Here is a 72,089-nt window from a genome sequence, read left to right as displayed (position 1 = left end):
CGAAACATTAAAGTTTGGTTGACCTTGTAGACTGCATTGTTGGTTAGGTATGCTAAGCGGCTGACTTTCATGCTGTTGTGGTGAAAAGGTCTATTGTTACCAAAATGTGGTTCCTGTTACTAATAATTTTACACATACTGATGATTACGATTTTATCTGTTATTAAAATTACGGCGGTAGTTGTCATTACGGGAGTGCCTACTGAAAATTGTCACATTCGGTAAAGATTTGTTATATCCGGTTTTCATTACATATTCTTAATACTAGATAGACCAATAGTTAAAGAGCAGTTTTGATAGATATAAAGGATAGTAGAAGAGAAGGCAGCAGTGCAGAAAACTAAAGATGAAACAGCACTACTACAGCTCGGGGCCCTATGCTCGCTACGGCACATATTCATGAAAGCGTAATGAATCCCCTGAGGTCATTTACGCACTGCAGATCAATTTTAGCTTTTGCGTTGCAGGCAATAGCGGTAAAATTCCAAAAGTAAATTGTTGTAAGCACGTTAATTCAAGTTTCCTCATTACACGCAATGCTGATGAAAATGCAATAGCAAATTGTCGCATCAGGTTCAAAGCTAGCTTCTGCATTACAGGCAATAGCGGTGAAAGTACAAAAACAAATTGTCGTATATCGCTCAAAGCGTGTACCTGTGTTCTGTCATTATTAAATTCCTTAGATTTTCTTACAAATGCAAATTGCTCGAAATCTACGTTCTCGTCACTCAGTTTGATAACACGTTCAGGTTTGTGTGTGAATCTGTTCGTCTGTGTCATTTCGGATTTCAAGTTGCGTAGCTTTTCAGATTTTAAGTCGCGTGGCTTTTCGGATTTTGAGTCGCGTAGTTGCTGTAAATTGCCCACATTATACACGCTGCGTAAGTCTGACAAATCTTCGCAACGTGGCGGATTCTGTGACGTATTGGTGACTGAAATAGTTTTTAATTGTGTTACTTGAAAACTTTCGACATTTTGGTTGTTCTGTCGTTCACTTTTATTATTGACTTCCGTATTCGGAGTGTGTGAAACTTCCACTGACTCTAAATTAACTTCGTCGCGAATCTGTACTGCGTTTTTAGGGCATTGTTCAGTGATTGCATTAATTTCGTGTATCTGTGTTTCGTTTGCTGAACATTGTTCGGTGACTGCAATAATCCCGTCTTTATGTGATTCTGTTGTGTCTACACGTGTGCTACTTAATTCTTGTGCAACAGTGCCAACTTCTTCATTACTGTTATTAGCACAAGTCTTAGTATCTACACGTAATTGTACTTTATTGTCCCGACATTGCACGGTAACAGCTGTAATCTGCTCACTAACTTGTTTGTTCTGTTCTTTAAGATCGTCTTGTTTTTCGTTTGTGAGTTCGAAACTTTTATCAATTGTTTCGCTAAGTTGTTTGTAATGGTTGTCGAAACTTTCACTCTGTTGTCTGATCTGTTCAATAAGTTTGTCTAGTTTTTTGTTATTATTTTCTAGTCTTTCATTTAAGTGTTTGTTATCTTCCCTAAGTTGTAGCAGTATTGCCATAATTGGATCCGAGCCAAAATTACCATTCCTATTATCTGTACTGTTTAATGGCGTATCTGCAATTGTCTCGCTTTCTGTAACCATTTGGTTATTCTGAGATTTACAAAAAGGTCTGCTTATCGAATCTCCACTGTGCGTCCCTATTTCGGAATTAAATGTATCCTTCGTACTTTCAGTACACTGACCATTTTCATTCGAAAAATTTGTCTGTATGTTACTTGAATCTTCCAAATCAGGTGTGTTAAGCTCGGCAGCGCTCATTACAATAGACCGCTCCGCGTCATCAATTGTCGTCAAATTAACAGACGAGACAATTGAGTTCGTTTGTTCCTCATTAAGATGAAAGTCATCATTAGTGGTTGTAATGCACTGATTGTTAGGGAACGCAGGATTGTCATCATTACACTGCGTGTCACATGTCCTATCGGTGAAGTCGTTTGAGCCGGTAATTTCGTTCGTAATACCTCGCGACACACTATTCACAGTCTTTCGCGGCATTTTCACAATAGTCACAAATATTCACAAAACAATAAGCACAAATGCAAAAACAACACACAAATACAACAGAGCAACTAATTGCCGTTGACCTGTAGAGAGAAAGTCACAAGTTAATAAAAGCGTTGCGCCAAATCCTAATTATATCTAAGCAAATAAGAGCAGATATCTGACTGTTGTTCAAAAGACTCTCAACGAAATACGATCCTGGACTGGGTGTCGCCAAGTATAACCTCCCCACAAAAATTTGAAAGAAAGAAATATGACAATATTTAATTATGAATCCTAATGGACATTGCGCTAAGCGTAACCTGCCCACAATGAAATGTACTGACAATGGCAACAAAAATGTGAAATTCGCAATCTGACTCAAATATAAATTCTTCACCAAAAAATTAAAGTCCATTCAGTGATAAGAAAATTCAATTAAACCGAAATATCGGTCTTTGGCCCTGTGCAAAAATCAAAATTAAATTCTTACCTCATTGCAACACCTAGTCAAATTTCTGCTCTTGTTGTTGCGCACCGCTTGGAGGAACTGCATTGCAAATAATAATATTCTTTTTTTTTTGATTTTACTGAAATTTCTCTTTAACGGAAGTGGAATGAAAGGGGAAGTGCAATTAAATCTTTAGTTCAATAAACAATAAATTTTTTAAAAAAAATGCTTTTGAAATCAAAATTATTATTGGGGCATTTGTTGGAAATTAATTACAATAAACAAATTTTTTCATTATCTAATGATTATATTAATTAACAGTATACCTCATTCAGCATCTTGACCAGTGTTGCCGACCGCCTACATCACACAACCGCACTGGGCTGCTACTACTGACCGACCGCTCTGCATGACGACTACTAGCGTACTGCACTACATGACGACTAGTGACAGAGTACTGCCCTCCACTAGACAGAGCTACAGACTCGCAACGACTGAATGACAGACTGAGAACCGCTCGCAACACTCGCGCGGTCAAGCGCATACTCTCTGGTCACAGATGCTACAATGCCTCGCCATCGCTGCTATGTTACATACGTGTTTCAAAGATCATCTGGTGTGGCAGCTGGGGATGTAAACTGGGTCACTCGTTGAGCAACCATGGACCACATGTTGTCTATCGGCGAAAGATCCGGAGAGCGAGCCGGCCAGGGAAACACTTCAATCTGGTTATTGCCGAAGAACCTTTGGACAATGCGTGCCACGTGTGGTCGCGCATTATCCTGTTGAAATATGGCTGTGGCCGAGCCCTGAAGGTAAGGAAGGACAACTGGCTCCAGCACCTCGGATATGTAGCGCCGGCTATTTAAAGTACCGGCAATGCGTACTAGAGGCGTGCGAGAGTAATATCCAATACCGCCCCATACCATAATACCCGGTGCAAGATGAGTGTGGCGGTGCATAATGCAGCTGTCCAGCATCCTCTCTCCACGGTGTCTCCACACTCGAATCCGACCATCGTGGTGCTGCAGACAGAAGCGTGCCTCGTCAGTAAAGACAACGTCATTCCATTCTGCCGTCCACATCCGTCAGTCATCACACCATTGGCGACGGATTCGTCTGTGGTTCTGCGTCAATGGTAGATGAAGCAATGGACGTCTTGCGGACAGACCACTCTGCTGTAAACGGCGTCGAATGGTACGCGCAGACACTGGATGATTCGTTACAGACGCAATGTGCTGTGCTATGGTTTGGAATGTCACTGAGCGATCCGACACTGCCATGCGCACAATTTACCTATCAGCACGTGCGGTGGTGCACCGAGGTGAATGCGATCGACCACGTCGGTCCGTCGTACCCTCCTGCATCCAACGGTCACATATCCGCATTACAGTTGTTTGGTTTCGTCCAACACGACTAGCGATTTCTCTGTATGATAATCCACAATCTCGGTAAGCCACTATCCTTCCTCTGTCGAACTCGGATACTTGATCAAACGATGTTCGCTGTTGTCTACGAGGCATAACTGATCGTCTTGTGAAACAACCACAAGGTAAACACACGTGTCGAACGTACACTCGTCGAAATCGTCAAGCCTGAAATGGCGCTATGAGGTGGCGCCACAGGCGCGCATGATGTGCGTCTGCGCTGAAATTCTAATCAGTTGCATATCTCATCGCTGCAAACCCATGGTGTAAATTTCACTTGATAGGATGCTTCCTTCAGGGTGTTGCATTTACGGTGGCCAGCAGTGTATAATTGCGTAGGCTTTGAACAATATGCACGGGAGGATACAGATCACGCTGGAAGTAGAAAAGAAGAGCTAACACCATAAAGATTCGTGCTATTGAAGCATCAATAACGGGAGAAGTAATCGAAATGAAATTTCACAGTTTGAGAGATTATGTGACGTTGTGTCAGTGATTACAAAAACGTGTCAAATTTTCAAAGAACTCAATCAGTAAGACGTTTCATCCACTCTCTCTGAAACCATGCACTGATTCTGTTGGCCAGGGTGTCACAAAACCGGTGTAACCTCTCCTCTGGCAAGCCGTCTCACAAGTGTTGTAACTAGATGTTGATATCCTCGGAACTGGCGGGGCGGAATTGACGTCGGAGATGGTCCCCTATCGGGGACAGATCTGGGGTATTGCTGGCCACTGCAGTTCTTCAACATCACGCAGACATTTTATTAGGACGCACGGCATGAGAGGACGAGCATTGTGCTGTTGAAAATAGCAACATCAAATCATCGCAGGCGAAACACCACGTGAGAACGCAGGACGTGCATGAAGTAGCATTGTGCCGTCATAGTTCCCTCAACCACCACCATTCGAGACCTGAAGTCATACCCGAGAGCTCATCACACCATGACGCAGGAAGTAACTCCGCTATGTCTCTCCAAAACGTTGAAGGCATGGGACCTTTTCAGAGGCCACTATTGTATTCGCCGGCAATAGTCATCTGAAATAGTGCAGCACCAAAATTCATCGCGGAACGCAATGCAAATTCATTCACCAGCAGGCCATACTTCCCGATCCAGGCACCGATCCAAACGCAGCCGTTGCTGTTGTTCTATTAACGGCAGCATAAGCATGGGATGGTAATTTCGTAGTCTGGCTGCTGCTAGCCTCCGACAAAGATGTCGGACGACAAAATGTTTTGAGAGTCCATTACCTGTTCTCTGACCGTAGACGCACATGTGAAGGGGTTAAGATGTGCCAGGTGCATAATACGGCGAACGCCGGTCTTCATTTTGTGGTCCTCATACGTGGTCGACCGGAACCTTGATGACGAATATTTGTGCCCTCACATCCCACAATCATACTATCTCTCTACCATTCCACTCCCGAACAGCGCGCGGGAAAAACGAACCTTTCTGTTCGAGCTCTGATTTCTCTTATTTTAATTTGATGATCATTCCTACCTATGTAGGTTGGGCTCAACAAAATATTTTCGCATTCGGAAGAGAAAGTTGGTGACTGAAATTTCGTAAATAGATCTCGCCGCTACGAAAAACGTCTTTGCTTTAATGACTTCCATCCCAACTCGCGTATCATATCTGCCACACTCTCTCCCCTATTACGTGATAATACAAAACGAGCTGCCCTTTTTTGCACCCTTTCGATGTCCTCCGTCAATCCCACCTGGTAAGGATCCCACACCGCGCAACAATATTCTAACAGAGGACGAACGAGTGTAGTGTAAGCTGTCTCTTTAGTGGACTTGTTGCATCTTCTAAGTGTCCTGCCAATGAAACGCCACCTTTGGCTCGCCTTCCCCACAGTATTATCCATGTGGTCTTTCCAACTGAAGTTATTCGTAGTTTTTACACCCAGGTACTTAGTTGAATTGACAGCCTTGAGTATTGCACTATTTATCGAGTAATCGAATTCCAACGGATTTCTTTTGGAACTCATGTGGATCACCTCACACTTTTCGTTATTTAGCCTCAACTGCCACCTGCCACACCATACAGAAATCTTTTCTAAATCGCTTTGCAACTGATACTGGTCTTCGGATGACCTTACTAGACGGTAAATTACAGCATCATCTGCGAACAACCTAAGAGAACTGCTCAGATTGTCACCTAGGTCATTTATATATATAAGGAACAGCAGAGGTCCCAGGACGCTTCCCTGGGGAACACCCGATATCACTTCAGTTTTACTCGATGATTTGCTGTCTATTACTACTAACTGCGACCTTCCTGACAGCAAATCACTAATCCAGTCGCACAACTGAGACGATACCCCATAGGCCCGCAGCTTGATTAGAAGTCGCTTGCGAGGAACGGTGTCAAAAGCTTTCCGGAAATCTAGAAATACGGAATAAACTTGAGATCCCCTGTCGATAGCGGCCATTACTTCGTGCGAATAAAGAGCTAGCTGCGTTGCACAAGAACGATGTTTTCTGAAACCATGTTGATTACGTATCAATAGATCGTTCCCTTCGAGGTGATTCATAACGTTTGAATACAGTATATGTTCCAAAACCCTACTGCAAACCGACGTCAATGATATATGTCTGTAGTTCGATGGATTATTCCTACTACCCTTCTTAAACACTGGTGCGACCTGCGCAATTTTCCAATCTGTAGTTACAGATCTATCGGTGAGCGAGCGGTTGTATATGATTGCTAAGTAGGGAGCTATTGTATCAGCGTAATCTGAAAGGAACCTAATCGGTATACAATCTGGACCTGAAGACTTGCCCGTATCAAGCGATTTGAGTTGCTTCCAACCCCTAAGGTATCTACTTCTAAGAAACTCATGCTAGCAGCTGTTCGTGTATCAGATTCTGGAATATTCCATTCGTCTTCCCTGGTGAAGGAATTTCGGAAAACTGCGTTCAATAACTCCGCTTTAGCGGCACAGTCGTCGGTAACAGTACCATCGGCACTGCGCAGCGAAGGTATTGACTGCGTCTAGCCGATGTTGCCCGTTATCGGGCCGCTGTCAAATCCCAACGGTCCAGAAATATGGACATCGCGCGATTCGACCAGCCGCCCAAATGGACATCCACACTTTCAAACTCTGTCAGTTGCTGATATACTGCCTCACATGAGTACCAGACATATTGGTGTCCTTCACAGTGAGCACTCAACATATAACCGTAGTACACATGCCCTACGTGAATATACACTACAAAGAGAACGTTAATGTATTCTCGTGGCTACTCTACCTGTCACAGTGATTTGCAATTCTAATCATTTGCTTACTAGCTGATGGTGCGTTCGTTACATTGACATCTGACAATGTCTTCAAGATGCTTTAGTGTTTTGGTCAGTCTCTGTACTTACACCAAACCTAACAAATATGCTAGATTAGACAGCTAAGCCACTCCACCGGTAATAAACTGCGCAACGCAATGAAAGGTTCAAAATGGCTCTGGGCACTATGGGACTTAACATCTGAGGTCATCAGCCCCCTAGACTTAGAACTATGTTGTGTACATAGTTTCGCGTAGTCAGCACGTACACAACTTTCCCACTGGAGCGCGCCCCGCTAAGCACAACAGCGCAGGCGCAGCGCTCGTCCGTCTCCACACTACGAGATGCCGCTGCCTTAGAGACGGACCAAATTCTGCTTCCGCCGATCCGAGTATTAATATGTAACGCAGCCAATGAGATTGCTGCTAACGTAGAACCTTTTCTCCTCGCGGATCACACTCGCGCAGTGATACCTGAATGCGCGAGGTATTATAACGAGTGTACAGACCTCCGATTAGTCAGTCTGCATTTGTCTGCACCTGTCTGTACCAGTCTGCATTAGTCTGCAGTCAAGTATCAGTCTGTGCCTAATAAGGTTACCATATTCCTGTACATAGCCATGAAGAGAAATGTATAGACACTTTGTCAAGTATCAGAGATATGTGAAAATAAGATTAACGTATCAAGACCAAAGGAACTTCAGATTGTCAATTGTAAACAGCATCCAGAATCAAGTTAAGTAATTTCTGTGCTTTTTATTATTTTAATAAATGTGTGTGAAAATTAATCAAGTTCTGTTTAAAGTTGGTCACCGTCAATCTGCTACTCTAAGCCTGCAAGTGGCATTTCTATCGTCTGACCTAACGGCAGAAGATAAACACGCCACGATAAGACCACGAGACATATTGCTGACACTCGCCTACTTCGTTAGAGCGACAAGTCAAATAATCTGATGGTGTGTGTACCGAAGGTCTTACAGTACGCACACCACAAACTACTTAAACCTAACTAACCTAAGGACATCACACACATCCATGCCCGAGGCAGGATTCGAACCTGCGACCGTAGCAGTCGCGCGGTTCCGGACTGAAGCGCCTAGAACCGCTCGGCCACCGCGGCCGGACGCAATTAAAGGGTCACCTTTTTTTAAATACCGTAATTGTCTCCCCTTGCATCGTGGAAGTTTGAAAATTTGGCTCAAAGTTGTCTACAACATTCCTAATGGTACAAAACCGAGGCTCCGTCCGACATAATACTCAGGTTCGGCAACAATTCGAACACCAAGTTGTCACCACATGCGAAAAAAGCCCAGATCTCAGAAGTTCATGTGAGCCGTCACGTCTGTTATTGGTGCGACACTGGTACCAAATTTCATAACAGTTCTGCCCAGTCCCACTTTGGACGTGTCACACAGTAGAAAGATGGTCACACTCGCCTTTACTCATATGTCATCTCCCATCTCCTTCGTTTGACGCCTCTACGACGAGGGGTCAGAACAGCGACGCCCAGAGTTGCAATCGAGCAGGTTTCTTTTGGGGTAGCCGAGGGAATCATCTCAAACACGCAGCTGCTCAGAATCGGCCAAGAGGGTGGCATAAATGGCGTCAATGAAACTACCCCTTCCATAGTGACGTTCTTTTCCACATATTTCGCGCTCGAAAACGACAGCTTGCTTTGCGATATGTAACAGAACGATGTTCTTGACCAATTTTGTCACTGTTGCCACCTTGCGGACGATTCGATGCTCTTCTAAGGAAATCGCAGGGCTGCAATCCCATTAAACGTGATATCATCTTTTGGAGTGTATCGCGACCGCAAGCTTTGCTTTGGTATGCAAGGTGAAACCACTAGAGACGGTTCAAAGCCATTCGACGAAATTTGAAAGTGATCTGAAGCAGAGACGGATGTGTAATTTTTCCACCCCTCCTTTTTCGCGCCTTCCTGTGGTGAGTGCAAAGGTGGAGGTATGCTATATTGCAACGCAGTCCAATAAAACGGTGAAGGATCGCTCTAAGATAGATAGTAGATAGTGTCGGAAGTTCCATGCGGCTTTTCGCGGATGATGCTGTAGTATATAGAGAAGTTGCAGCATTAGGAAATTGCAGCGATATTCAGGAAGATCTGCAGCGGATAGGCACTTGGTGCAGGGAATGGCAACTGACCCTTTACACAGACAAATGTAATGTATTGCGAATACATAGAAAGAAGGATCCTTTATTGTACGATTATATGAAAGCGGAACAAACACTGGTAGCAGTTACTTCTGTAAAATATCTGGGAATATGTGTACGGAACGATTTGAAGTGGAATGATCATATTAAATTAATTGTTGGTAAGGCGAGTGCCAGGTTGAGATTCATTGGGAGAGTCCTTAGAAAATGTAGTCCATCAACAAAGGAGGTGGCTTACAAAACACTCGTTCGACCTATACTTGAGTATTGCCCATCAGTGTGGGATCCGTACTAGGTCGGGTTGACAGAGGAGATAGAGAAGATCCAAAGAAGAGCGGCGCGTTTCGTCACATGGTTATTTGGTAAGCGTGATAGCGTTACGGAGATGTTTAGCAAACTCAAGTGGCAGACTCTGCAAGAGAGGCGCTCTGCATCGCGGTGTACCTTGCTGCCCAGGTTTCGAGACGGTGCGTTTCTGGATGAGGTATCCAATATATTGCTTTCCCCTACTTATACGTCCCGAGGAGATCACGAATGTAAAATTAGAGAGATTCGAGCGCGCACGGAAGCTTTCCGGCAGTCGTTCTTTCCGCGAACCATACGCGACTGGAACAGGAAAGGGAGGTAATGACAGTGGCACGTAAAGTGCCCTCCGCCACACACCGTTGGGTGGCTTACGGAGTATAAATGTAAATGTAGATGTAGATGTAAGAACCCACCACTCAGCAAAACCATCGGTACCACCTGCGCACTTTTGATGGGCACTTTAAAAATATCTGTACAGAGATATCCTTCTACAGATCTCTATCCCTCTGATGTCGCATGCGGTTAGCAGGTTCTAGTGTGGAGGAGTTTGGCTGTCCCACGTGTGTGTGGGATTGGTGAATAAGTATCTCTGTAGAGGGACATTCTTAAAGTGCCCAACGAAGTAGTTCGAGGAGCACAAAGGGTGTTCCCGAACTGGAAAGTCTTCGAGGGACATTTCTCCATTTGAGTCACGTTCATTCCAATGCCATACTGCTCAGCGCGAACACCACAGGAGGGAGCGAAAACGGAGGAATGAAAAAGCATGAACACCATTTTCTTCTTCGAATCATGTTCAAATCTCGTCAAATGATTTCAAGTGGTCCCTAATGGATCCACCCTGTATACGAAAGCAAAACTTCCAGTTACCTATACTCCAAAAGAGCGAGATCAAGTGATATCACGTTCAATGTGGCTGCATCCGCATGATGTCCTCAGAAAAGCTTTGAATCGTCCGAAGCGTGTTATCAGAGGCGTCGTTCTCTTGAATATCGAACTGCAAACTGTCGTACTCGAGGGCGAAATGTGTGCAAATGAATGCCCATAGGAAAAGGGTGGTGGTATTGATGCGCTTTATGCCATCTCCTGACGCCTTTCTGTCACGATTATGAGCGGCTGAGTGTTTTAAATTATTTCCGCTGCCACCCATAAGAATCCCACGTGATTTCAGCGCTAGGCGTCGTGGTTCTGACCTCCAACGCTGAGGCATCAAACGAAGGGATGAAACGTAGGTAAAAGGAGATGTGACGACCTTCCCACCAAGTGCCGCCTGCACGATTGCGTTGGGGATAATTTTTTGCAATCTGGTGTCAATGTGACACCATTAACCCAGGTTACAGCCTACATAAACTTGTGAGCTCTGCCCTTACTTCCGCGTGTGTTGCCACCGTGCTGTTTGTAACGTCGCCGAGCCCGAGGTGTAGGGCACCACGCTGTTGCACCATTACGTATGTTGTAGGCAATTTGTAGCCAAATTTTAAGACTTCTGTGTCGCAATCGGAGACAGGTACGGGGTTTCACGAAAATGAACCTTTAATTTCACTGCGCTGTGTACATTGTGTAATGAAAGGTATCGGGACACCGCCAAAAACATACGTTTTTCATATCAGGTGCATTGTGCTGCCACCTACGGCCAGGTACTCCATATCAGCGACCTCACTACTCGTTAGACATCGTCAGAGAACAGAATGGGGCGCTCCGCGGAACTCACGAACTTCGAACATGGTCAGGTGACTGGGTGTCAGTTGTGTCATACGTCTGTACGTGAGATTTCCACACTCCTAAACATCCCTAGGTGTACTGTTTCCGATGTGATAGTGAAGTGGAAACGTGAAGGGACACATACAGCACAAAAACGTACAGTCCGACCTCGTCTGTTGACTAACAGAGACCGCCGACAGTTGAAGAGGGTCGTAAAGTGTAATAGGCAGACATCTACCCAGACCACCACACAGAAATTCCAAACAGCATCAGGATCCACTGCAAGTACTATGACAGTTAGGCGGCAGGTGAGAAAACTTGGATTTCATGGTCGAGCGGCTACTCATAAGCCACACATCACGCCGGTAAACGCCAAACGACGCCACACTTGGTGTAAGGAGCGTTAACATTGGACGATTGAACAGAGAAAATATGTTGTGTCGAATGACGAATCACGGTACACAGTGTGGCGATCCTATGGCAGGCTGTGGGTATGGCGGATGCCCGGTGAACCCCATCTGCGAGCGGGTGTAGTAAAATTCGGAGGCGGTAGTGCTATCGTGTTATCGTGTTTTTCACGGAGGGGTCTTGCACCCCTTGTCGTTTTGCGTGGCTATATCACAGCACAGGCCTACATTAATGTTTTAAGCACCTTCTTGCTTTGTTGAAGAACAATTCGGGGATGGCGATTGCATCTTTCAACACGATCGAGCACCTGTTCATATTGCACGGCCTGTGGCGGAGTGGTTACACGACAATAACATCCCTGTAATGGACTGGCCTGCACAGTCCTGACATGAATCCTATAGAACACCTTTGGGATGTTTTGGAACGTCGACTTCGTGCCAGGCCTCACCGACCGACATCGATACCTCTCGTCACTGCAGCACTCCGTGAAGAATGAGCTGTATATCTAGAACGAGGAAATATGTGATGCAATTGTTGCTCAGCTACAACGAACAATGGGCGAGGTTTTGAAATACACAAGAAATTTTTTTACGTGCGGAATTATGGTACCGACTTCATTATTTTCAAATGGAACTACGTACGTTTTCTGTGCATGGGGAAAGAGGGAAGGGAACGTGAAAGGCATAACACGTCCTGTCGTCAGCAGAAGAGGTCCCAGAGCCATCACCCTGCTGTACAAAATGCAAACACATCCGTAACAAAGGAGCGGTTCGAGTGATTATTATTATGACTCGTATTAACTTTTCACTGGTTCAAATGGCTCTGAGCACTATGGGATTTAAGACCTGAGGTCATCAGTCCCCTAGAACTTAGAATTACTTAAACATAACAAACCTACGGACATCACACACATCCATGCCCAAGGCAGGATTCGAACCTGCGCCCGTAGCGGTTGCGCGGTTCCAGACTGAAGTGCCTAGAACCGCTTGGCCACTCCGGCCAGCTAACTTTTCAAAATATTGGCGTTGATCGATGATGCACGCAATGAAACGATTTTTCACATAGAAACTACTGCAAGGAGGATATCATCTGCAGATATTGCACCATAAGCCGGTCTTATACAGCATTTCATGTCTTCTGAAATAGTGTTTTTTCTGTTAAATCGATGGCTCACTACCAAGAAATCCAGGACGTGCGCTGGGCCGTCGATTCTGGTTCTCGCATTGCCTACACGGAAGACGGCAGGCTAGTTTCTGCACGTTATGGTGTTCGCACTTTCTAGCTCTCGCACGTTTATAGTTCATCATTTCGCCACCTAGTTTGGACAGCACTTTCACTCGGGAATGCTACATTTCACTTAACCTGTTGAAATTGTAAACGTGTTTTCTTTTTTTTCTTGTTGTCTTAATCCTCTGCATGTTTAGCTTATAGACGATTGCTGGAAATCGCCGGTTAATACAACAGTGAACATTTCAGTAAATGAGAGTCTTTTGCTACGCTGTACATTGTCCAGAATTTTAATTGTAGGCGAGGAACAAAGACCCGCGGGACAATAGGTTGTAGACAGAACACTGCGATACGCGAATCCACACACCGCTCTGTGGAGAGAGCGCAAAGCACGCACAGTTGCACGCCCGCGCGTGCGTCGGGTCATGCCCGGCGCTGTTTTCTGTTTGCGGATCCGCAGTGAAGGCCATTATACGGACACAATAACGCGAGGGGCGGGGGAGCCAGGCGGGCGCTGAATGGGTGATCAGCGGGGACCGAGCGCCCACACAGCGTCAATTAGAAACGGCCGCGCCGGTCGCGTTCAAGAGTCGCCTGTGTCGCTTGTACACGAGGCCACATACAGCTTGTCAACAGCTTCTTTCGCCCGACTTGCTGCCTGCTTGGACATAGCTCAATATGGTCCCTACTTTTTGACATAGCAGTCAATTGCCGGTCACTGGGCGAACGTGCCGGCCGGTGTGGCCGAGCGGTTCTAGGCGCTTCAGTCCGGAACCACGCTGCTGCTACGGTCGCAGGTTCGAATCCTGCCTCGGGCACGGATATGGGTGATGTTCTTAGGTTAGTTAGGTTTAAGTAGTTCTAAGTTCTAGGGGACTGATGACCTCAGATGTTACGTCCCATAGTGCTCAGAGCCATTTGAACCATTTTTTGGACGAACGTGGCATTCCAAAAGATCCCAAAAAGGGGCAGGTCATTTCCGTTTCCCACACTGGTAGTTCACATAGCTGATGGTATTCTGTTGTCCAGGGTGTCCGCCGAGATGTTGCCGTACTTTTGATGTTACTCCTCTGTGAACCATAGCACTTAACCACACACTTCACTTACTAATTAGAATCATTAATTTGTGCTAATATGAACTAATGGAATGAGGTATACACAACTTCCATTTATTAATATTCTATTGTAGCAAAGTTTTGGTTTGACTTATATTTATTGAAGATACACTCAGTAGTGAGAGTTGACCGTATTCGAATTATTTTCATTACATTGTTTGCATAACGTAAAGTTGGTGCAATGCAAACGAAGCAACTCGTGCGCCTTGGGCTAAGACTGTCAATAAAACGTCGATGTATCGATAATTTTTCCAACCAATCTCGATGTATAATGAACACATATATTCACGACGTATCGATACATCGATATCGAAATGCCAACATCGGGTGCTGATATTACACTCCTGGCCATTAAAATTGCTACACCAAGAAGAAATGCAGATGATGAACGGGTATTCATTGGACAAATATATTATACTAGAACTGACATGTGATTACATTTTTACGCAATTTCGCTGCATAGATCCTAAGAAATCAGTACCCAGAACAACCACCTCTGGCCGTAATAACGGCCTTGATACGACTGGGCATTGAGTCAAACAGAGCTTGGATGGCGTGTACAGGTACAGCTGCCCATGCAGCTTCATCACGGTACCACATTTCATCAAGAGAAGTGACTGGCGTATTGTGACGAGCCAGTTGCTCGGCCACCAATAACCAGACGTTTTCAGTTGGTGAGAGATCAGGAGAATGTGCTGGCCAGGGCAGCAGTTGAACATTTTCTGTGTCCAGAATGGCCCGTACAGGACCTACAACATGCGGTCGTGCATTATCCTGCTGAAATGTAGGGTTTCGCAGGGATCGAATGAAGGGTAGAGCCACGGGTCGTAACACATCTGAAATGTAACGTCCACTGTTGAAAGTGCCGTCAATGGGAACAAGAGGTGACCGAGACGTGTAACCAATGGCACCCCATACCATCACGCAGGCTGATGCGCCAGTATGGCGATGACGAATACATGCTTCCTACGTGCGTTCACCGCGATGTCGCCAAACACGAATGCGACCATCATGATGCCGTAAACAGAACTTGGATTTATCCTAAAAAATGACGTTTTGCCATTCGTGCACCCAGGTTCGGCGTTGAGTACACCACCGCAGGCGCTCCTGTCTGTGATGCAGCGTCAAGGGAAACCGCAGCCATGGTCTCCGAGCTGATAGTCCATGCTGCTGCAAACGTCGTCGAACTGTTCGTGCAGATGGTTGTTGTCTTGCAAAAGTCCCCATCTGTTGACTCAGGGATCGAGACGTGGCTCCACGATCCGTTACAGCCATGCGGATAAAATGCCTGTCATCTCGACTGCTAGTGATACGAGGCCGTTGGGATCCCACCAATTCCATATGCTGCTAACAGTCATTGGATCTCGACCAACACGAGCAACAATGTCACGATACGATAAACCACAATTGCAATAGGTGTAACCTCCCCACCGTAATTTAAAGGAAAAAGAAATGACAATACTCAATAGAAATGGGGAGCCAAGTGTAACCTCCCCACAAAATTTTTAAAGAAAGGACGATGCTAATTAGAAATGCTGATGGACATGGCTCTATGCGTAACCTGCCCACAATGAAATGTACTGACAATGGCAACAAAAAATGTGAAATTCGCAATCTGACTCAAATATAAATCCTTCAAAAAATTAAAGTCCATTCAGTGACAAGAAAATTCGATTAAACCGAAATATCGGTCTTTGGCCCTGTGTAAAACAATCAGAATTAAAGTCTTACCTCAGAATAAATGGATGTCACATATCTGCTCTTGTTGTTGCGCACCGCTTGGAGGAACTGCATTGCAAATAATAATATTCTCTTTTTTTGTGATTTTACTGGAATTTTTCTTCAAAAGAAGTGGAATGAAATGGGAAGTGCAACGAGATCTTTAGTTCAAAAAAATTAAACTTTTGAGAAAATGCTTTTGAAATAAAAAAATTATTATTGGGAGACTTGTTGGAGAATAATTACAATAAATAAAATTTTATTATCTAATGATTATATTAATTAACAGTATACCTTATTCCTCATCTTGACCATTGTTGCCGACCGCCTACATCACACAACCGCACTGGGCTGCTACTACTGACCGACCGCTCTGCATGACGACTACAGACTGAGTACTGCTCTCAACTAGACAGAGCTACAGACTCGCAACGACTGACTACTGCTACTCTGCATAGCGACAACTAACTCGCAAAGACTACTACTGACTGAGAACCGCTCGCAACATTCGCGCGGTCAAGCGCATACTCTCTGGTCACAGATGCTACAATGCCTCGCCATCGCTGCTGCGTTACATACGTGTTTCATAACCCTCCACTCGGGGGGCAAAAATTTGGCAGCGATGGTGAGTCATTTGGACTTGCCAAGCGCGGCAAAATTTTTCTTTAATTAATAAAATCCTACAACTTACAGAATATTTAAATGTTGTGCACACGCACTAAGTACAAAATATATCAGACAAGGACAAAATGTGAATACTAAACATAGTAGCAAATCAGAAAAAGTATATACAAACTTTTTGACAGATAAAGTGCACAGGCACTGAAAAAATTCTTTAGCATATGCAGAACAAATAAACAGACTGGCAAGAATAATTACATAAAGTAAATGTTGTGCACACGCACTAAGTACAAAATATATCAGACAAAGACAAAATGTGAGTACAAAACATAGTAGCAAATCAGAAAAGTATATACAAATTATTTGACAGATAACAAAGTGCACAGGCACTGAAAAAATTCTTTAGCATATTCAGAACAAATAAACAGACTGGCAAAAAATATTATGTTGACAAGTGTACATGCACTGAAAAATGTCTTTAGCATTTTCACAACAAATAAACATAATGGCAAAAAAAAAAATTCATGTCCAAAGTGCACATGCACTGAAAAATGTCTTTAGTATTTTCACAACAAATAAACATAATGGCAAACATCATGTCGACCAGTGACATAAGTGTACTCACACTGGAGTTTAGCGAATCAAAAAAATGTATAACCTATGAACATAAATGATGTTACCAAAAAAAATTTTTTTTTTTTTATGTGACTAGAATCAGGATAGGAAAGGGAAGGATTGCATCATGGTTGTAGCACTTTAGATTGCACACAGCTGCTCTGAAAGTCCATATCTTTCCACAGTAGTACAACACCAAGTGACACAACTTGAAGTTCTTTTCCCATCAGAATTTATCAGTGTAGCCAAGACACTGAACTGTCGTAGTAATGTTCCATGTTTTCATTTTGGCAGTACATTAGGTACACCAAACAGTGGGACCATAATAATGTCTTCATCGCTCATGGTGGTGGACAGCATGTCGTGTCAACACCACACTCTTACAAGGCACACCAACGTAGAATTAGTGCAAAACCAAATATAGTGCTCCATGATCACTGGGATAAACAGGACAAATGGACATTGCAGTAATTCAGGGTAGTCAGCTTATGAGGTGAAGGACATCAAGTCACATAATATTGACAATTACAGTCTTCATTGATAGTTTGTGGCATTCATAGCCCAGTTATTGAACATTTCTGTACCAAGTATGTAGTATTACAGAAAAATGTTCATTAATTGTTTTACATAGAATCAGTAGTCTTCTTTTCCTAGTTACAAAGCATTATTAAATAATCGCATTCTTTTCCAGTTACAGTGTATAATTAAGAATCATTAGCCTTTTCCTAATTACAGTTAATTAATCATTTGTCATTAATTAATCATTTGTCTAATTACAGTTAATTAATCATTTGTATAATTACAGTTAATTAATTGATCATTTGTCATTTCAATATATTAAGAATCATTAGCCTTCTTCTAATTACAAAGCATTATTAAACAATCACATTTATTTCCAATTACAAAGTATGAACATTGAAAACAAGAGTTAATTAATGGCATAATTAATAACAATTTCGTTGATTGACATTAATTATTGGCACTCAGTGGCCATCAAGTATTGAATAGAATAAAACATAGTTCATCATTCAGTATTATTCAGATCATTACAAAGTCATTATTAAAAATCAGTTAATTACAGTCAAATCATTAGTAATCACAGGCATTACAATAAACAGTGGCAGTTATTAGCTAGTGACAAAGCATTATTTTGAATATAGTCTCATTAAGAGGTCATTACTCGAGTGACATGCTATTCAGAGTTGATCAGTATTATTCAGAATTATCATAAACTAGTGACATTATGTGGGACTGGTAATACATTTTTTTGGTAGCAATGCATTGCGTTGGGATCGATAATTAATTGCCGAGGCATAATACTTTTTGCTTTTGACCTATTGCTGCAAATGAGGATAGGTAACGTCATTCGTCATGAGTCAGCTGTAGCAAGATTATGTAACAAGGCAGTACATGTGATCACATTTATAAATGATAAACACAAATGGGTAAAAAATATAAAAATGCAAGTACTAGAACAGGTATAATAAGTAACAGGTTTAGTAAGTGTCATGAAAAACTTCTCCTGGAAAAAATACAAAAACGGATTATTGACCTGAAAGAAGAAACGCACACTATGCTGAAAAGTAGTGAACTTCGAATTAACAAGTAGTGAAATGTGTATAAAATGTGTTCCATAGCTGTCCTTTCCAAAACTTTCCGTCATCCTACTATGCAATGTAACACCTGCTGTCAAAGCAAACCGCAACAAATACTTAAATAACTACGTGGCATAAAGAAAAAAAAAAACTTCATTATCCATATCACCATAACTTCACCATTATCATCATCTGTAGAGAAAAACTTCATTATTCATAATACCATTTCCTTCATCATTATTCATCAGTATTCACTATCATCTGCAAAAAATCACTTCATTACTCATTACATAACTATTCCTTATCTCTAGCATATTTCATCACTAAAATAAGATGTGTAGTTCTCTCTGACAGCCTGCATCAATCACCTTGTATTCTGAAAGAAAAAATTAGTTAAGACTGCTATTCTGTGATGAGTATAGTATAGTCTTGTTAATGCTTGTTAATCCTGATCCCTTTACTCTTCCTCATAAAGTTATTGCATCTCCTTTCGTTTATTCCGTAGGTGAAATTCCCATTTATGTTAAATTTATTTCTTAGAATCATCATTCCTTTCTGAAATTGATGAACAAAGATTAATGTCTTGCATTTAAATCCTATACCCACTAAATAATGACTGGTTTATGGTGACACAATTAACCATACAGCATAACATGACAGAAAACGTAATATGTCCAAGACATTGACAGTGTTCGGATGCGAAAAAATGTACACAGAATAATACAATGCAGTAGCAAAAAAAATGTGAAACAGTCACGATGTTGAGATGTCATAAGGCAAAAAAAAAATGTCAAAGTCGACTGGTGTGTGTTATATCTTAACTATTTCATAGTGCATACAAACAAAACTGGAGTACAGTCATATACACAAAAAAATGGAAAATGTGCACGGTCTGATGTGTAACGACAAGAAAAGCGACCTGCTAACCTTACCTTGCCGGGCACTTGCCAAGAAAAAAAAATACGATAATCATCAATAAGTAGTCACATAAATATAATTGCAGAAATAGTCGTAAATGTGTAAATTCATCTGGAAAAATATGCACGGTCTGATGTGTAACGACAAGAAAAGCGACCTGCTAACCTTACCTTGCCGGGCACTTGCCAAGAAAAAAATACGATAATCATCAATAAGTAGTCACATAAATATAATTGCAGAAATAGTCGTAAATGTGTAAATTCATCTGGAAAAATATGCACGGTCTGATGTGTAACGACAAGAAAAGCGACCTGCTAACCTTACCTTGCCGGGCACTTGCCAAGAAAAAAATACGATAATCATCAATAAGTAGTCACATAAATATAATTGCAGAAATAGTCGTAAATGTGTAAATTCATCTGGAAAAATATGCACGGTCTGATGTGTAACGACAAGAAAAGCGACCTGCTAACCTTACCTTGCCGGGCACTTGCCAAGAAAAAAAATACGATAATCATCAATAATTAGTCAGGTGAATTAATTGCATTAGTAAATGGCATCATAGTGTGTTGAATCATACAGTGGTTTCACTCAATAAACGGTTTAATGTTTGAGATATGGTGATTGCCTTTCGATTTTCTGGTTCTCAAAGTTTCGACGTGTACAACATTGGGGTGAGGGATACTGCGAATCCGATACGGACCTGCGTATAGAAGTTCAAATTTACTGCACTTACCTTTTAATTTGCTGGATAAATAGTGTGTACGTACTAATATCTTCTGTCCAACGTGAAAGTCGCGGCGTGTACAAACCTGTTTTTGCTGTCTTCTCCGGCGCTCTGCGGCACGTTTGATGTTGTTCAGCGCAATGTCAATTATTTCGTGGTGTCGTAGGCGACGATTTTTGGGGAATTCTATTAATTCTTTAATTTTGTTCGGTGGTTCAACGTTTTTCAGTATAACAGTCGGAGATAGCATAGTGGATTCATTTGGAATGGAATTAATTACATCTTGGAATGAGAGTATGTGTGTATCCCAATCAATATGTCTTTTGTGGCAGTATATTCTGCACAGCTTACCAATTTCCTTCATTAATCTTTCACAAGGGTTCGAAGAAGCGTGGTACTTGGATATATAGATCGGAGAAATGTTTCTAGCTCGTAACATGCGTGTCCATACACTACTACGAAATTGAGATCCATTATCAGAAATTACTTTCATTACATGCCCTACATGAAATAGAAAATGTTTTACAAATGCTTTCGAAACAGTTTTAGCAGTAGCTTTGCGTAACGGAGTGAAAGTAACAAATTTTGAAGTGAGCTCAACAGCGACAAAAATGTAGCAAAAACCTCTGTTAGTTCTCGGAATCGGACCAAAAATATCTACTGCGGCCATGTGTCTTAATTTCACAGGTATAATGGGATATAAAGGAGGAATATGTGAAGTGGTGTCTGATTTAGCTTTCTGGCAAATTTTACAAGACGCTAAAACTCGTCGTATACGTTTTTCCATGTTGGTAAAATAACAGTTCTGTCTCAGTATAAGAAAACATTTTCGTGCTCCGTAATGTGCGTAACTTAAATGAGTGTACCAAATTAGTTTGTTAACCAGTTCGTCAGGAATGCATAATAACCAAATGTTGCTGTCAGGATGAGAGCGGCGAAACAGAATGTCATTGCGTACAGTGTAGTGGTTCCTAATCGTAACATTTTTCCTATCTTGCCAAAGGTGTTTAATTTCTTTCCACACATTGTCCTTATTTTGTTCTTGTGCTATGTCCTGTAATGACGATGAAATAAAATTTTCAAATGCAACCTGCTGAATGTACATGACACTGAAATTTGCTTTGCAGAAGTTGGTTGCTACGTCTTGCTGATTGTTACTGAGAGAACGCGATAGTGCGTCTGCTATAACATTTTGTGTACCGGGAATATGAACAATCGTAAAATTAAATTCTTGTAAATATAGTTTCCATCTACTTAATCTGTCGTGAGTGAATTTAGCTGAAAGTAAAAATTGTATCGCTCTATGGTCTGTGTAGACGGTGGTATGTCTGCCGTAAAGAAAGTGCCTAAATCTCGTGAAAGCCCATACAACACATAATGTTTCAAGTTCTGTGACGGAATAATTTCGTTCAGCAGGTGACAAAATGCGACTTGCAAATGCGATGTTTTTGATTACTATTGAACCATCTTCTTCAATTTCCTGGAAAATGTGTACGCCTAAAGCGGTGTTAGAACTGTCGGTGGCAATGGAAAAATTTCTAGTAAGATCTGGGTGCGATAATAGTGGAGCATTCAACAAAGCATGTTTCAGGTTCATGAATTCAAAATGTGCTTGCTTATCCCAAGACCAAATAGTGTTTTTACCCGTTAATTGGCATAGTCTAGGCGTGTCTAAAGCAGAATGGTGAATAAATTTACGAAAAAAGTTAATTAAGCCCAAAAAACTGCGTAATTGCTTCTTCGTCGTAGGAACACTAATGTCACGTAGAGCCTGAAGTTTTTCTGGATCAGGCGCAATGCCTTCTGCTGAAATTACGTGTCCAAGAAATTTTATGGAAGTTTTGCCAAAATGCGATTTACTGAGGTTAACTGTAAGTCCTTGTGCATGAAAAGTTTGTAACAGTTGTTCAAGAATCATATTGTGTTCAGACCAGTTAGCTTCTGCGACAAGAATATCGTCTACATACGTCGTAATTCTGTCTTTAAGTTCTGTCGGAAGTATTGTGTTCAAACCGCGAATAAAAGCTGCAGAAGAAATAGTTAAGCCGAACGGTAATTTGCAAAATTGATAACAGTCGCCAAAACAGAGAAAAGCTGTATATTTTCTGCAGTTCGGATGAAGTTGAATTTGCCAAAATCCCGATTTCAAATCTAATGTGGAATAAATAGCTGTACCGTGAAATTTCTGTAAAAGTTCCTCTAGTGTCTGTGGTCGATCTGTTTCGTTAATAATAATGTCATTAATGTGACGTGAATCAAGTACAAGGCGAAGTGAGCCATCTTTTTTCTTAACAATATGTAGCGGGTTTATGTACGGACTAACTGCTGGTTCTATAATTCCTTGGTCGAGCATATCCTGCAATTCTTTTTTAACCTGTTCTCTGTGAATGTATGGAATAGGATAATACTTTGCTTTAAATGTGTCATGCGGTTTGACTTGAAATTCATACATAAAGCCGGACATAGTACCAGGAATGTTGTCAAAAACTGGAGCTTGCTGTAAAAGAATTTTGTGTAATTGCGTTCGTTCGTCGTCGGTAATTGCACTACTCTCTTTAACTTTATCGGAAATCATTTGTATTACGTCGTAGTCCATTTCGTCTGGAGTATTATAGTTGTGTACGTACGTATCCGTTAACAATGTGGGATTACAGTCTATGTCACGTGTTGCGGAAATGACCTCTGTGCGGTTAATTGTTTGTTCTTCCGCAGATAATGAGTGCTGAAATTCTAAAGCAAGTTGTACATTTTCATCCTTTAACATTAAATAAGAATTCTGAAAATCAATGACTGCGTCGTGTTGTACCAGAAAATTCGTACCTAAAATAACGTCTGTTGTCAATAAAGGAACAATCCAAAAATTAGAGTGAAACGTGTGACCTGCGATACAAAATGATAAATGTGTCTGTAATTTAACGTCTACTCCTTTACTCGATACTGCTCCTTTCACTTTTGTTTTGCCTAAAGGTAATGTCGGATAAGTATTCTCTTTGTTGCACTCATTAAAAGTCTCCTCATTTATTACTGATATAGGTGATCCGGAATCAATTACTGCTGAGAATTTCGATGAACCAATTTTAATTTCGATAACAGGATGTGAAATGGTTTTCTGAATAACTGGTCTTTCCTGTAAAAGAGTGTCTCTGATGTCGTCAAAAGTAATTACATTTTCGTGAACAACATTTTGCGTGTCTAAGGTAGTGCTTGTATTATTGGAAGATGCGTCCTGTACATTATCTAGTCAGATTCTATCTGACGTGTTATTATTATTAGGAGGATTCTGTGGCATTTCGACTATTTGAACTGTCCTATTACTTCTTCCAGGCGTGTTACGCTCTGGATGGTACCTACTGTCGGGTTCATTCATGAGAATATGTTCTTGCGTATGATTTTGCTGTTGGTATGACCGACTGTTGTTAGATGTTCGCTGAAAATTGTCCTCATTATTTTTACGTCTGTCGTAATAGTCATTCCTATACGGTGCATTACGATAGGAATTGAAATACTGTCTTCTTTGTACATAGTTGTTTCTCTGCTCCCGTGCGTTACTATTTGTTGAACCAGGGACTATACGTCCACGCGGCGAAACATTAAAGCCTGGTTGACCTTGTGTATTCCATTGTTGGTTAGGTATGCTAACCGGCTGGTTTTGATGTTGTTGTTGTGAAACACCTCTATTGTTACCAAAGTGTTGTTCCTGTTGCTGAAAATTTTGACGGTATTGATAATTAGAATTTTGCCTGTTATTAAAGTTTTGGTAGTTGTCGTTCCTAAAACGTCTGTTATCTTTCCGATTGGAATTACGTCCCTGATCATAATTGTAGTACTGTTGTTGACCTTGGTTGTTACTCAAAAAGTTTTTGTTTACAAAAGAATAATCAGATTGCTGTACTTCCAAGAGCTGTGAAAGATCTCTGAATGCTGAAATGTTTTCTTTTTGCTGGCCCGTTAGAAGTGACACTCGTAATGACCGTGGTAATTTAGAGATGCATAGTTGTATAAGTGCGGATTCACTGTACGGTTCACTTAGGTACTGGTTTTGTTGTACCATGTGCTCAAAAAATTGCGTTACACTGGGAAAATTTGAGTTTTCATAGTTTGGCAAACTAATTAGTTGATCTTTAATTCCGCGCTGTGTCGTCTTCGACCAGTACGCTGACAGAAAAGCATTCTGAAATTCCTCTACCGAGTAACACTGTCTCGCGATCGGTCTCATACGAGTTGCCGGTTCGCCTTCCAAAAAACTGCAAATAAATTCAAGTTTATGTGTTACAGGCCAAGTCGGTGGAAGAGCAAAACTAAACTGTTGAATCCAATCCAGTGGGTGAATCTGCGTTCTATCGTTTTTAAATATTTTGAACTTTCTTACTGACAGAAAATGTTTATAGTCGAAATTATCATCTCTGTGTAATGAAACAGGTTCAGGATCGTAAGAGAATCTATTGAACTGCGGTTGATCGGAATCTAAGTCCCGTACTCTCTGTAGATTACCCAAATTATACGCGCTGCGTGAGTCTGACACATGTTCATAAAGTGGCGTCTGTTGTGTATTATTAACAGAAGTGTTTTTCATTTCTGTTACTTCTTGTTGTAAATTTGATAACTTCCTACGTAACGTGTTGTTAGATGAATCGATCTCATTAATTGTCTGCTGTAAATTTTGAAATTCAGGCGTTTGGATAAATGAAACCGGTGCAGTATCGTCTGATTTATTGTCATTAGTATTTTCGATAGCATCAATACGACTGGCCAATTCATCACATTTTTCAGTCAGTATTTTAACCTGATCATCGGTTTTAGAATCAGACGCATTAATCTGTTTTTGCAACTTGCGCGTAGTTTCGCTCAGTTTTTTAACATCACCTTTGATAACATCACAATCCTGTGTTAGATCTAATTGTTCGAATCTATCTGTCACTGTTTGAATATTTACTGTGTGTGTATCTGTTTTTGATTTAAGGTCAGAAATTTCATCCCGTAATTCCGCGTTCAATTGTTCTAAGGTATTAATTTTGTCGGACACTGTAGTAATATTATTGTCTACATACGTCTTCGCTTTCGCGAATATTTTACGTTTGTCCTCTTGTCTTTGTGCAGTGATTGTTTCCATGACTTGTCGTTTTACTTTGTTTTGATCTTGAATAAATCTGCGGAAACGCGTATCACTGTTCTGTATGTGCTGACTAAAGCGCTCGTTAATCTGAGTGTTCTGCTGTTCGAATTTCGCGTCTATCTTTGCGTCCATAGTGCGCGAAAGTTCTACCGTCATTGCTTTAAACTCGTCCCGTAATTGTGCAGCTTTTTCAGAGCATTGTTTAGCGACTCCGCTAATTTCGTCTCTGAGTGTATCTGTCGCGGCTGTTTGCATTTCCCTTAATTCTTGCGCAACCGACTTTATTTCTTCGCTATTTTTTTGTGAACAAGCCTCAATTTCCACGCGCAACTGTTCCTTAGTGTCATGGCACTGCGCGGCAACGGCTGTAATTTGTTCACTAAGTTGTTTGAAATTTTCGTCATTATTGTCAAGTTTTTCATTTATGTGTTTGTTATCTTCCCTAAGTTGTTTGACCTGTTCTTTGAGTTGTCTAAAATTTTCGTTCTGTTCACTAAATTGTTGTTTGAGATCTTCACTCTGTTGTTTACTCATTTGTCGCAACAAAGCCATAATTGGATTCGACTCAAGGTCAGCATTTCTATTCTCTGAGCTGTTCAACAGTGGATCTGGAATTGTTTCACTTTCTGTAACCATATGGTCATTTTGAGATTTACAAAAAGGTTTGTCAGTCAAATGTATACTATCAGTCATTGTTTCGGAATTAAATAAATCTGTCGTACTTTCAGAACACTGTCCATTTACATTAGACAAATTTGTCTGTTCATTACTTGGATTTTCTAAATCGGGTGTGCTAAGCTCGGCACCGCTCATTACCATAGAGCATTCTGCGTCATCAATTGTCGTCAAGTTAACAGACGAGACAATTGAGTTCGTTTGTTCATCATTAAGGTGAAAGTCATCATTAGTGGTTGGAATGCACTGATTGTTAGTGAACGCAGGATTGTCATCATTACGTTGCGTATCACAATTACTATCGGTCACGTTGTTTAAGTCGGTAATTTCATTCACAATACTTCGCGATACACTATTCACAGTCTTTCGCGGCATTTTTACAATAGTCAAAATTTTTCACAAAACAAATAAGCACAATGCAAAAGCAACACACAAATACAACAGAGCAGCAAATTGCCGTTGACCTGTAGAAAAAAAGTCACAATATTATTAAAAGCGTTGCGCCAAATCCTAATTATCTAAGCAAATAAGAGCAGATATCTGACTGTCGCTCAAAAGACTCTCAACGAAATACGATCCTGGACTGGGTGTCGCCAAGTGTAACCTCCCCACCGTAATTTAAAGGAAAAAGAAATGACAATACTCAATAGAAATGGGGAGCCAAGTGTAACCTCCCCACAAAATTTTTAAAGAAAGGACGATGCTAATTAGAAATGCTGATGGACATGGCTCTATGCGTAACCTGCCCACAATGAAATGTACTGACAATGGCAACAAAAAATGTGAAATTCGCAATCTGACTCAAATATAAATCCTTCAAAAAATTAAAGTCCATTCAGTGACAAGAAAATTCGATTAAACCGAAATATCGGTCTTTGGCCCTGTGTAAAACAATCAGAATTAAAGTCTTACCTCAGAATAAATGGATGTCACATATCTGCTCTTGTTGTTGCGCACCGCTTGGAGGAACTGCATTGCAAATAATAATATTCTCTTTTTTTGTGATTTTACTGGAATTTTTCTTCAAAAGAAGTGGAATGAAATGGGAAGTGCAACGAGATCTTTAGTTCAAAAAAATTAAACTTTTGAGAAAATGCTTTTGAAATAAAAAAATTATTATTGGGAGACTTGTTGGAGAATAATTACAATAAATAAAATTTTTCATTATCTAATGATTATATTAATTAACAGTATACCTTATTCCTCATCTTGACCATTGTTGCCGACCGCCTACATCACACAACCGCACTGGGCTGCTACTACTGACCGACCGCTCTGCATGACGACTACAGACTGAGTACTGCTCTCAACTAGACAGAGCTACAGACTCGCAACGACTGACTACTGCTACTCTGCATAGCGACAACTAACTCGCAAAGACTACTACTGACTGAGAACCGCTCGCAACATTCGCGCGGTCAAGCGCATACTCTCTGGTCACAGATGCTACAATGCCTCGCCATCGCTGCTGCGTTACATACGTGTTTCATAGGCTACAATCCGATCTTTATTAAAGTCGGAAACGTGATGGTACGCATTTCTCAAAAACTGGCTCTGAGCACTATGGGACTTAACTTCTAAGGTCATCAGTCCCCTAGAACTTAGAACTACTTAAACCTAACTAACCTAAGGACATCACACACATCCATTCCCGAGGCAGGATCGAACCTGCGACCGTAGCGGTCGCGCGGTTCCAGACTGTAGCGCCTAGAACCGCTCGGCCACCATGGCCGGCCGCATTTCTCCTCCTTACACGAGCCATCACAACGAAACGCCGGTCAATTGCTGTTTGTGTATGAGAAATCGGTTGGAAACTTTCCTCATGTCAGCACGTTGTAAGTGTCGCCACCGGTGCCCTCCTTGTGTGAATGCTCTGAAAAGCTAATCATTTGCATATCACAGCATCTTCTTCCTGTTGGTTAAATTTCGAGTCTGTAGCACGTCATATTTGTGGAGTAGCAATTTTAATGGCCAGTAGTGGACTTTCTCAGCTCCCATAACATCCAGTCTTTCTCTTTGACTGTGCAAGCACGTATAAGTGGCACAAAGAAGAAATCAGATTGCAGTGGCGGGTTGGCAATGTGAATAGAGTAACAAGATTTCCGATATGAAGAAATAGCACACCAAAACACAATTATTAACGCATGTACTGTGCTATTTATTCCCATCGTCATTCTTAAAAAAAGCAGTTGCTGAAAAAGATGGCCATAATCTAAATGACAAGATTGGTTTTTGCTGTGGGTGGAGATGTTTGAGAGGATATGCTGACGTATTCGGTGCTCGGCGCTACGAACGGAAACTGCAAAGTTTGGCTTTAGAACTGCTAGATCGCTGGCGTTTGCAGAAATCGGAAAACAAGGAAGGCGACGTGAAGTGTTCCAGACAAATCCGATATGTGACGAAACCGAACGAAGGACCCATCAGACATCTTTTATTGTGCCACTTACATGCATTTACCACTGCTGGCAAGGTGGTTCTCGCTAAGCATGAATGTGCATCGTTTTCCTTTCAGTCCTTGCTGTAAGCAGGCAGCTTGCTTGCCGATGTACAGAATATCTAATAATAAATCAATATTTAAATATACAGATCTAAAACCGGCAGTATCTTTACAAAGCGCAGTCTATATTTTTATAGACAGGTACGTCTACGTACATTACACGATTTATCGATACATTCTTCCGGTATATATCGAGGGCCTGCAATGATATTTTCGAAATATCGGTATATCGGATTCCTGATTTTTTTTTTAAATATCGGCAGTCCTACTACCTCAGGCGTGTCAACATTGAGAGCCGAATGGAGCGTTTCGGTTTGTGACAATCGAGCGTGGGATGTGAACGGGTGAGTGCGCGTTTACCAGCGCATATGGGTTTCGGTAATGTCATACGGACAAGTCCCTACTTGCTCTCAAGTATATCAATGTCTCGCGGCTCTGTGTGCAATGCAGAGCAGATGGTGTTGATTGGAGTTATTTTCTTATGAGCGCTGTATAAAGTTTCGTGAACTGTGTCAGTATCGTTAACTGTGGACAACATAACGTTTGACTCTGTAGTCGATCTTCTATCGTTTCAACTGTTAGCAGTTTGTGACTTTATCCGCTACGTAGATTTCATTTGCAGTTAAAAGTTACTGACATGCCTGAACTCAAAACTGGGCTTCTCATTCTGTAGTTTGAGAGCCTTAGGTCAGTCGCTAGTATCTTTCGTTACAGCCTCGCATAAAACTGTCGAGCACCGCGACCCGAGTGCTACTTCTGCGCTGGGACATCAGTCAAAACTAGTTGGTGGACACGTAGAAGTTTTGTGTGTTCTGCCTTGAAAATAGAACACAAACGTGGCCCCTCGTACGCTCTGCAAGCAAAGCGCAAATTTGGACTGGGGCGAATATTCGGTTGTAGTATCGAGGACGGGATACGCAGGGTAGACACTTGGACGTTATTTGTGAAGTTTGTTGCCATCAGGCTAATTAGTTCAGAATCAATTAGTTCCCACCAAAATCGTAAGCCCTTGTCAGTATCATTCATCCTTTTGACTCTGTCCAATCGGGGAACTAAACAGTCGTGCTTCGAAACGGACAGAAGGATAATATTGTCAGTACTCCGTTGCTTAAGCATTGCGTTGTTCCGGCTGCGAACCCGTCGCTGATGTGAGCAGATAAAGTTACACTATTTAGGAGTGATTTGTGGCGTGTGATGGGTGCACAATCAGTGCATTCAGAGATCGCTTTGGCAAGGACCACCTCATAAAGCAATGATTGTGAGGAACGTGCTTATTTTTCTGGTAGTGTTAAAAGACAGGGCGCGAGAGGAAATGTGTACTGCAGAAGAGCAAACAATCGCGCGGTCTTCAATAAAATCCATTCGTAATAGAGTAATCGAAAATCAGGTACTGCCCTTAAGAGTACATGACTATATTTTAAGCAAGGTTTTAAAATGAATGGACTTAAACTCATGTTTGTGAGTGAATTATCCAACTGCGACATGATGCAGTGGGTTGCTGCATGTCGCACTTTCTTCACACAATTTCCAAATGCCGTATCCTTGGGAAAGGTGTTATTTCCTGATGAATGTGCGATATGTCGCAGCACAGAAGGAAAAATATGTTTTTCTGATCTAAGTAAAATCATCATTATGTGCAAGATTAAGAAAGTTATCTGCCGCACTGTGCCTCATGATCAAAACATCAAATATCAGATCATATTTTTGATTCGATAGAAGATTTCGTAGCAAACGGGACACAAATGTCATTCTTGATGGAGAGAAAGCATTAGACGAGGAAGTAACTTTGGGCTGCCCCAAAGGGTGTTATAGGACTATTACTTTTCTCAACACACAAATGTCCCTGATCTCTTCACGGGTAATTCTGCTGTATATAGAGAAGTCGAAAGGCTGAAAATTGTAGCGAACTCTAGTAAGACCAGCAAAAAATAGACACATAGCGCACGGATTGACAATTGACCCTTAAATAAACAAATACATAATATGCTGAACAAAAATAGGCACAGAAATCCCAGTTAATGTATGATTTTTCGACTGCCAAACAGTCACTGGGACCAGTCACCACCACTAAATTCGTGTGAAGTTTCGTATGGAGCGAATTACAGACGAACGATTACTTTCATTGGAAGAATCCATAGAAGTGTAGTTCATCTACGATAGATGTAGCTTACAAAACCCTAGTTCGATCGATAACTGAGTTTTGGTCGTGATAGATAAAATAAAGAAGATCCTTTAAAAAAAGATCATAATGGTTCAGATGACTCTAAGCAAAAATGGTTCAAATGGCTCTGAGCACTATGGGACTCAACTTCTGAGGTCATTAGTCCCCTAGAACTTAGAACTAGTTAAACCTAACTAACCTAAGGACATCACAAACATCCATGCCCGAGGCAGGATTCGAACCTGCGACCGTAGCGGTCTTGCGGTTCCAGACTGCAGCGCCTTTAACCGCACGGCCACTTCGGCCGGCGACTCTAAGCACTATGGGACTTAACATCTGACGTCATCAGTTCCCTATACTTAGAACTACATAAACCTAACTAACCTAAGGACATCACACTCATCCATGCCCGAGGCGGGATTCGAACCTGCTACCGTAGCAGCAGCGCGATTCTGAAAAGGTCATAAGAAGATCGAAGAAGTAAGCACAAAAGCGTTACATAGGATCATTCAGCTCTACTGGCAGACGTTACAAGAGAGGTGTTATGCATCCCTGTTTGGTTTACTGTTAAAGTCCCGGGAGTTAAAATGCTTTGGAGAGTGAACAAATATATTGTTAATCACAAAAGGGACTGTGGAGTTCACATGTAAATGTAGACAAATATGAAGCTGTAGAATGTTCATTAATTTATCGTACAGTGAAATACCTTTCCCATCTAACACAGCTTTTGGGTCATACCGTAACTAAAACACGAATTGTTCAAAGGAGTTTCAGTCATTTGTTTAAATATGCCGGAAAAATATAGCACGTTTCAAATTGTTGGGTAACTATTTCTTCTCGTCTTCGTTTTTACCTTTCTATTTTCATATTTGGTGCCCATTGCGAAATCAAGAAAATCGTTTCCTCGGTCCTTCCAAGTCTCACAGTGCCGTTGGCGTGAATCGGAATGTTTCCAACGGCTGTTTCTCAAAGGGAATCCCTCCTGTGGGTATATCTTCCACTAGAATACTACTGTCTTGGTCATTGTCTAAGGTCATTAACATGTTCGAGAGAAATAGCTGTACGGCCTCAGTGTGACAAAGCCTTAAGGTATTCGGGCGTAATAAATTTTGACCACTTACCTAATGCTGCAAACGGTCTAACAGTAAAATTAACTTCAAACACGAAATGAATCTATTTTTGATTGAACGGTACCTGTCGCACTCATCCATAACAGAATTTATGAAAGCATAATAATTTGGTTCGGGCGCGCTTGTGTTTGTGTGTTCAGTTATTGGAATACACTGAGGCAACAGAAGTCATGGGACAGCGATATGCACAATACATATGGCGGCTGTATCGCGTACACAATGTATAAAAGGGCAGTTTATTGGCGGAGTTGTGATTTGTACTGAGGTGATTCACGTGAAAAGACTTCCTACGTGATTAAGGCCGCGTGACGGAAGTTAATGGTTCAAATGGCTCTGAGCACTATGGGACTTAACTGCTGAGGACATCAGTCCCCTAGAACTTAGAACTACTTAAACCTAACTAACCTAAGGACATCACACACATCCATGCCCGAGGCAGGATTCGAACCTGCGACCGTAGCGGTCACGCGGTTCCAGACTGTAGCGCCTAGAACAGCTCGGCCACCCTTGCCGGCTGGAAATTAGTTGGAGCTAGATGCAGGGGACATTCCATTTCGGAAATCGTTAAGGAATTCAATATTCCGAGATCCACGGTGTCAAGAGTGTGCCGAGAATACCAAGTTTCAGGCGTTACCTCTCATCATGGGCCACGTAGTGGCATACGGCCTTCACTTAACGATCGAGAGAGCGGCGTTTGCTTACAGTTGTCAGTGTCGACAGAGAACTGACATTGCCTGAAATAGCCGCATAAGTCAATGCGGAATGTTTGACGAACGTGTCCTAGAGGACAGTGCAGCGAAATTTGGTGTTAGAGGGCTATGACAGCAGACGACCGACGCGAGTGCCTTTGGTAACAGAACATCGTCTGCAGCGCCTCTCCTGGACTCATAACTGTATTCGGTGGGACTTCACACGGCTGGCAAACCGTTTCCTGGCCAAATGAATCTCGATTTCAATTGGTAAGAGCTGATTGTAGGGCTCGGGTGTAACGTAGACCCCGCGAAGTCATGGACGCAGCTTATCAACAAGGCACTGTGCAAGTTGCTGGTGGCTCCATAATGGTGTGGGATGTGTTTACATTGAATCGACTGTGTCCTTTGGTCAAACTAACAGATCATTGACTCGAGCAGACCATTTTCAGCGTTTCATGGGCCTCATGTTCCCGTGGAATTTTTACGGACAACAGTGAACCATGTCACTGGAACAAAATTATTGGCGATTGGTTTGAAAACATTCTGGACAGTTCGAGCGAATGATTTGACCACCCAGATCGCCCTACATGAAACACAACGAATCTTTTTGGGACATAATCGAGAGGTCAGTTCGTGCACGAAATACTACTTCGGCAACACTTTCTCGCTTATGGATGGCTATAGGGACAGCATGGCTTAATATTTCTGCAGGGGACTTCAAAAGACTTTTTTAGTGTATGCCACGTCGAATTGCTGCAGTTTCGGCAGGAAAACGGAGGTCCGAGACCACATTAGGAAGTATCTCACGACTTTTGTCACCTCATTGTTGTCGACTGTCTGTTCCAGAATCGTGGAACAAGATTTACACACACTTTGGAGATCAAATGTCTCCTCTACAAGTATAGACAAGAATTCCTCAAACTAAATGAAACTCAATTTGCTCTGTGCATCGTTGAGTCCAGAGGACCGTAATTACTTTCGTACAGATGATGTCCCGTTCCTTGCATTAGATATGCATCCTATACATTTCTGCAACTTTATTTTTCTTCTTTTTTTCCATCATACGTTTCACTGAAATGATGCCAAACTCTTCATCTCAGAGTAACACTTGCACCCCATATTGTAAATTATTAGTTTGATGTTTTCCCATCTCCCTTCTACCCTATAGTTCTTATCGTATACTGTTCCCTCCAGTACCACCGAAATTATTCCCTCACATCGTATCACATGTTCCATCCTCCTCTTCCTTCTTCTTATCAGTGGTTCTCATATCATCTCTGCCGTTTATGCGGAGAATGTCCTCATTCCGAGTGTATCATCAGTCTGATATTCATCATTCTTTTAAAGCTTCGATTTTCTTCTGTTCCTGTTTTTCCACAGTCCATGATTCACAACTACACAATACCTTGCTCCAAAACCATTCTCAGAAACATCTTTTTCGAATTAAGACCTGTATTTCATGCTAGTAGACATCCCCTGAACAGCAATGCCCTCTTTTCCTGTGTAAGTCTGTATTTTACGCCCTTGCTTTGTCCATCATGGGATACTTTGTTTCCGTAGTAGCAGAATTCCTAAACTTCGTCTGCTTCGTGGTCACCCACTTTGATGTTTAGTTTCTCTCTAGCCACATTTCTGTTACTCAACGTTACCTTCACCTTTCTCCGATTTAATCTCAATCTACAGGGTGTGTTCATCAGAATGTTCATTTCACCATCTGAACTAGCCTTGAAGTTCTTCGTAGCATTCACTATTTCATAAGCGAATTTTTATCTCACCTTGGGACATTTCTTTTGTTGCACATATTGGGTATTACCCGTCTCTCTCTACAGCATACTTCAATGTTATTCAGAATTTCGAACTTATTAATTTAGTTTTCTTTGTCGAACGCATTTTATATGTCAACAAATCCAGTGAATGTGTCTTGGTACAAGCCATGCTTTCATTATCAAGCGCAACGTGAGAATTGACTCTCTGCTGCGTGTACCTTTTCTGAAGACAGACTGGTCGTTTTGTAACAGATCTTCAATTCTCTTTTATATTTGTCCGTAGCTTATTCTGGCTAGAAACGTGAATGTATGAGCTGTTAAGCTGGCTTGGCGATAGTGACAGTGTTATCCGTCCTTACTATCTTGAGGATTTTGTGGATGATATTTTTTCGGAAGTCTGATGGTATATCTCCATTCTCTCAGATTCTGCACAGCAACTTGAATTATTATTTGGACGCTGCTTTTCCCAGTGCTGTAGAAATTCCGAAAGAATATTACCTATAACTTCTGTCTTGTTTGTTCGCAAGTCTATTAAAATATAACACACGATCCTCTACATTTCTCATATCGACTCCAGGTTCTTCTGTCACGTGATCAGACAAGTCCTTCCCTCATAGAGACTTTCAGTATATTCTTTTGACCCCTGTTCTTTGCTCTCTTCTTCGTTTTTAACAGTCTTCAAATTGCCAGCCTTGCTTTTAATTTCATCGAACGTTGTTTCGACTTTTCTATACGCTGAATCAGTTATTCCAACGATCTTAGTTTTCTGTTTCTTGAAATTTTATCTGTAGCCATTTGGCCTTGGCTTCCCTGCCCTTTCTGTTTATTTCATTCCTAAGTGACTTACATTGCTGCATGCTATCTTTCCCACAGTATCAGATGAAATATTTCTCTTGTTACCCAGGTTTTCTTCGTCGCTGTCTTTTTTGTACCTATCTTTGTCTGCCGGCTAGTGTAGCCGCGCGGTCTGAGGCGTCTTTTCACGGCCCGCGCGACTCCCACCGTCGGAGATTAGAGTCCTCCCTCGGGCATTGGTGTGTGTGTTTGTGTTGTCCTTAGCGTAAGTTAGATTAAGTAGTGCGTAAGCTTAGGGACCGATGACCTCAGCAGTCTGGTCCCATAAAACCTTATCACAAATTTCCAAAATTTCCATATTCGATGATTGTTGAGCAATTAGTATTCCTCCTCTCTCGTTCTACTACCAAGCCCATAGCGTCGTATAACTCTTCCTGCTAATATTTCCCCTACTACTTTTCTTCAGTTTCCCATGATCATTAGATTTACATCTCACTTTACACACTCGTGTACTTTTTATACCTCTGCCTTTTCATCTTCTACATGTAAAGTAGGCTTGTGTACCAGAACTACTGTTGCTGGCGTTCTTTTGATGTCGGTTCTAATCATTATAGCCCCATCACCGAACCGTTGACAATAATTCACCCTCTTCCGTTCCTTCGTATTCATAACGAATCTTACTTCCGTCATACCATTTTTTGCTGCAAGAAAATCATACCTCCTTTCCATTTCAGTTCTTCGATACCCTCACTTTTATTTACATTGAGCCTTTGTATATCCCTTTGCTGATTTTTTCATCTTCTCCACCAGGTACAATCTTCTTCCAGTTGACGCTCCAACTTGTAGAGTGTTATCATTATGCTGGTTGCACCATCTTTTTCTCAGGGCAACCTGTCACATGACAGTCCTCTCCCGGAAACCCGAATGAGTTACTAATTTCGATGTTTTGCCAATGGAGAGATCATCAGGACATTTTTTTTTAAATTACAGTCCACAAGTCCTGTGGATACGCATTGGGTTTCTTTAATGCCGTGGTTTCCACTGCCCTCTTCATGTCCATACTGTTGATTATTGTTGATTCTTTCGGCTTTTGGTGGACGTTTTCCACCATAAGGGCAAGAGATTGCCCTGAACCCCTGCTCTTTCCACGAAAATCTCTGACAAGGCCGTTGGCAGAACGAGGGTGACTATTTATGCCGGAAGTCTTCGACAGTCATTGCGGCTAATGTTTATTCAAAATTTAAGCAGTGATTAGGTTCAAGCCCATGAACCGAAAATTTTCAAACAGAATTCACTTAACTCTTTGTTCTTAGCAGAGCGTTGGATGTAAGGATGACTTTGCAAGTACACCAAGGGAATATTGTAGGGCTGTTACAGTCCACGATATTTATTCGAATAACATGGCAGGAAGATCGGAAACTCTATGAAGGTGTTCCCCTGCGATTTTGTTGTGAATTGGAAACTCACAACTCAAGAAATTTTACAAAGAACTGTAGAAAGACCTTCAGAGGATTAAAGAGACAGGCGGGTCACACTATAAACAAATGCAATGTAATCTACATAAATAGGTGAAAAGACCCATTAGTGTTAGAGTTCAATAGTATAGATAAATTACTGAAAGAATAAATCACGTAAAACGTCTAGGAACATCCGCGTGGGACGACATAAAGTGGAAGCACTGCAGGAAACTACTTTTTATGAAAAGTATATGGCAGGCACAGGTTATGTTGAAGCTTCAAAACGAAATACATCTCAGTCACAAAAGGGTAAGCTTACAAAACACTTGTTGTGCTGAATCTTGCTCATCAGACTGTGACCGTTACCTGGTAAGGTTAATGGAAGAGCAGGAAAGATCCAAAGAAGAACGAGATCCTCCAATAAACGCAAGAGCGACACCGAGATGATAGTCGACCTGCAGTGCCCGACACCATAGGAGATGCAGCACGGAGAAGTTAACAACCCGAAATAAGTCAGGAAACATATTAGATCCTTCCACTTCCATCACTTGTGATGACTAAGACGGTAAAGGTCATAGAACTCATACTAAAGCTTATCTACAGTAATGTCTCTTGTGTTGATGGAACAGGAACAGGTGATTTTGCGATGTTTCATCATTTAGAAGTTTATCTTATGGTCAATGTTTCCCTCCAAATCTGTGCAGTTTGTAAAATTGATATTTCACAACCTAAATATTTTAGTCAACATGTTCGTTCTGTTATCTGATCGTCATGAATAATTTTAGCTCTTCCATTGTGTCGACCTATTATTGACACAGCTTACATTTTAATCACTGGAATTTTCATTACATAGTTTTTAACGCTTTGTTTAATTTTGTTGCATTTTCATTGAGATCTTCATCTACATCATACTTCGTAAGCCACTTACTGATGTGTGGCGGCGGGTACTTTTTGTACCGCTAACTGAACCCTCCAAACCTGTTCCACTCGCAAATAGCGTATGGGAAAAAAGATTTTTGGTAAGGCACTGTATTGGCTCTAACTTGTAGAATTTTCTGGTCATGGTCATTACGCGGGACCTTTGTGGAGAGGGGGGGGGGGGGGAGTAGTGTTTTGTACGACTCTTCCCTGAAAGTGCCCTGTCGAAATTTCAATTCAATTCACAACGCGTCTATTGCAACTACTGCCAATGGAGCTCGTTGAGAATCTCCGTAGCGCTCTCGTGCCGACTAAACGATCCCATAACGAAATGTGCAGCTCTCCGTTGAATCTTCTCTATCTCTTCTAGCAGTCCTACCTGGTAGGGATCCCAGACAGATAAACAACACTCAAGAATCGGTCGAACAAGTACCTTATAAGCCACTTCCTTCGTGGATGAGTTACATATCCTTAACATTCTTCCTATGAATCTGAGTCTGGTACCGGCTTTTCCGACTACTTGTTTTATGTGGTCTTTCTACTCAATGTCACTCTGGATAGTTACTACTAGATATTTTACGGCAGATACTGTTTGCAGCGGTTTTTCATCAATAATATAGCTATACAGCTGTGGATTTCTTTTCCTATGTATGCGCAATATCTTACATTTATTTACATGATTTATGTATCATCTAATAGTACATAGTCGGAACGACATTATTTATCGTTTAATCATTGTTCTGATTTATATCATCATTTACTTTTTCGTAGGTTTTTGTTCGTACAGCAGTAGACGTCAAAGGCTGAAGGGGAAAAATCGCGACACCAAGAGGGAGTTGTGCGACATAAAAGGAAGTGGGTAGGCGTGTTTACACATCTGAAAGATGATGTATGTTCAAATTTCAAGCCAGTCGCATAGGAGTGGAGCTGCTAGTCTCACTATGAGAATGCAAATCAGTGTTGCTTTAAAAAAATAAAATAAAAAAACTGTAACGGTTGTGAACGTCAGTCACCTTTGAGATTGGGCGTGATGAGTTGGTATTAGTCAAGAATTCCTTTGAGACGACAAAGACGCCGTTACTAACATCCCACTGAGTTTGAACGAGGCGGTGTAATAGGGCTACAAGAAACTGGACGTTCCTTCCGCGATACTGGAGAAAGTCTTGGCAGGAATGTAGCCACTGTACATGACTCCTGGGAGCGGTGGTCACGAGAACGTACGGTAGCAGGAAGACCGGGCTACGGACGAACACGTGGCACTACCGAGAGGGAAGACCATCGTGTTAGACGTATCGCACTGCATCTGCAGCAGCAATTTCAGCTGCAGTTGGCACCACAGTGGCACAACCAACTGTTACAAATCGGTTGCTTCCAGGGCAGTTCAGAGCTAGACGCCCTGTAGCACTCATTCCACTGATCTCAAACCATTGCCATTTGCAACTTTATTGTGTTAAACGAGAGGTCATTGGACGGCAGGATGGGGGTCTGTTGCTCTTCGTGAGGAAAGCTGGTTGTGCCTCAGTGCCAGTGACGGCTGTGTGTTGGTTAGAAATAGTCCAGTTGAGGGCCTGTCTACGTGATAGACACATAGGTCCTACACCTGGAGTTATGGTCTGGGGTGTGATTTTCTTTAACAGAAGGAGCACTCTCCTGGCTAACTCACGCACCTTGGATGCAAATTTGTATGTCAGTGTGGTATTTCGATCTGGTGATTTGAGCTGTTGTGCTTTCATTCATGAATACCATTTCATGGGGTGTTTTCCAAAAGGATAACCCTTGCCCAAAATGCTCTTCAGAGTGTCGACATATTGCCTTGGCAAGTTCGATTACCAGATCTATCTCCAGTCGATCACATAAGGGACGTCAGCGGCCGACAACTTCAGCGTCAACCAAAAACAGCATTAACCGTCCCTGTATTGACCGGGCGAGTGCAACAGGCATGGAAATCCATCTCACTGACTGACATCCGGCACCAGCACAACACAATTCACGCGCGTTTCCATGCTTGTATTCAACATTATGGTGATTACACCGGTTATTAATGTACAAGCATTTCACATTTTCTTATCTCGCGCTTACATCAACATGTGATCTCGGAAAGTTTATCATTTAAATATGTTACCTAGTCAAATGCATTCCAGAAATTTCATTACCCTATATTAATTACTTTTTGGTGCTGCGATTTTTTCCGCACTTTAGTACAGGAGAGATTTCACTGCATAAGTTGTGGATGACAAACGGAAATCTTGAATTAAATTGGTGACACGTATGTGTATAATATCTAAGCAGTCACTTTTTTAAAATATCAGTACGATTTACTGAATAACTAGTTTTCGAGTCACTGCAGGCTTATCAGCTGGATGTGTCATAGGAACAGTATGTTCTGTACCATATGGAGGTAGACGCTGTCATGGTGCTGCGTGGTGGAAATAACAGAAATTTGGTTATTGAATGTTTTACGTATCAAAAAAACCGTTATGGTTCAGGACAGCGACATTCTATTGCCTCGTTAATCTCAAAACGACTGGGTTATTCTGCAACACAACAGGAAAATAACATAACATTAGTCCACATTACCATATAGCCTCTTGAGGCAGTTTTTCCTTATTATTGTCTAGTCTGTATTAGCAGAGCAGGAAATTTGCATGATTGTGTTTTGAAGATAAAATAGTACTTGTGTCCAGATCTGCTTAGTTCCAAAATTTAAAAGTAATTGGTCGCTGTTGTATACATTGTGAAGCACTCAAAGGTACTTGACCTGCCATAAATATTGGGAATAAGAAGCTTTCACAATGAAGCACAAAATTCCATTAGCTACCATTTAGAATTAGTACCTAATGATGGCCAGAACTATTCAATAAGTTTGTCCGCCAAAGGTAAACCTACACTGCACCAGATGGTCCTTAAACTCTTTGTCAGATCGCTTCACAGCGGTAAAGAGATAAAAAAACACCTATTCGCCGATCCTAACTGTGTAAACGCCGACAACATCTTGCACTCAAAAGAATCCGAGCGATGTCGTAATTCCGTGTGAGAGTGGATGAAAGAATCGTACCGAAAGGTACCGACTCGACAGTGAATTTTTAATAGGCGACCTTTCAGATAGGATCTTCCTTATTTTCCGTTTCTGAGCCTCGTCCGGGAGTGCATTTATTATGCACGCTTTCCGAAGAGCATTTATTGGGCTCTTTTATCTGCCAGTCTGTCGGAACAAAGCGCTCCCCGGGTTTTCTTGATTCCTTTTCATTAATATTGCTTATAGTTCCGTTAGATAGATATTTCCATGGTAAAGAGGAACAACTGCAGAGCACGTAATAAGAACATGACAGGAAATCTGCGCACTTTTCTAAAAATATGATTTGCTACTGTTCTCCTGTTAAAACATAACCATCAGAGAAGCAGCTTTTTATCATACTGTGTGCGCCGATGCTACACAGCAACTGTCAGTCTTTAAAATACTTGTCTTTATGCCAAAGTAATTTTATGATTTCCTAGCAGAAACTTCATCTGTACCGTCTTTCTTCAACATCCGACAGTAGTTGGATACCATATTTTAATTCCATCTCCCTTGTTATCTCCTCTCCATCTCCCTAATGTTTTCTCCTTGCTGTTCACTACAACAATCCAGATTTTCAAGAAAGTAATCAATATTTGAGTATAGGAAGAGGTTCCCAAACTCATGTCAGAACACAACCTCTTGAAATTTTCGAAAATGATTTTGATAGCGTTCTTATATTTTAGCGTTCTTATATTTCTCGATAAAGTTCTCAGTAACAGACGTGAAGGAAGTCCTTGAATGTTTTTTGTCTAACATTCATTGTGTTTTCAAATCCGTGCTCTTTCGTCGGTTTGTGAATTTGAGGACCTAGAAAAATTTCAGCTTTCAAGCTTTGCTGCCTGATGAAGGGAAATTTCATAGAAGAGTAGTTAGAGTAGCATCTATCTTGTGGAAGATTCCTTAGAAGCTGCTTCATCAAACCCAATCTGATAACGTAGCGCTGGTCGGAATATTTTTAGTCCTAGGCGCAAAATGTCTCTGATTTGGCCGAACATTCACACTCTCGTACTTTTGCTTTGAGCATCTACCTCACTCACATAGAAAGCAGCTCATTTTTGGTACCCAGCTTGCCCTCCTAATAAATTTCCCATAGCCTAAAATAAACTTCCTTCCATTATGATAAAACTGTATGTGACATAAGAAAACAAAGAGCAATTTTGATATAAATATAAAGAAGGCATGTAATAACAAACGTTTGCTTCCAATCATCTGACATCATGTAGACTGGTGATATTGGTAGTGATGAAGTGAATTGTGAGCTGTACCAAGAAAAGGCGCGCCACAGCATTTCCCTGATTGTCTCTTCAGTGAATGCACGCTGCCTGACAAGAAAGTGACCCACCCACAAGAGGAGAAGGAAACGCAATGAAACGTAACGGATTGGGATGGTACTTGATGTTATTTCAGTAATTACAACATTGAATCAAATTCACAAAGAACTTGGCAGTGTAGGTCAATTTACCATGACGTTGGACCGCGTCTTGCATGGATGCATGTTTGGGTAGGGTTGCGAATGGTGTCACAAAGCAGTTATGTCCTCTCCGGAGGCAAGTTGGCCAACAAATGTTGTAACTGGTCGTTGATATCCCGTAGCACTGGGACTGAGTTGCCGTCCGAAAATAGCCTACACGTGGTCTAGCGGGGGCAGGTCTGCAGCTAATAATGGCATCTCGGTATCACGAAGATTGTTCACAGGCACATGTGTCAAGAGTGTACGATCATTGAGCTGTTGAACAACGGCACCACGAGAGCTAACATGTGGACACAGGATGTCCGTAACATGCAGGGACAAAGGATGGCCGTAATATACCGCTGTGTTCTCGTAATTCCTACAATGGTTAGCAGCCGTGATCAGGAGTCATACCCGATGGCTCCCCATAGCTTGACGCAGTGAGTAATACTGTTGTGCCTCTCCAAAATACTGCAAGAGTGGGACTTCTTCACAGGACGCCACCATACTCGTAGACGATGTTCATCCAAAGTAGTGCAGAAATCCGATTCATCACTGAACCCAGCGCGATGCCATTCATCAGCAGTCCGTGGTTCCCGGCCATGGAACCACTCCAGACGCAATCTTTTTGTGTTGTGGTGTTAACAGCAGCATATGCACGGGACGGTAATACCCTCGACCGGCTGCTGCTAGTAGTAGACCAATGGTACGGGATGGCACAGAATATTGCAGGGAGTCGATTATTTTGTTTAAAAAATGGCTCTGAGCCCTATAGGAATTAACATCTGAGGTCATCAGTCCCCTAGAACTCAGCACTACTTAAACCTAATTAACTACAGACATCACACACATATATGGCCGAGGCAGGATTCGAACTTGCGACCGTAGCGGTCGCGCGGTTCCAGACTGTAGCACCTAGAACCGCTCGGCCACAGCGGCCGGCAGTCCATTATTTGTTCTTTGACAGCAGCTGGCGATGCGAAGAGGTTGCGATGTGCTCGGTGCTCAACAAGGCGATCCACCCATACAGTCGCCTGACATGTCGACTAGAACTTTGATGAGGAGTATGTCTGCGCTCAGGTTCCCATGCAGTCAAACAAAGGGCGGCAGCCACATCCGAAGGCCCAAAAAATCTGAATATTGCACGACTCGACCAATAGGCCAAATCGAGGCCGACAGTAAGACTGCTTTCAAACTGTCAGGCACTGATAAAGCTGTCTCACACGATTACGCGGCCTCTCTTTGTCCTTCATAGCGATCACTCAACATCTGACTCTGTTGACGCTCCTTGTACACCCTAATCAGACCTTTTAATCACAGTAAACACGAACGACGCTAATGCACTTGGTGACCGTTCTACCTGTCAAAGAGAATTGGAAGTTTCCAGAATGAGATTTTCACTCTGCAGCGGAGTGTGCGCTGATATGAAACTTCCTGACAAATTAAAACTGTGTGCCGGACCGAGACTCGAACTCGGGACCTTTGCCTTTCGCGGGCAAGTGCTTTACGAACATAGAGTGTAATGTTGATGCATTAAGTGGTTCTGAAAGCGGTGCTGATATTCAAGACAATAAAACCGGGTTAAAAGCTGTGAGCTATCTGGGGAAGTTAACCTTGCATTACTGAGCAACTGTTTCACCAGGTATCCAGTCCCGCTTACCAAATTCCCAACCAGACTAACATTAATTATAATCTTTTAATAGTCATCTTACGACAACCGGTGACATATACGTATATATAAAGAGAATTTAAATAAAAAGAAATAAATCAGTTTATATTTTGACATTTATTTTAACATTGATCATTGTTCCGTTAAAATTTCAGCATATTAAACTTGAGTCATAACTAAACTGGTGCCTTATTTAGGATTGTGAAAATGTGAGTTTGTAATCTTACGGAACACATCAAATATGGAGCCAAGATTGGGAGATTGCATACAACACTGCATTCATAAAATAACACACGTAGAACGTTGAAACATATCTAAGAGGAAATTAACCACAACCAACCGATTCAATTTTCACCCAAAGAAGTTACGTTCGTAGCGCAATCCTGTCCGTTATGAAATTACCACACGCTGGTATACTAAATTCATACTAACTCTCTGTGAAATCTTCCCGAAAAGAATAGCTGAGGGCTACTTTGATGATTACACCACATGCTTCACGTGGTCAACTTGGTTTACACAAAGAGTGTAAGTCCACAATAATTTTGATAATTAAAATAAATTACTTCGAAACGCAAATTACAAAAGAAAAACCTCGTACTGGTTACTATCGTCTTACTATTAACCTGTTGGGTCAAACAAGTGTATAAGCACGTGGTACAGGTCTCACAAAGTACACCCCACGTGGGTTGAACATAAAGAAAAGTTGCTGTATTGAAAAACATTGTCAAGACGAGACGTTATAATCTCACGCACATTAGCATTTAAGATTGATGGTCTTAAAATTACGAATCATCCACACGTGGTTCCACTTTACTCACAAATAGTGGCAAAGCAATTACTGGAAGATATTCTGAACTTCACACTCGAATTACACTGCGTTTCAGTTTAAGATAACATAAGATATTTTAGATCTAAACCTGAAATAAAGGTGATTAAATTTTCAGTTTGGCTGAACTTAAGAAATCCATTGTCCTACGGACTTAGCAGAGACGCGCTTAGCCGGAGATCTTACCACTTCAGACGCTCGCCGCGGACAGACTGCCCGGGCCCCTACCGAGCGTGCTCCACAGATTCAAAACGGGAGTGACCAGAGAGGCAGCTTCCTATACCAAGATGACAAGAGACGGACAGAACCATACTAAGAATAGAAACTTTGCTTTTAGAAAGCGTAGCTACCTGTTCCGACGTTGGTCCTACTGTTCTCTAGCAGACAGGCTTGTCTGCTACCATCGAGCATGCAACTAGAAATACATTTGCTCATTCATCCTTTCACACAGAAGGGGAGGGGGATGACAGTATCTTATCATATACACTATATAAAAAAAGCGCATGCAGGTTCCATATGAGGCTGTGTGACATGAATTACATATAAACTGTGTTTTAAAGTGTAGTAGTGTGACAGATCGTTCTTGTTTATGAGTAAAAGTAATGCGTTCCACTGCTCAGTCTCATCCCAGAAAGTCAGAAACACCAGAGTAAATTTAGAAGAGGAGTTTATGCCGTAGATGACAACAGATTTAAGAAATTACGATGGCTATCAAAAAAGTACGTTAGTTTCCGTTTGTGTCCGTTAGCGGCGGGGCTAGCGCGGCCAGCCAGCCGTGCTTGTGAGAGGTTCGTGCTGTGCTCCGTTGAGTTACTGTGACAGTTTGAAATGGCAGCGTTAATTGAAAATGCCGTGAAGTGTGAAGTGCGTGCTGTAATAAGGTTTCTGACAGCAAAAAACTGTACACCGATAGCAATGTATCGGCAGCTTCGTGAAGTGTATGGGGACAACATAATCATTGAAGGTGGAGTGCGTCAATGGGTCATAAAATTTAAAAATGGCCGAACTAACGCTCATGACGAAGAGCGAAGTGGAAGACCCAGCATAGTGACTGCCGAACTTGTCGAAAAATTTGATGCCGCGGTCCGTGAAAACCGTAATTTCACAATAAAGGAACTCTCTGTGAGTTTTCCACAAATTTCACGAAGTTTGTTGCACGAAATAATTACCGAAAAGCTTGGTTACCACAAGTTTTGTGCAAGATGGATACCAAAAATCTTGACAGAGAGTCTCAAAAATCAGCGAATGGCTGCAGCGTTAACGTTTTTGGACGCTTACGAGAAAGATGGCGACTCATTACTCGATCGCATCGTTACTGGTGACGAAACATGGGTTAAGCATGTGAACTGCGAGACAAAATTGCAGTCAATGCAGTGGGGGCACACAAATTACCCCCAAAAACCTAAGAAATGCAAGCAGACAATGTCGGCAAGAAAGGTGATGGCGACTGTTTTTTGGGACAGAAAAGGTGTGATTTTTGTGGATTTCCTGGAAAGAGGCACTACAATAAACTCTCAAAGGTATTGCCAAACTCTGCACAACCTCAGAAGAGCAATACAAAACAAGCGTAGGGGAAAGTTGGGCTCAAAGTTCTTGCTGATTCACAACGCCTGGGCCCACACGGCAAATGCCACTCGTGAAGTTCTCGAATCTTTTAAGTGGGAGTTGTTTCCTCATCCGCCGTACAGTCCCGACCTGGCACCGATCGACTTCCACTTATTCCCAGCAATGAAGAAGTGTTTGGCTATGCGGCGTTTTGATGACGACACATAGCTTCAAGAAGAGGTAACCACGTGGTTGAAGGCGCAGGCGGCCGAATTTTACGACGAAGGAATTTCCAAGCTCGTCCATCGCTACGATAAGTGCCTTAATTTAAATGGCAACTACAGGGTGTTTCAAAAATGACCGTTATATTTGAAACGGCAATAAAAACTAAACGAGCAGCGATAGAAATACACCGTTTGTTGCAATATGCTTGGGACAACAGTACATTTTCAGGCGGACAAACTTTCGAAATTACAGTAGTTACAATTTTCAACAACAGATGGCGCTGCACGTGATGTGAAAGATATAGAAGACAACGCAGTCTGTGGGTGCGCCATTCTGAACGTCGTCTTTCTGCGGTAAGCGTGTGCTGTTCACAACGTGCAAGTGTGCTGTAGACAACATGGTTTATTCCTTAGAACAGAGGATTTTTCTGGTGTTGGAATTCCACCGCCTAGAACACAGTGTTGTTGCAACAAGACGAAGTTTTCAACGGAGGTTTAATGTAACCAAAGGACCGAAAAGCGATACAATAAAGGATCTGTTTGAAAAATTTCAACGGACTGAGAACGTGACGGAAGAACGTGCTGGAAAGGTAGGGCGACCGCGTACGGCAACCACAGAGGGCAACGCGCAGCTAGTGCAGCAGGTGATCCAACAGCGGCTTCGGGTTTCCGTTCGCCGTGTTGCAGCTGCGGTCCAAATGACGCCAACGTCCACGTATCGTCTGATGCGCCAGAGTTTACACCTCTATCCATACAAAATTCAAACGCGGCAACTCCTCAGCGCCGCTACCATTGCTGCACGAGAGACATTCGCTAACGATATAGTGCACAGGATTGATGACGGCGATATGCATGTGGGCAGCATTTGGTTTACTGACGAAGCTTATTTTTACCTGGACGGCTTCGTCAATAAACAGAACTGGCGCATATGGGGAACCGAAAAGCCCCATGTTGCAGTCCCATCGTCCCTGCATCCTCAAAAAGTACTGGTCTGGGCCGCCATTTCGTGCAAAGGAATCATTGGCCCATTTTTCAGATCCGAAACGATTACTGCATCACGCTATCTGGACATTCTTCGTGAATTTGTGGCGGTACAAACTGCCTTAGACGACACCTCGAACACCTCGTGGTTTATGCAAGATGGTGCCCGGCCACATCGCACGGCCGACGTCTTTAATTTCCTGAATGAATATTTCGATGATCGTGTGATTGCTTTGGGCTATCCGAAACATACAGGAGGCGGCGTGGATTGGCCTCCCTATTCGCCAGACATGAACCCCTGTGACTTCTTTCTGTGGGGACACTTGAAAGACCAGGTGTACCGCCAGAATCCAGAAACAATTGAACAGCTGAAGCAGTACATCTCATCTGCATGTGAAGCCATTCCGCCAGACACGTTGTCAAAGGTTTCGGGCAATTTCATTCAGAGACTACGCCATATTATTGCTAAGCATGGTGGATATGTGGAAAATATCGTACTATAGAGTTTCCCAGACCGCAGCGCCATCTGTTGTTGACAATTGTAACTACTGCAATTTCGAAAGTTTGTCTGCCTGAAAATGTACTGTTGTCCCAAGCATATTGCAACAAACGGTGTATTTTTATCGCTGCTTGTTTAGTTTTTATTGCCGTTTCAAATATACCGGTCATTTTTGAAACACCCTGTATGTAGAAAAGTAGTATTTAAGTGTGGCTTTCATCTGTATATAATAAAAAAAATTTCCAATACTTTATTTATTTTTAATTCCAAAACGTAATCTACTTTGTGGATAGCTCTCGTAACATGAAAGGAATCCAACAGAGACCTTTCAAGAGCACTTGCCCGCTGAAGGCAAAGGCCCGAGTTCGGGTCTCGGTCCGGCTTACAGCTTTAATCTGCCAGGAAGTTTCAGAATTGGAAGTGTTATCATTCAACCATTCACATACCCGCCGATGCAGTGTACGTATACTAAGCTGTGCTTAACTTTTGTGTCAAGCGGCGTACGCCACCTGCTGTGACGCAGTGTAAGCCCCAGTGTTGACACAGAGCCACCTGTGGTGTTGCAGAGCACCGCGGCCTGGTGTCGCCGGCCATCGTGGAGCACACGAGCAGCGTGCAGGTGGCGCAGGACGAGGGTGCCGTCCTGCTGTGCGTCGCACAGGCCTGCCCGTCGCCGGAGTACAGGTCAGTGGTCAGTGTGTGTGTGTGTGTAGCGGTGGCAGAAAATATCACTTGTTCCTGTTAATCTTGTAAGGTCCAACGCCTTGTAGTCTGGTGTGATGTTTTAATACCTCATCCTTTTACAAATGTCTGTATACTATTTGTGCGAACAGCCAGAAAGCGGTGGAGAGCGCACTGGTCATCGTCTTCAGTCCACAGGGTCGCCATTCAGCTCGCCAAAATTGAATTAAAATGTTCTCTCTATGAATAAGGCAGAGGGAAACCACGGCGATAAATAAAAGTCTACTATCTCTTAACTGAGCTGTATATTCTGACAAAACATCACACGCTCAGGAAATAGTTTGGAAAATCATTAAAGCTCTTTCTACCATATTCAGCACGTGCCACAGTTGAGAGACGTTTTCTAAATTTTTTCCTAATTATGTTAAATTAATTTCTCTCCTTAAAGGGTCACTTCTAAAGAAATGCACACTATTTTTTTTAATCCATCTATTATTGTTTGAAAGTTTCACACTGTGTAGATTCATCCTTTAGGAACAATATTTTCATTTCTCCACATAATTTCCATCCCTCTCAACTGCCTTACGCCGTCTTGGAACCAGCCCCTGTATACCCGCACGGTAAAATTCTGGACCAACCTGTTGGAGACATTGTTTGGCAGCGTGCAGAAGGGAGTCATCATCTTCAAACCTTGTTCCACGAAGACAATCTTTCAGTTTCCCAAAGAGATGATAGTCACATGGAGCCGGGTCAGGACTGTAAGGTGGGTGTTTCAGTGTTGTCCATCCGAGTTTTGTGATCGCTTCCAAGGTTTTTTTGACTGACATGTGGCTGTGCATTGTCGTGCAACACCAAAACGTCCTGCTTTTGCCGATGTGGTCGAACACGACTCGGTCGAGCTTGAAGATTCTTCAGTGTCGTCACATATGCATCAGAATTTATGGTGGTACCACTTGGCATGATATCCACAAGCAAGAGTCCTTCGGAATTGAAAAACACCGTACCATGACTTTTCCATCAGAAGTTTTGATTTTTTTTTTTTTCTTGGATGAATTTGCGCGATACCATTCCATTGGTTGCCTCTTCGCCTCTGGTGAAAAATGACGGAGCCATGTTTCATCACCTGTCACAATTTTTCCACGAATTTCATCTCCACCATTCTCGTACTGTTCCAAAAGTTCGCTGCATACCGTTTTTCTTGTTTCTTTGTGAGCCACCTCGGAACCCACCTGGCACAAACCTTTTTAAACGCAAACACTTTCAGTCTTCTGCAAACACTTCCCTCCCCTATCCCATCGTAGCGTGACAATTCGTTCACTGTGATGCGCCTGTCAGCAGTCACCAATTCGTTAACTCTCTGCACATTGTCTGGAGTGTGTGCAGTACGAGGCCTGCCGCTGCGAGGACAATCCCCTATATTGCCGTGCCCGCTTTCAGCACGTAACCTGCTTGCCCACCGACTAACTGTACTGCAATCGACAGCAGCATCTCCATACACCTTTTTCAACCTCTTATGGATGTTTCCCATTGTCTCGTTTTCACAGCAGAGGAATTCTATGAGAGCACGTTGCATCTGACGAACGTCGAATGTAGCAGTCATCTGGAAGACATGCTGTGACGGCGACGCTCACGGGAACAGGTTCAACTAAGTTTGAAAACAAGCGGGAATGATGTATCTACACACTGTAAAACTTTCATACGTGCAGAATGAAAACTGTATTTTTACAAAACCAGTGTGCATTTCTTTTGGAGTGACCCTCGTATAATACACCAGACGGCATACGAACAGAAAATTGAAAACGAAACACTGCCTTTTCAGTTACATTACGAAACCAAGTAAGATCACTTTTACACATTTTCACAACAAACGCGAGTTATATAATTCGATCGAAAAAAGTCATGTTAGTCATCATTAACATCATTGGTGGCTTAAGCGGAGACGGGTAGACAGACTCTCGGCAAATTCTGTAGTAGAACCTATCTCCGTATGACTGACTATGATCGACATAGTTCCTCAGTGCAGACGCCCATGTAACTTGTCCTTCATATTCTGAGTACTGGCACTGGGACGGAGTTGGCACTCACATCACGCAGACAATTCACAGGCGCATGTGCCGTGGCTGGTCGGACGTTGTCCTGCTGAAAAATGGAACCACGAAACTGCCGCACGAAATGTGACACAAAGGCGCACAGAATGTCCGTGACGAACCGTTGTGCCCTCAAAGTTCCTTGAATGACTACCAGCCATGACCAGGAGCCGTAATCAATGGCTGGTTATGGGGACGGCGAATGAAATAATCGCTCCGAAGTTGCTTCCAGCGTCGGCAGCACTGCTCATCCGTCACCCTTTTTTTATTACAGAATTACTTATGTGGTTCGTAGTTGAAGACCTACAACTATCCAAATCTTTCTGCAGGTGAATCTGTACTTTCTAACTTTAGCATCCAGAATTTTCACAACGGAACCAAGGTTAGATAGTGGCCTCTGAATAGTCTCTTTACCTATTTCTGTAACTTTGTCGAATTCGAATATCATAGTGAAAGTTGGTACAGTTTCATTACTACTCATTTAATCTTTTTGTCTTATATACTAAGATGACTTAATTTAACTCGGCTTTATAGCTTTAGGCACGAAAGTGGTTTTTACTTAATAATTTTAAAAGCAAAAGAGGTAACTTCATGAAAACCTCTACGGAATGTTTTGCAACCACCTGATACTAGTTTTAAATTATAACGTTCTAAATTGTGACGCAATTTTCAAATTTCGAAGAAACTGGATTTTTAAAGAAACGAATTACCGTTTCATGCTGCCATTAAACATATCGATAAGTGCTTGCTATCACGCAAGTGAACAGTGGGTGGCCAATTCACTATGCTCACACTCATCACCCCCAGGAGGCACCACGCTAATACCGTGTAACATCGACTCTACCCTTATTAACGCCCTCAATTCGAGTCCGCAAGTTTCTTCATGTCTGCCACATCCAGTTCAAGTCTTATTTATCATTAGATCCCATAGGTTCCTAACTACACTGATTTTCATCGCTACGTGCCACCTGCTATTCGAAATACACCGTAGCATTTTCTGTGAGATTAAGATTGGGTCATTTTGCAGGACAGTGGAGGTGCGATAGGATACTTGCATGTTCCTCAAATCAGAAACGTATGTCTTGCAGCCCTGTAAACACGGTTATTGTCATCTTCGAAGACTGCGGCGTTTATACCATACTGTAATTTTACAATACGTATGTATTAGGGGTTTGAAATGGTGTTTCCTTTCGTGCTCGCCTGTACGGATTCCGTAACCTGAGAAAACCAGCAGAATAAGATCTGCTTTGTACTGCTCAATCAACTATACCGACATCTCCGTGCCCTGACGCGTAACGTAACAGGTAGATACGTGCCACAGCGATACAGGAAGACGTACCGTAGGTGCACCCACAACGGAAAGGTGTCTGTTGGGAGGTCAGGCACCTGAAGAGGGGCACCATCCTATCCAGTAGCTGTAGGGGCAACAGTTTGGATGTTTGACTGATCTGGCCTTGTAACATCAACGGCTGAAAACAAGGGGAAAAATAGCGATAACTTTTTCTCAGGACATGCAGCTCTACTGTGTGATGATGGGATCCTCTTGAGGAAAATACTCCGGAGGTAAAATAGTCTCCCATTCGGACCTCCGGGTGGGTGATACTCAGGAGGATGTCGTCGTCAGGAAAAACAAGACAGGCGTTCTCCGGGTCTGAGCGTGGAAGAAAATAGGAATGCGTATAAGCTACTAAGAATAGCACTATGAACGGATTACAGTACCAAAGACAGATACGAAGCATACGCCCACCACAGTAGTACAAGTTTACGTGGCAACTTGCTTCGCAGATGATGAAAGATTGAAGAAATGTATTATGAGATAAAAGAAATTATTCAAGTAGTTAAGGGAGACGAAAATTTTATTGTGATAGGAGACTGTAATTTGATAGTAGGGAAAGGAATAGAAGGAAAAATATAGGTCAGTACAGGCTGGGGCAAAGGAGTGAAAGTGGAGCCGCCTGGTAGAATTTTACACAAAGCATTATTTAATCATCCCTAACACTTGGTTTATGAATCATGAAAGAAGATTATATACGTGGAAGAGACCTGCAGACACCGAAAGTTTTCAGATTAATTCTATAATCATAAGACAGAGGTTTCGGTACCATACTTTAAACTGTAAGACATTTCCAGGGGCATATGTGGACTCTAGCCACAGTTTATTGGTTATGAACTGTAGATTAAAACTGAATAAATTGAAAAAACAGATAGGAAATCAAGGTGAAGTCAACCGCCACAAGTTGAAACAACGAGAGTTTATTGAGAGTTTCAGAGGAAGCATTAGCAACGACTGTCTAGAACAGGAGAAATGAATGCAACAGAAGACGAATGGGTGACTTTAAGAGATGAAACAGTGAAATAGCAGTAGTAAAAAGACGGGGACTATTACAAATCCTTGGATATCACAGGAGATACTGAATTTGGTTCATGAAAGGAGAAAATACAAAAATGCAGCAAATAAAACAGTCGAAAATAATACAAACGTTTAAAATAGGAGATTGACAGGAAGTGCAAACTTGCTAAGCAGGAATTGCTCGACGACAAACGTAATGGTTTAAAAGTATATGCCACTAGGGGAAACATAGATACCGCCTACAGGAAAAATAAAGAGGCCTTTGGAGAAAAGAGATGCAGCTATATGAAGATCAAGAGCTCTGGCGGGAAACCCGAATAAAGCAACGAAAGGAAGGCTGAAAGATGGAAGGAGTACAAAGAGAGTCTATACGAGGTAAATAAACTTGAACGGAATATTATAGAACAGAAGAAAGCGTAGATGAAGATGAGACGGGAGATATGATACCGCGAGAAGAATATATTAGAGCACTGATAGACGAAGTCGAAACGAGATCCCGGGAGTAGACGACATTCAGCCAAAATTGCTGATAGCCTTGGTGGAGCCATCCATGACAAAACTCTCCCATCAGTGTATGAGGCAGGTGAAATACCCACAGACTTCATGAAGAACGTAATAATAACAGTTCCAAAGTAAGCAGGTGGTGACAGGTGTATCTGTTACCGAACCATTATGTCACGGTTGCAAAATACTAACATGAATTCTTTACTAAAAAAATGGAAAAACTGGAAGAAGCCGACCACGGGGAGTATCATTTTGGATTCCGGAGAAATGTAGGCACACGCAAGGAAGTACTGACCTATGACTTCTCTTAGAAAATAGCATTTGTACACTTTGAGAAACCTTTGTCAGTGTTGGGTGGAATACTGTCTTTGAAATTGTGAAGCTAGCAGAACAAAAATACAGGAATCGAAAGGTTATTTACAACTTGTACAGGAATCAGATGGCAGTTATAAGAGTTGAGGAGCATGAGAGGGAAGCAGTGGTTGAGAATGGAATGAGACAGGGATGTCATCCCTGATGTTATTCAATCTGCACATTGAAAAAGCGATAAACCATAGAAGAATTTGGAGTAGGAATTAAAGTCCAGGGGAAGAAATAAAAGCTTTGAATTTTGCTGATGACATAATCTACATCATCTACATCTACGTGATTACTCTGCTATTCACAATAAAGTGCCTGGCAAAGGGTTCAATGAACCACCTTCAAGCTGTCTCTCCACCGTTCCACTCTCGAACGGCACGCGGGAAAAACGAGTCCTTAAATTTTTCTGTGCGAGCCCTGATTTCTCTTATTTTATCGTTATGATCATTTCTCCCTATGTAGGTGGGTGCCAACAGCATGTTTTCGCAATCGGAGGAGAAATCTGGTGACTGAAATTTCATGAGAAGATCCCGACGTAACCAAAAACGCCTTTGTTTTAATGATTGCCACTCCAATTCACGTATCATGTCTGTGACACTGACTCCCCTATTTCGCGATAATACAAAACGAGCTGCCCTTCTTTGTACCTTTTCGATGTCGTCCGTCAGTCCTCCTGATGCGGATCCCACACCGCACAGCAATACTCCAGAATAGGGCGGACAAGAGTGGTGTGAGCAGTCTCTTTAGTAAACCTGTCGAACCTTCCGAGTGTTCTGCCAGTGAATAGCAGTCTTTGGTTTGCTCTACCCACAATATTATCTATGTGATCGTTCCAATTTAGATTACTTGTAATTGTAACCCCTAAGTATTTAGTTGAATTTACAGCCTTCAGATTTGTGTGACTTATCACGGAGTCGAAATTTAGCTAATTTCTTTTAGTACTCATGTGAATAACTTCATACTTTTCCTTATTCAGGGTCAATTGCCACTTTTCGCACCACACAGATTTCTTATCTAAATCATTTTGCAAGTCGTCAAACAGAAAAGAACTCGGAAGAGCGGTTGAACGAATGGTCAGCGTCTTGATTGGAGGATATAACATTAACACCAAAAAGTACGGCAAAACAAGGATAATGGAATGTAGTCGAATTAAATCAGGTCATGGAGTGGGAATTAGATTGGGAAATGAGGCACTTATAGTAGATGTTTTGTTGTTTGGGCAGAAAAATAACTTATGACGACTGGACTAGAGAGGATATAAATTGTGGAGTGACAATGGCTAGGAAAGCGTTTCGGAAGAAGAGAAATTCGTTAATATAGAAAATAGATTGAAGTGTTAGCAAGTCTTTTGCACAGGAATTTGTGTAGAGAGTAGCCGTGTATGAAAGTGAACCACAGACGGTAAACAGTTTGGACAAGAAGAGAATACAGGTTTCTGAAATGTTGTGCTACAGAAGAATTCTAAAGATTAGATGACTAGATCACATAAATGATGAGGAGGTATTGAATAGAACTGGGGAGACAAGGAATTTGTGGCACAACACGACTAAGCGAAAGTATCGTAATTAGCAGGTTCAGAAAGATGTCGGTTGCAGCAGCTATTCGGAGAAATAGAGGCTTGCACAGGACAGAGCAGCATGGAGAGCTGCATCAGACCAATCTTCCGACTGAAAACACTGTTTTAGTTTCAGTGTCTCATTCGACCTGCAATATGTTTTCATTAACTTTATGTAAGCTCTATTCATATCTTACGCTACAATTATTTGCACTAAAAGGAGTGGGCCACGAATTGTTTTCAAGTAGGAAATGGCAACACCGCTGGAGCAAGATAACTGATACACATCTCACCAGTGTTGCGCAGTACTATAGCCGAACATACCAGCTTGCTCGCGAAAACCAAGGGAGAAGTCTTGAGCGTCCGACGCTCTTGAATGTCCAGAACGAACTGCTTATTTGGCGGTATCTGACCAGGAAGCCCAGCGAATGTTTGGACCAGCCAATCAGGGTCCCGTACCTCCCTCCAAGCTACTGCATCTCGTAAAGTCTTTTGTATTAACTGCTACTCTGAAAAATTATTAATCATGCCAGATGACTTCGTGGAAGCCCGTATGTCTTTGATTATAAGCCATGAATTGCACTGGTTAATAGGATACGTGATGTTATTTCAGTGATTGCAGTATAAAAGCAAAGTTACAAGAAACTAGGTACTAAGAGCCCTCTTATCAGTATGACATTGCAACCCGTTATTGCCTTGATGTATTCACTGAATCGGTTGCGAAGGGTGTCACGAGGCCGTTGCGTCCTCTCCAGACGCAAGCTGATCTACAACTGTTTTAACTGGTCTTTGATATCCTGGATACTAGCACTGACGTCAGAGCTGATCCTACACGTGCTCTGTTGCGGACGTATCTGTGGATTAACTTCCCATAGCCAGGGTTCACCGTTGACACTTCAGTTTCAGCCTTTGAGCCATTTTCAAGTTGTGCTGCAAGAGATTTTGCTTCAGCGCATGTCGGACTTAAAAATCCTCCGACACGTACGCAAGGTTTAGTTTTGACGACGACAAGTGTACATATCGGAGGATTTTAAAGTCCAACATGTGCTGAAAAAAAAATCTGTTACGGTACCATTTCAAAATGGCCCAAAGGTCGAAATTTCAATTGCGAAATAAATACTTTCTACAGTCAACGGTGAATATTATGCCGTTTAGAAAAAGATCTGGGGATGCTGCTCGCCCTGGGAGAGCCTCAACATCGCACAGTTTCATACGCACAGGTACGGTGAGGAAAAGAACACATTGTCCTGTTGAAAAATGGCACTACAATATTGTCGCACAATAGGGAACACACGAGGATGCAGGATGTCCGTGACGTATAGTTGTGCCGTCGGTGTTCCTTCAGTGACTACCAGTCTGTCCAGAAGTCATACCAGACAGCTCATAACACTATGAAGCCAGGATCAACAGCGCGGTACCTCTCCGAAACACAGTTCCGATCCAGGGCTGTGAATCATTGTCTGAGTTTTCGGAGCACTCTGGTATTTTTTTGGCACGCAAGATTGGCTGAACCATTGGGGTACCACGCCACGTGTTCAACAGGTGAGCCTGGCGCTGCGCATTTGAAACATGCTTTGGGCCGCAATCCATCTGCCATTTAATATGGAGCTCTTCCAGCTCTCGACACCCTCCGCCAGCTACCTGTACAATACTTGAAACTTCCACGTCCGCTTTCATACCTTTGGGCGTAGCCACAACATCTGACCAACTTATTGATCCCTTAGATATGAGTGCCATTCCATTACAATACTCATGATTGAGATGTAGGTGAAACAGCAAGCCCTAGTCAAAGAAGAACATTCTGGTTCATGTTCACGGTAACCTGAATGAAGAGACCAAGCCACGGAGCGAGAAACACGCCTAAACATCACAGAATCACCTCCGGTCTGAATTAAACCCTCCACACAGTGCAGGTTGGGCACCTTCTTGGGCCACTGTTGCACTGGACGCGTTGCACTATCTGAACTCAGCAAAACCATGACTATCGGACCACTTGCCTTCAGTCAACTACTGTCTGTATCGCTTGACTGACGTGCAGCTTTATGTGCCTTCTACTAGGTACCTAATAACAAACTTCTACTGCATGCAGTTCTCGTCGTATTATTTGTTCGGATACTTGCTCATAGAGACCTGCATTTACTGGCAGCACTTTCTGTCGAGTTTAAAAGCGATGGTCACTGACAAGGCTTGACACACCTCTCCAGTTCCCGTCGGTTAGCGCGTTTTATTACGACCACCGTACTTAACCTAGAAGAGGTCCACCATGCAGACACGTTGGGGAGTCCCTGTTGATATACCAACAAATCGAACAATTACATTCAGTTGGTGGGCGTTGGCGCTTTCAAGCAAGATAGCTTTTTTCTACCGTTCTTATCACGACTCTACGTGAACTACTGCACTGATTCCTCACAACCGACTGATGCATACGCTCCAATTTATTGTTATGCATTAGTACAGCAGCGAAGGGTCTGATGGTACACTGGATTTAGTGCTACACCATCTGAAGTGCTTCAAAGCGACCAGTATGTATTTCTGAGGCGGCGGCGATATTTTGTCCAGTGACCCGACCTGCCGTATTATCTCTGTGACAAAACATATTGTGTACGAGCACCATGAACCAATGACAGCTCCAAAAAATGGTTTAAATGGCTCTAAGCACTATGGGACTTAACATCTGAGGTCATCAGTCCCCTAGTCTTGTTGTTGTTGTTGTTGTGGTCTTCAGTCCTGAGACTGGTTTGATGCAGCTCTCCATGCTACTCTATCCTGTGCAGGCTTCTTCATCTCCCAGTACCTACTGCCACCTACATCCTTCTGAATCTGCTTAGTGTATTCATCTCTTGGTCTCCCTATACGATTTTTACCCTCCACGCTGCCCTCCAATACTAAATTGGTGATCCCTTGATGCTTCAGAACATGTCCTACCAACCGATCCCTTCTTCTGGTCAAGTTGTGCCACAAACTTCTCTTCTCCCCAATCCTATTCAATACTTCCTCATTAGTTATGTGATCTACCCATCTAATCTTCAGCATTCTTCTGTAGCACCACATTTCGAAAGCTTCTAGTCTCTTCTTGTCCAAACTATTTATCGTCCATGTTTCACTTCCATACATGGCTACACTCCATACAAATACTTTCAGAAATGACTTCCTTACACTTAAATCTATACTCGATGTTAACAAATTTCTCTTCTTCAGAAACGCTTTCCTTACCATTGCCAGTCTACATTTTATATTCTCTCTACTTCGACCATCATCAGTTATTTTGCTCCCCAAATAGCAAAACTCCTTTACTACTTTAAGTGTCTCAGTTCCTAATCTAATTCCCTCAGCATCACCCGACTTAATTCGACTACATTCCATTATCCTCGTTTTGCTTTTGTTGATGTTCATCTTATATCCTCCTTTCAAGACGCTCTCCATTCCGTTCAACTGCTCTTCCAAGTCCTTTGCTGTCTCTGTCAGAATTACAATGTCATCGGCGAACCTCAAAGTTTTTATTTCTTCTCCATGGATTGTAATACCTACTCCAAATTTTTCTTTTGTTTCCTTTACTGCTTGCTCAATATACAGATTGAATAACATCGGGGAGAGGTTACAACCCTGTCTTACTCCCTTCCCAACAACTGCTTCACTTTCATGTCCCTCGACTCTTATAACTGCCATCTGGTTTCTGTACAAATATACTGAATGATCAGTTGAACCTTGCCTGTAAACAATTTTTCGAAGGCTTTAAACCCGTACTGTTTAATATATAACATTAATGATAGTAACCTCAGTAGTCTATTTCCTCAGGAAGCTATAATGCACTTTCAAATCTTTCAGTTTACTACCGTTCATATAATGTGTTCTTCTCACGATGTATGGCTGCCACTACAGGAGCCCTCATGTAATTTTCTCTTATTCTATATTACGTAGTAACTGGATTGTAGACCAGGTCTCATAATTTTCTTAAAAGCCATTACTGATTGTTCTTGATGTTTTGACTTATATATGTTCTATGGGCTTCACTAATATGATAATATAACTTTTATATTTTGGCTATATAGACCACTGCTTGTAACTCACGGCGGAAGCGCCACCTGTCTTTTTGATGTATGTATCTACGTTATTGTTCCTATACCTCCCACAATGTCATAACGGGAGTGTTAAATGCTTGCCATTTTATTTATTATCACTCTATTTAAGAACGCATTTAATATTGATATTTCAAATGTTACTTCAGTACGCCTATCGGCACATAGTTCGCGACATGAGCGCCACCTGCCCTGGCCGCTGTGCTACTACGCTGGCCGATTTTACTCAGTCGCTTAGGCGCTCTGCAACTTCTATGTACCTATTTTATTTGTCTGACAAACCCTGTTTTCAGGGCTATATTTTACATGATTAATGTAACTATGCAGATGTTTGCCTAAACGATAAGGACATATCACTTCATGTTGTTATAATACTGTAAGTACCAAGAACCTTTCTCACAACCTGTAATACAATATTTTCCTAATATATGTTAAACTTCATTCTTGACTCATGTTTCATACCTTAATATATATTACGATGTTCATTGTCCCCAGGCCGTCTTCTGAAGAAGATAGATTTATATCTATTGAAACCTAGGTAAAGATTACTTTATCCTTTGCAACTGGTCGGCTGCTCTTAGTCTGATTTACGTGGAACCGTTGCTGTAGCGCAGCTATGTTTAAAGCACTGAAATTCTTGCCTGCCGAGGTATCAAAAGCTGCATCCAGGTATATGGACATCAAATTAAAAATTGTGAAAGCAGGTATGGCTATTGACTTTAATCACCAGTGCCTAGAGAAAGACATTATCCCTGATTATGTGAAGGCGTACGTAAATTTTAAACAGTGTAACAGAGTGCCTTCTATTAAAAAGAAGCTAGTGCATTTAGTCATTTCCGAGAGCACAGTAAATTTGTACAAGAAAAAAGATGTCCTTAATAGTGAAGCCTACTGTATACATCTATTTTTAACTAAAGCCTTTAAAGATCTTTGTAATTTTCAAATTGACCACCTGTGGAATAGTATTAATGAATGGCTCTCTAATCGTAAAGAAATAATCAAGGCCAGACATGAAAGAAAGCTTTTAAAGTTTAGTAATAGGACCACAAGTAAAAGTGATAATACAGCAGACAACAGTGTTAAGCACCTATTTTACGATAGAGTACTAAATAAAACCAATATTTCTTTTACGCAGGCCGAAAATGACTTGTTGTGTAAAGGCCTTAAATATAACTTGCCTGCTAAACTCGATAAAGATCCAGTTATTTGTAATCTCATTGTAGATCTAAAAATCGGTTTAGAATCTCTGAAATTAGAGAAAACGGAGCAAGTCAAATGTGCCTACGAATGTAACAACATAATAGAAAAAGAAATTAAATTATCTCCTAATAAGCGATCGGGCGAATATAGTATAATAAAAAGCATTAATCATAAACTTAGAGAGCACGACGCCTTAGTCACTAAGAGTGACAAAGGGAACACCGTGGTCGTGGCTTACAAAAATGAATATATAGAGAAGACTGTAAAGTTTTTTGAGGAAAACGACATCACTGAGGTTACTGTAGATCCTACTACTGAACTGCAAAATGAAATCCGGCGTACTTTAACGAATTCCGTCAGCTTGTTTAATAAGTTCCAAAAGAAAGGGCTTATAAATATGAACCCTAAACCACCAGTGCTCAGAAGTCAGTTTAAATTGCATAAACAAAATCACCCGATCCGCCCTATAGTGAATGGTATAGGTAGTCCACATCACACACTTGCTAGGCGCCTCCATTTTAAAATTAAAGATGCTTTCACATTTGAAAATAATTTTTCTGTAAAAAACAGTAAGGAATTAACAATATTCAATCTATAAGTTGTACACCTGACACTAGACTGGTGTCCTTTGACATCGTCAGCCTTTACACAAATGTTCCGGTTGATGAAACCATAGACCTTGTAAAAGAGAATCTTCTGAAACATAAAAAATTAAGTGAAACTCAGATTGCCGAACTCATTGGTTTGCTTAAGGTCATTTTAAAATATAATTACTTCACATTCAATGGGAAAATGTATGTACAGCCAGATGGTCTAGCAATGGGTAGCCCCCTCGCCAGTATTCTAGCAGAGGTTTTCATTAACGCCCTGGAAACAACGTTTTTCAATTCAAGTTCAGAATTACGCCACAAAATCCGCTATTATGCACGGTATGTTGATGACATTTTCATTGCTTTTGATGGCACTGATCATGAGTTAGAGCATCTCTTTAACATTTTCAACGGTTTACATGAAAAAATTTCCTTCACAAAAGAACTTCAAAATGATAAACGTGAACTTAATTTTCTCGATTTAACAATTTCTATAGAAGATAATTCCTTCCATTTTAATATCTTCCGCAAGGAAACATATTCAGATAATGTCATTCCTGCTGACTCAACCCATCCAAAAGCTCATAAATTGGCATTTTTTCATTCCGCCATTCACCGGATGGTAACCACTCCTTTATCACCTGCAGATCAAAAAAAGGAATTGAATGTCATCAAAGCGATTGCGGTTAATAATGGGTATAACCAGAACATGATCGATCACCTGCTCAATAAGAAAATCTCCCAAAAATGTTCGACTTTGAGAAATATTCTCCCCACGGATACCACTGAAACTAAAAAATTTATTTCCATCCCTTTCCTGGGTAACTTATCGTATAGGATTAAACGTCTTCTAAATAAAAAATATAACTGTAACGTCTCCTTTTCTACAGATAACAGTTTAAAAAGAAATCTTGTACAGTCAGTAGAGATTGCCAGCGATTGGTTTTCTAATTCAGGTGTTTACAAGCTAACCTGTAACAACTGCCCCTCTTATTATATTGGTCAAACCGGCAGAGCTGTGAAAACACGATATAAAGAACATCTTTTAGGTAAAAAAGGAACAAATATCCGCAACTCTACCTTTGCTGAACACCTCTTGATAACCGGCCATACGCCTAAACAGTTAGAAGACACGGTTATCCTACATAGACAGGTCGAAGGACGGAGACTAGATCTGTGGGAAGAGCTATTTATTTTTAAACATCTAGAGCTCAAAGACGGCAATATACTGAATGATCAGTTGAACCTTGCCTGTAAACAATTTTTCGAACGCTTTAAACCCGTACTGTTTAATATATAACATTAATGATAGTAACCTCAGTAGTCTATTTCCTCAGGAAGCTATAATGCACTTTCAAATCTTTCAGTTTACTACCGTTCATATAATGTGTTCTTCTCACGATGTATGGCTGCCACTACAGGAGCCCTCATGTAATTTTCTCTTATTCTATATTACGTAGTAACTGGATTGTAGACCAGGTCTCATAATTTTCTTAAAAGCCATTACTGATTGTTCTTGATGTTTTGACTTATATATGTTCTATGGGCTTCACTAATATGATAATATAACTTTTATATTTTGGCTATATAGACCACTGCTTGTAACTCACGGCGGAAGCGCCACCTGTCTTTTTGATGTATGTATCTACGTTATTGTTCCTATACCTCCCACAATGTCATAACGGGAGTGTTAAATGCTTGCCATTTTATTTATTATCACTCTATTTACGAACGCATTTAATATTGATATTTCAAATGTTACTTCAGTACGCCTATCGGCACATAGTTCGCGACATGAGCGCCACCTGCCCTGGCCGCTGTGCTACTACGCTGGCCGATTTTACTCAGTCGCTTAGGCGCTCTGCAACTTCTATGTACCTATTTTATTTGTCTGACAAACCCTGTTTTCAGGGCTATATTTTACATGATTAATGTAACTATGCAGATGTTTGCCTAAACGATAAGGACATATCACTTCATGTTGTTATAATACTGTAAGTACCAAGAACCTTTCTCACAACCTGTAATACAATATTTTCCTAATATATGTTAAACTTCATTCTTGACTCATGTTTCATACCTTAATATATATTACGATGTTCATTGTCCCCAGGCCGTCTTCTGAAGAAGATAGATTTATATCTATTGAAACCTAGGTAAAGATTACTTTATCCTTTGCAACTGGTCGGCTGCTCTTAGTCTGATTTACGTATGAATCCATTATTTATTATGCTCCGCAGAAGCTGTTAACCTGAAATGCACTCTTGAGACGGAACGGGACAAAGCAGAACGGGTTTATTTTTTATGCGGGTTGATTTCCAACTCTATATTTCTTATTTTCCCTTGCTTTTCCTTACATTAGGTAGACTGATAAACAACAGTTGGGTCTTAAATCAATGTAAACGGTAGTTTCAGCCGTTTCATCTTCCGAAACGGAGTTTTAAAAGCGTCTAAGGAATTTATCGTACCAAAATTAATGTTGGAAAGATGGTAAGGCTAAGAACAATCTCAACTACAGAGATGAAAAAAAGAACGGGAATTTTAAAAATGTTCACTGTAGAACACAAAGACAAGCTGGTGCATGGCTGAAGGCAGCGGAGAGGAGACTCATAGGCGCAACGATGAAACATCTCATTGTCAAATCATTAGCCTATCAGCCACCAAAACGAAACGGCTTACCATACAGATTTGACAAAGAAACTTGCCTAGCTGGGCGGGATTGGGTTAAAGGATTTACTACTAGGCTTCCTATATTGTCTGTTCGCAGATCATAAAATACATCTGGTGCGCGAGTGATGGAATAAAATAAAGTAACAGTAACAGTCACCTGGTATTATGCATTACAAATAATTGTTTTTTCAATATGACATTGGAACATTTTCTTATTGACAACAATACCATATTCCTTAGTCTAAATTGATCATAAGCCAACCTTATGTCTTAGTTTTCATTTGAAACTCCTAATAATTTCAAAGTCTATGCAATAATTTGACAAAGAATGTTTTATTCCATTCCGCCACCATGGTTGGGGCACAATGGGAAATACGCATTGACTTCTTTGAAAGAATGCAAAAACATGTATAACGTAGAGGTTTAATCGATTTTCATGTAAGGTACATTACGCTATAGGACAATAGTATTTTTAATACCTTTAAGAAGTGTTGTTTTGTGCTCTTTTATTTTACAAATATTGTTAAACATCAAGTATAGTATCAAGATCCATCCCGAGTTCCCCTGTTCGTTTTCTGCCAGAAAACTTAACCAGTTGATAGTGGCGGTAATGAGTGGCTCGTTGCCTTCGGACTACTGTCTACAAAACCATTTTTTCAAGTGCAAGAAGAAGTAGCAATCGCCTGCCTGTCTATCGATAGGGTTGCGGGTATTAAATTGGAGCCCCAGCTGAGGTGTAAGCTATACTGACAAGTGGGAAATATCTCTGTTTGAACATAAATGAAATAGCTTCAGTAAACAGTGATAACTTGTTAGATTAATGTGGAAATGCAATGCAGTGATGGTTACTTCAGCATGAATGTGATATAAGCTTCACAGTTAATACGAGTGTGTATGAGCGGAGGCATTACTGGGGAGTGTGTTACGAGCCAAAGGAATAATAAAACGAAGTAATATCGATCTGCAGTGTTCTAATTTCAAAGTTACTTTCTTTCCATTCTTTTAATTGAGAAACGTTATTATTTGCAAGTATTAGGCGATATGGTCAGTTTCAGTGACAGCTGATGTGAAGTCATCATATAACTATCATTTAAGCAATATTGATGATGTTCAGCCTAGTTGTCAGTCGTGTGACTGCCGCGAGGGATTAGCCAAGCGGTCTGAGGCGGTGCAGTCACGGACTGTGCGGCTGGTCCCGGCAGAGGTTCGAGTCCTCCCTCAGGCATGGGTGTTTGTGTTTGTCTTTAGGATAATTTAGGTTAAGTAGTGTGTAAGCTTAGGGACTGATGACCTTAGCAGTTAAGTCCCATAAGATTTCACACACATTTGAGCATTTTTGAGTCGTGTGATTATTGCCACAACAGGTTTCGGGACAACATTACGACATTTTCAAGTGCTAAAAACGAGGAAACCAGGTAAAAACGATCCTCTTTATAGCGACAGACGTCATGAGTTATAACCTGCATTAAAAACTTTGTCATTAGGCCTCATCAAAACTTTAAAAAAAAAGCTGCACACTTGCATTGTCAACTCAAACAGTTAAACATAAAGCAGCACAAGTCGGTATATCCACCGTTTCTGAGGCACAGTTGCAAACTGAAAGCCGTTGCCATCACCTACCAAAATCACAAGTCCTCATGCCACCCCCATAAACATAAATCAGCAATTTTCAAAAACGCTGTCCACCGGGCTAATTTCACACCTCTAAGTCTGGAAAACAAGAATGGATAAATGAAAACCCGCAGACAAATAACGGTAGGAAATGATTTTGACGTGGGTTTGATAGATCGGTTGGATGTAGCAGTTAGGTATGGTAACCAGCAAAATGATAAAAGCCCGGACAAATACAGGGTCATGCCGTATTGGGGAACCATCTCATATAAATTAGCGAGGTTTCTTTTTAACAAGAAATGGGTTAGAATGGCTTTCAAGATGGACAATAAATTAGGACAGAGGCTAAGGCATGCGATGGACACAGATGCGTACTGGATGAGGAGATCGGGAGTGTATGAAGTAAAATGTAAGGATTGTGAAGCGAGATATATGGGGCAGATGGGATTGAATTTTAAAGTTAAAGAGCATAATAACAGAGAAAACGACTCATCAGCTGTAGCAATACCTGCCTTACACCTGTAGAAAAGCACCGAAGCGCTGATTGCTTTACATCGGAGTAGAAATGCCATATATACGCCTATTGTACAAAACGTTTATAATATTCTTCTTTTCATCGTTTTCTGGGAAAGTCCATTTGACCATAAAGAATTACCTAAGAGTAATTAATCAATAAAGTATTTTAGCCTAATGTCACCATTACAAGAAATACCGTTTTAACATAAAATCTGAATTACGCGTACAATGAGTTAAGGAGGTGAAAGGTGGTATGAAGCAAAACAAGACAAAAAGTCCAGTAAACATGGGTCCTAAAATGCGTACCTTGAAAGCTTTTAGCACGTGTCCATCTTCGCTATTGTGAAATAGATTTGTTCTATTGGAAGCTCTTTGCTATTAGGGAAGTCCAACAAAATGAAGTACAGAAATGAGGACACAATCCTGTCTCGTTGTCCATGGATAAAGCACACAGCACACACTCGTTAGTGTTCTTTCTGTAAAATACATTCACAGTTTTGGGTAAGTGCGACGCTTACATTAGTTCTACCCGAATCAGTATGTGTTTTGATAAGTTTGTGAAACGCTTTTATGTTGTAGTTTTATCCTTGAGTTGTCGTGTGACTAGGGCCTTCCGTCGGATAGACCGTTCGCCGGGTGCAAATCTTTCGATTGCGCGTCGATGGAAATGAAATGATGATGATTAGGACAACACAACACCCAGTCCCTGAGCGAAGAAAATCTCCGACCCAGCCGGGAACCGAACCCGGGCCGCTGACTGCTCAGCTACCGGGGGCGGACATCTTTGAGTTTAGCAGCAGCCTATTCTTCCGCACGGGAAACGGCAGACATGGTCTTGTGTTCTGGTCTGCCGAATAGAAACAACGGCCGAGGCCGTGTCCTGTAAGCTGAAAATGTCCGTAACGCAGGCTACCGTCTGCACAATTATTCAGTCGTCTTTCCCAGCCACTAGCAGACTCGGGTTCCTTCACTGAAGAAGTGGATCATGCATGATGGAGCACCAGCACATTTTCTCCGAAGTATCCGAGGGCGCTTCACACAGACATTTAATGGGCAATGGTACTGATCCTCCGTGGCACATAAAACATGTCAGAACACTGTCACAGAAGCAACAAAAAAGGCATGCCTAATTTAAAATGACACGAAATCTTCAAGACTGGGGATGTTTTACCGAAGCTCGAAACTTAGCACGAACTTCAGTGCGATATGCTTTTAATAGCTTCCACAACGAAAAACTGTCTCGCAATCTGACAGAAAATCCAAAGAAATTTTGGTCGTATGTAAAGTGTACTAGCGCCAAGACACAATCAATACCTTCACAGCGCGATACCCATGGCAATCTTATCGATGACAGTGTCACTAAAGCGGACTTATTAAACACTGTTTTCCGAAATTCCTTCACCAAAGAAGACGATGTAAATATTCCGGAATTCTAATTCCCCGAGAACAACTGCCAACATGAGTAACTTGTAGATATCCTCGGTGTAATGAACCAACTTAAAGCTCTTGATAACGATAAGTCTTCAACTCCAGATGGCATGTCGATATAATAGCTACGTACTTAGAAGTCATGTACAACCGCTCGTTCGCCGAAACTTCCGTACCAAAAGTCTGAGAGGTTGTACAGGCCACACCAGAACTCAAGAAAGGAAACAGAAGTAATCAGCTGAATTACAGAGACCCATATCACAAACGTCGAGTTGCAGCAGAGTTTTGGAACATACGCTGTGCTCGTGTATTATGAATTACCTCAAAGATTAAAGTCTACTGACACACAGCCAGCACGGACTCAGTAAATGTCATTCTTGTGAAACACAACGAGCTCTTTATCCGCAGGATGTAATGCGACCCGTCGACAGGAGGTCTCAAATTGATTCCATATTTCTAGATTTCCAGAAGGCCTGACAAGAGATTTCAAATTGCGTGCCTATGGAGTATTGGTTCAGTTGTGCGACTGTATTCGTGACTTCCTGTAAGAAAGGTCATACAGTACGTAGTAATACACGGAAAATTATGGAGTAACACTGAAGTTATATTGGACTTTCTCCTGCTGTTCCTAATCTACAGAAACGATTTAGGAGACACTCTGAGGTTGTTAGATTGTCTGCAGATGACGCTGTCATTTACCGCCTAGTCAAGTCATCAGAAGATCAAAACCAATTGCAAAATGACTTAGATACGGAATCAGTATGGTGCGAAAAGAGGTAATTGTCTCTCAGTAAAATAAGTGTGAGGTCATCCACATGAATACAAACAAGAAACCGATCACACAAATTTAAAGTCCGTCATTCGATTACATACCTAGGAATTACAATTACGAATAACTTAAACTGGAGCTATCACGTAGACAGTGTTGTTCGGAAGGCAAACCGAATACTGCTTTCTATTGGCGGAAAGACGATGCAACACGTCTGCTGAAGAGACTGTCTACACTTCGCCTGTTCGTCCTCTACTAGAGTATTTTTGTGCTGCGTGGAACCGTTACCAGGTAGGACTGACGGAGGACATTGAAAAATCCAAAACTGCAGCAGCTCGTTTTGCATTATTGTGAAATAGGGGAGAGAGTGTCACCTATATGGTAAGCGAGTTGGGATGGCATTCATTGAAACAAAGATCTCTTTGCAAAATTTCAATCACCAACTTTCACCTAAGCATTGGAAAATATTTTATTGTCGCCAGCCCTCATACGGAAAAACGATCACTATTACAAATTACTGTGTGCACTTCACTAGCGTACGGTGAGTTCCACACTAACCCACCTCCCTCTCGCAGCGGAGCAAACTTCCCGGGACGTATGGGAATTTGTAGGTTATTCGTCGGCCGGCCTGGAACCTCGGAGCCTGGAATATATATAGAAGTCACTAATCGACAGCCATAGATCGCCCGGAACCCGTCCGTACAGAAGTACGATTTTATTGTTACAAAGTTCGTAAAAAGAAAACACTATTTTCTTGATGAGATATGATCCTGATTGCAGGTTCCTACTAAATGTCTGTTCTGCATCAATCCGCACGATCTATGAGACACCGTAGGATATGGTAACGCTAATAGGATATGGTAACGCTAATTACACCTCCAAATAAAAAATAACTACGTACCTTTTAAACATTAAAGGGAATATATTCTGGATTGAGCAGTGCACTTTCCTATACAAACTGACTTAATTCTGATGATAATTGACTCGTATATTTCATACGACTCAATTATCATCAGAATTAAGTCGATTTGTATAGGAAAATGTACTGCTCAATCCAGAATATATTCCCTTTAATGTTTAAAAGGTACGTAGTTATTTTTTATTTGGTGGTGTAATTAGCGTTACCATATCCTATTACCGTTACCATATCCTACGGTGTCTCATAGATCGTGCGGATTGATGCAGAACAGACATTTAGTAGGAACCTGCAATCAGACTAAATTTACTTGAAAATTTAGTAACTATGGCTGCCAACAAAGCACCTGTTACATAAAAGTGCCTATGCGCGATACATCGACTTACTCGTAGTAGTTCTCAGACATAAATGAATCCACTTTACATTACTAATGTTAAAATTTTCCATTGAGGTAATACTACTGTGATTCAAAGACCGCTGAACTCTCTCGCAGCCGTATATATTACGCTCATAGTATAGCTTGAGCGAGAGTTTGAATGGTAGGTGTGTTTTAGATGTAAAGTGACATGATAGATAGCTAGCTTCGTCCAAGAATAAAGCTCAATACATTCATTCAAACAGGACTATACCGTAGATGACATTACATGGTGCAAGATATTCGTAATTTTGAGAAAGGTAGAAGTAACACAGGAAAGATGCAGCCCACACGAGAACTAAATTCACCGGTAAGATACAGAACGGATTACCCAGTAAGATAGGCCTGCAGTCCCTTGCCCTTACTGCCCGATCTACACGTCGAGGAAGCAATGGAGCATTGGAGAAACCAAATTTGCGAAAAAACTTAATACCGAAAGCGGGGACCACGTAGTAGAGGAATTCTACTGTCTGGAAGCACAGACATGACAGACGAAGCAACGACGTAAACAGGGGGTAAACACAGGCAAAGCGGCCATGTCTTCTGCTAGTATCAGATATAGGCATCAATCTCAGGAAGAAATTTCTGGGAATGTATGTTTAGAGCACAGTATTGTACAGTAGCGAATCATAGTCCGAAAAAGAATTGTATCTAAGCATTTTAGGTAAGGTATTATAGCAGGGTGTCGAAAATTATGTAGATAGGGAGGTTCTCTGCAGAATATGCGAAGAAAGGAACATGTAGAAAATACTGAGAGGATATTAGGGCATTTGTTTGGACATCAGTCGCACTAGAGGGAGTTGTAGGGGTGTAAAAACTGCAAGAGAAGACAAATTGCGGTTATATCCAACAAATAATTGAGGACGTATGGTGCAAGTACTACTTTGAAATGAAGAAGTTTTTGCAGAAGACAAATTCATGGAGAGCCTCATCGAACCAGTTAAAAGATTGGTGACTCTGGTAAAATAAAAAGTCTCAATCAGCTGATTGTACTTGATACAATGGGAAGTACCCTCCGCCATGTACTTCACGGTGACTGACCGAATACCTGTATAGAACAAGTAGCTTCACAGAGTGGTTATGGTCCTAAATCCATTTAAAGAGCTGGGTCTGGGCTTTACGAGCCTAGGGGATCCCCCCTGCGCGGCGCGGCCCGCAGCCACACTGCCAGTGGCTACCTGCGGGCGATGGGCGCGCGCCGATTGGCCGGCAGAGCTCGCGCCGCGACGTGCCGCGGCTGTGAATTAATAATCCGGTCGGCTGGCGAAACGGCCCCGTTCGGTGTAAATTTAATTTGGCGAAATGAAGCGGGCTAAGAGCGCCAGATGCCGAGACGGCGCGTGGCCCGCCTGCAAATGTGCCTTTCTGCTTCTCAGCTCCCGCCGTGCATCACGCACATGGTGGTCGGTACGTTGGATATCGCCCTATCGAGATAACTGGGAAGCACGTGCAAGGTGTTACTCTGCAAGCGCGGAGTTTGCGAGGGCGTTTCTTAAGGTGGCGCACGGTGATATAGACTCATGACAGTAAATTCAGCGGTGGGAAACTAACACACTTACCTCAGTACAATTTAAAACCTTACGAATGGCCGGCCGGGGTAGCCGATCGGTTCTAAGCGCTACAGTCTGGAACCGCGCGATCGCTACGGTCGCAGGTTCCAATCCTGCCTTGGGCATGGATGTGTATGATGTCCTTAGGTTAGTAGGGTTTATGTAGTTCTACGTTCTAGGGGACTGATGACCTCAGAAGTTAAGTCCCATAGTGCTCAGAGCCATTTGAACCTTACGAATGCTTTGACATTTTACGGTAGTACGTCTTGTGTAGCCCCACAGCTCGTAGATATTTAAGGAGGATCATTTTCACGAACCACCAAAAACTGCCTACAAAATAAACATTTATTCCCTATCGGTTTCAAGCGAAACGACCGTCACCCGTCAACATAACGTTATTTACAGCAGACTGTATGGTATCGTTCTTACTGTGGCTTAACATAATGACAACTAGAGAAACAAACCTGAGTCATTTCCCGTAAATATCTTTTATTTCACTAGCGCCTACAATGTAATCCTATTTCATCCTTACATTACCAAAAACTTAAATGTTTTCACACTATTGGCTCAAATGGCTCTAAGCACTACGGGACTTAACATCTGAGGTCATCAGTAGCCTAGAACTTAGAACTAATTAAACCTAACTAACCTAAGGATATCACACACATCCATGCCCGAGGTAGGATTCGAACCTACGACCGTAGCGGTCGCTCGGCTCCAGACTGTAGCGCCTGGAACCGCACGGCCACTCCGGCCGGCTTTCACACTATTAACGAGATGGGTGATTTTCTTGTCAAGATAACCTAAAACGTATTACCACATGCTAGCTAGTGCTATGCTCTCCAGACGATACGGATCATAACCATACAGAGAAGGACGTGGTGTTGCCTAGTACAGGGATATTCAAAATGATCTACGCTTTTGGGTGATTATAAAAGTGTTTGTATTGAGGTAAGGAAGCTTTTTGAGTCATAGCCAAAATGTTTAATGTGTGAACCGTTAGCCACATGGCACACGCCCACTCAACCGTCCGACACAGTCCACAGTTGCCCCAAAAT

The sequence above is a fragment of the Schistocerca americana genome, chromosome 4 (genome assembly GCF_021461395.2).
Source record: "Schistocerca americana isolate TAMUIC-IGC-003095 chromosome 4, iqSchAmer2.1, whole genome shotgun sequence".
Lineage (NCBI taxonomy): Eukaryota > Metazoa > Arthropoda > Insecta > Orthoptera > Acrididae > Schistocerca > Schistocerca americana.
Note: the sequence above shows the minus strand (reverse complement) of the source record.